At 36.9% G+C, this 72,089-nt stretch overlaps 2 protein-coding genes across 6 annotated transcripts; one reads left to right on the top strand and one right to left on the bottom strand.

Moving 5' to 3' along the window:
• The first annotated feature begins 19,050 nt into the window (after window positions 1-19,050).
• On the top strand, window positions 19,051-24,360 carry LOC107816572 (uncharacterized). 4 transcript variants are annotated; one of them, XM_016642294.2, is made up of 6 exons: window positions 19,051-19,510; window positions 19,694-19,826; window positions 20,454-20,604; window positions 21,046-21,082; window positions 22,015-22,309; window positions 23,020-24,360. In XM_016642294.2, the coding sequence occupies exons 1-6, from the start codon at window positions 19,337-19,339 to the stop codon at window positions 23,058-23,060; spliced, it is 831 nt and encodes a 276-aa protein (XP_016497780.1). In that variant the 5' UTR covers window positions 19,051-19,336; the 3' UTR covers window positions 23,061-24,360. The 4 variants fall into 4 exon arrangements, with proteins under 4 accessions (XP_016497780.1, XP_016497781.1, XP_075108497.1 ...); XM_016642295.2 differs by having other exon boundaries at window positions 19,053-19,510; window positions 20,457-20,604; XM_075252396.1 differs by having other exon boundaries at window positions 19,053-19,510; window positions 20,457-20,604; window positions 23,000-24,360.
• A 5,432-nt stretch (window positions 24,361-29,792) lies between these two features.
• LOC107816570 (vacuolar protein sorting-associated protein 52 A-like) lies at window positions 29,793-54,996 on the bottom strand. 2 transcript variants are annotated; one of them, XM_075252394.1, is made up of 20 exons: window positions 54,692-54,996; window positions 54,514-54,596; window positions 54,365-54,422; window positions 54,099-54,194; window positions 51,487-51,588; window positions 51,044-51,127; window positions 45,634-45,714; window positions 44,691-44,834; window positions 39,826-39,917; window positions 38,834-38,915; window positions 37,509-37,691; window positions 36,164-36,279; window positions 35,958-36,016; window positions 35,464-35,564; window positions 32,962-33,012; window positions 31,693-31,872; window positions 31,474-31,608; window positions 30,903-30,977; window positions 30,349-30,406; window positions 29,793-30,269 (listed from the first exon to the last, which is right to left on the bottom strand). In XM_075252394.1, exons 1-20 carry the CDS (start codon window positions 54,716-54,718, stop codon window positions 29,965-29,967), a joined length of 2,112 nt encoding a protein of 703 aa, XP_075108495.1. In that variant the 5' UTR covers window positions 54,719-54,996; the 3' UTR covers window positions 29,793-29,964. The 2 variants fall into 2 exon arrangements, with proteins under 2 accessions (XP_075108495.1, XP_075108496.1); XM_075252395.1 differs by having other exon boundaries at window positions 54,710-54,849.
• Between the last annotated feature and the right edge of the window lie 17,093 nt (window positions 54,997-72,089).

Raw genomic sequence — 72,089 nt, 5'->3', positions numbered from 1 at the left:
TAATTGTAAATGACTTAATTATTATTCCGTACTCAATAAACATTTGGAGTAGATGTGTTGTAGTACGTAGACATAGTTGTGCCAAAAAAATATTTTGATATAACCGGCTCTCCCTTAATGATTTTTTTAAAAATTGATCAAATGATTACATCGAAAAAATAACTCTTTCTGCTATGCATTTCTAGATCACATCACAGAAGGTAAAATTTACTGCTAATGAATGTAAAGAAATTTGATTGACCAGATTTTTCTGGAATAAGGGTGTAAATAATGAAAATTATAAATAAAATTCATTATGATTTGAATGTAAACGTAGAATTAATAAAATAAATAGTAAGATGCATTGATGTACAGGGGCGGCCCAACCCTAAAGCAACTGAAATACTTGCTTTAGGCCCCAAAATATTTAAGGGCCCCAAAATTACTAGTATTTCTCTATATATAGTAGTATATTATTTATATAATTATCTTTTATTATTGATAAATTTATTTTTTTATTGTCATATTAATTTTTAATAACTCGATTTCTTCCTCTAATTAATATAACTAAAATAGTTTTCTGTCAATCTTATTTTACTTTTTTACTTAAATATTTCTCTATTCATTAGTTGGTCACGTAACTATATCTAAGAATCTAACTTAATATTTATTTTTCTTACATAAATTATACTCTCTCCGTCCCAATTTATATGAAAGTGTTTGACTGAACATGAATTTTATGAAATAAAGGAAGACTTTTGAAACTTGTAATCTTAAATAAATCATAAAAGTTTTTGGGCTAGAAATTATCTCATTAATGGTAAAAAGAAAAATCTAAAGTTGAATTGTTACCAAATATAAAAAGGGACTTACTAAAAAAAAAAGGAGTCACTTATGTTTTCTGGGTTCTCCCATTTCAGTTGTGATGCAATCAACGTTAAATTCATTTAATTTTCTGTATTTTATAAAACTAAGTTCTCATTTTTTTAATTCTACATCCTCACTTGTCTAATTTTTTAAAAAATGATGTTCATTAAATAATAATAATAATAATAATAATAATAATATATATATATATATATATATATATATATATATATATATATTAAGGCCTCTTATTAAGATTTTGTTTTAGGCCTCCGATGAGCTTGGGCCGCCCCTGTTGATGTAGTATGTTGAATGAATTTAATTTTCAGGTATACTATATATGTGTTTGCCCAAATATAGCAGTAACATAACCAGCTATCTTGGGTCTTACCATTTCCTTATGTCCAAAATTTTCTTTGTTAACCCCATGCGTCCTAGCTATATACTGTGTATGACTTCCTGCTTGCTCTTATATCCTTTTGATTGAGTCACATCGACTAATTTTAATTATCTTAGTGCTATGATCCAGTGGCCGGAAACACATTGAAGCAAGGGGTGTCATGTGATACTCCTTCGCGGGAAAATTATACTATTTTGTTAGATAATTTTTTTTATTTTATGTATATTTACTATACATTGACTCCTCTTGACTTTTTGACGTATCTAATTATTTATATTTTGACATCCCTTGATAAAAATTTTGGATCCGCCACTGCTATGATTTATTATCTTCCATTTATTCACATGTTTTTAGAGTAGCTATTAGTAGTTGCGTGATAAAATCTTTGGGCTATAAAGCTCCCTCTTGACTAGGTCAAAGATTCTTCTAAAATAGATAAATAGATCTCATAATGAATTTTATTTCCGATTTTCATTTTAGAATTTTGTAATTAAGGGATTCTTCTGTAATGATTTGAAATAAGTTGATATCCCATTTAATTAGTTGCGATTATGAATTGAGTCGAGGCCATGTCTAGTCCATTTATTTAGTCCTTTGGAGCTTGTACTTTTGCAATGATTTATTGATCAGCTACAACCTCAGCACTAGGGCGGCGCATAATATATAAATATCGAATTATCGTACCGAAATAAAAAAAAATGGTATATGGTATTCGATATTTTGATATTTGATATGGTATTTGGTTTAAAATTTTAAAATAATTTGATATTGGGTGTATAATATTTGGTATTAAAAAAAATAATATAGAAATATCGATACCGTACCAAAATATATACTAAATTTATTGAGTCCTTTGGAGCTTGTAGTTTTGCAATGATCCATCGATCAGCTACAACCTCAGCAGTCCAAATTCACTTTTGGCAACCCATTTCTACTTTGGTAGAGCGCCCGTGTCTAATTTTTGTATGTCAAACTGTCATAGCTTCAGTAATCAAAACTTCCCTATATATATACAGAAGATTGAAATGCATGTGTGAATTGCTATAACGTTGATGTGAGTACTATATTTCGCATGAAATCTTCACGACATGACAGCGAAAGTGTTTAGCCCAAAAATAGATTTCTCGATCAAAGTAAATATCTAAAAAAAATCGAGTTACTGATAACCAAGATTTACTTTACTTTTCCAATAGTTTGAAGAATAAATCAAGAAATGAAAATAATTGACAAAGAAAATATGAAACAGATTGATAATCACTCCCAAAATTACAGTTTAGAACCTTGAGAATAAAGTAAAGAATGATCGCATAAAATTTCAATAATTATCCGATGCCATTACAAATGAGGTTTCAGTTCTTATATAGGAGCATACAATTATAACGGTTTCCTTACTTAATCCGGGCTCACTAATGGCATTAATTGCCTTGATTACATGTTACTATATATAATTTTAACGAAAGTATTTATGGCTAAAGATTTTCTCTAACCGTATCGATCGAAGGTCGGGATTTCAAAGGCCCTCGATGTACCAACAACCGAGCAACCCGCCTCTTTATCCTTCCCAAGATTCAAGCTCTTCAAACAATGAGATATGGCGAATTGAAAATATGTTCAAGCAAATGATGGAAAAGAATGTCGATGCCCAACTTGCCTCACACAACACATCAATCCGCAACTTAGAAGTTCAAATGAGGTAAATCTCTCAAGCATTAAATTCTCGTCCTAAGGGGGCACTACCAAGTGACACGGTAGTAAACCCAAATGGTGAAAATAACACGGGATATGCCATGGCCGTTACCACAAGAGGTGGGAATGCATCCATCTCAAGTCAAAGGCAACTTGTTGATGATGATCAAGTGGTGCAAGAAGAGTAAACCCCGAACAATGTGGTGCAACCTAATGAGGAAGTTCGGATTGATATTGATGATAGTGTGGAAGAGACTCAATAGGAGGTGAACACGTCTAGGGATCACATTATTGACATACCGGAGCCGGTAGTGTAAAATGCTAAGGCACCATTGCATAAGCCTCCACCCCCATACCCTCAAAGACTTGCCAAGCAAAATGGTGAGAATCAATTCAAGAAGTTCATTTAAATGATGAAGAGTCTCTCAATCAATGTGCCATTAGTTGAAGCTTTGGAACAAATGTCTGGTTATGTTAAGTTTATGAAGGATATCGTGACAAAGAAGCGGTCAATGAATTTTGAAACTATCAAAGTCACTCATCAATTGAGTGCAATTGTACATTCAATGGCTCATAAGTTGGAAGATCACGGTGCTTTCACGATTCCATATACAATTGGAAGTACCGAGTTTGCTAAAGCTCTTTGTGATCTTGGGGCAAGTATCAATTTGATGCCCTATTCGGTTTTCAATACTTTGAAAATTGGGCAACCAAGACCCACCTCTATGAGATTGCAAATGGCTGATCGTACCATGAAGAGGCCTTTGGGTATGATTGAAGATGTCTTGGTTCGTGTTGATAAATTCATTCTTCCGGCGGATTTTGTCCTTCTAGATTGTGAGGTTAATTATGAAGTGCCGATTATTCTTGGGAGACCTTTCCTTGCTACGGGGAAGGCTCTTTGTGATGTTGAAGCCGTAGAACTTACATTCCGGGTTGGTGATAAAAAGGTGGTATTCCATGTGTGCAAGTGCATGCGGCAACCAAATAACAATAAGGTGTGTTCTTTTGTGGACTTGGTGACAGATGTTATTGATGATGAAACAAGTGCTACAATTAATGTTGGTGATATGTTGGAGGCCGTGTTGCTCAAATTTGATGATGACGAGATGTATGGTTTCATGAAATATGCGAACTCTTTGCAAGGAATGGGGTCGTACAACTATGCACCCCGGAAATTATCCTTGGATCTTGAAAATAGGACAACTCTTCCTACAAAGCCTTCTATTGAAGAGCCTCCTACCTTGGAGTTGAAGCCATTACCTCTACATCTTCGGTTTGAATTTCTTGGGCCTTGTTCTACTTTACCGGTTATTCTTTCCTCTTGTTTGACTAATGTGCAGGTAGATTCCACATTGGCGGTGCTACAAAAGAGGAATAAGGCTATTGGGTGGACATTGGCGGATATTTTGGGGATAAGCCCCGCCTTTTGCATGCATAAGATCAAGTTGAAGGATGGCGCCAAACCATCTATTGAACATCAAAGGAGACTCAATGATGCTATGCAAGAAGTTGTCAAGAAGGAGATTATCAAGTGGTTGGATGTCGGGGTTGTCTACCCCATCTCCGATAGTTCGTGGACTTCTCCGATTCAATGTGTCCCAAAGAAGGGGGACATAACGGTGAACACCAATGACAAGAACGAGTTGATTCCTACAAGAACGGTGATCGGTGGAGGGTGTGTATGGACTATCGCAAGCTCAACAAAGTCACTAGGAAAGATCACTTTCCACTTCCTTTCTTAGATCAAATGCTCGATAGATTGGCCGGTCGTACTTTCTATTGCTTTCTTCATGGGTATTCGAGTTACAACCAAATTCTTATTGCTCCGAAAGATCAAGATAAAATAACATTCACATATCCCTATGGTACTTTTGTCTTCAAGCGGATGCCATTTGGTTTGTGTAATGCACCGGCGACTTTTCAAAGGTGTATGATGGCTATCTTCACGGACATGGTGGAGGACTACCTTGAAATTTTCATGGATGACTTCTCGGTGGTTGGAGATTCTTTTGATGATTGTCTCGCAAATTTGGATAAAGTGTTGGATAGATGTGAAGAAACAAATTTGGTGTTTAATTGGGAGAAATGCCATTTAATGGTCGAGAAAAGCATTGTCCTTGGCCATAAAATCTCAAAGAACGGAATTGAAGTTGACAAAGCAAAGATTGAGGTGATTTCTAAACTTTCACCTCCAACTTCAATGAAGGGTGTGCGGAGTTTCTTAGGCCACGCGGGTTTTTACCGGTGCTTCATCATAGATTTCTCTAAGGTGGTGAATCTATTGTGCAAGCTTCTTGAGAAGGATGCTAAGTTCAACTTCAATGATGATTGCATGAGAGCTTTTGAATTGTTGAAGTTCAAGTTGACAACTACTCCCATCATCACAGCTCCAAATTAGAGTGTCCCTTTTGAACTCATGTGATACAAGTGACGTAGCGGTTGGGGCTGTTTCGGGGAAACGCATCAACAAAATATTTCATCTGGTCTACTATGCTAGCAAGACCATAAATAGTGCCCAAGTCAACTATACCATTACGGAGAAATAGCTCATTGCCATTTTGTTTGCAATTGAAAAGTTTCGTCCGTACTTAATGGGAGCAAAAGTCATTGTCCACACGGATCATGCGGCGCTTCTTTATCTTATGAGTAAAAAGGACTCCAAAGATCGGTTGATGAGATGGGTGCTCTTGTTGCAAGAGTTTTATATTGACATCCAAGATAAAAAAGGTAGTGAAAACCAAGTAGCGGACCACTTGTCTCGTTTGGAGGAGGAGGGGAGGCCGCATGATAGCCTTGAAATCAATGACTCATTCCCCGATGAGCAACACTTGGCAATTTTAATGAAATAGGTACCATGGTTTGCAGATCTAGCAAATTTTCTTGTGTGCGGAATCATTCTGGATGAGTTCTCTTTAAACCAAAGGAAGAAGCTCAAACGGGATTGTCAAGATTATTATTGGGATGAACCATACCTTTTCCTGATTTGTATAGATGGGGTGATTAGAAGATGTGTACCAGAAGAAGAGCAAGGTGAAATTCTTGGGGCTTGTCATTCTTCGCCATATGGTGGTCATCATGGTAGAGCAATAACTGTGGTCAATGTGCTTAGTTGCGGTTTATATTGGTCTACTCTTTACAAGGATGCAAGTGAGTTAGTGAAAAGATGTGATGAATGCCAACGATCCGGTGGGATCTCAAAGAAGAATGAAATGCCTCTCACAACTATTTTGCAGATTGATATTTTCGATGTTTAGGGTATTGACTTCATGGGCCCTTTTGTGAGCTCTTGTGGAAACACCTACATCTTGGTCGCGGTTGATTATGTGTCCACGTGGGTTGACGTCGTTACTTTACCCAACAATGAGGCGAGAAGTGTGGTGGATTTCTTGAAGAAGAATATTTTCACAAGATTTGGTACTCCACGTGCAATTATAAACGATGAGGGGTCATATTTTTGCAACAAGGCTTTCGACACTTTACTTAGCAAGTATGGTGTTACTTACAAAGTCACGACTCCTTATCACCCACAAGCTAGTGGGCAAGTAGAAGTTTCCAACGGGGAGATAACGAGTATTTTGTCTAAAACGATAAATGCTAATCGGACGGACTGGTCCAAAAAGCTTGATGATGCATTATGGGCTTATCAGACGTCTTACAAAACCCCTATCGGAATGTCACCATACCGGTTGGTGTTCGGGTAGGCTTGTCATCTTCAGGTGGAACTAGAGCACAAGGCCATATGGGCTCTAAAGAAATTGAAAATCTTGATTGGGATGTAGCCGCTAACTTGAGGGTGGCACACTTGAATAAATTGGATGAGTTTCGGTATCATGCTTATGCAAGTTCGTCCTTGTACAAAGAAAAAATGAAATATCTTCATGACAAATACATTTGGAACAAAGAGTTCAAGGTTGGAGATCTTGTATTGTTGTTTAACTCAAGGTTGAGGATGTTTCTTGGGAAGCTAAAAACTAAATGGAGTGGTCCTTTTGAAATTGTGGGACACCTTTTGGTGTATTAGACTTGAAGAACAAAAACAATGAAGTATTCCGAGTTAATGGTCACCGGGTGAAGCACTACTTGGGAAAAGTTGGAGATAGCCACGTCGTGGCGGTCATTCATTTCACTTGAGGGTATTCTGCGTCAAGTTAAATCAGGCGCTTCTTGGGAGGTAACCCGTGTTTCTTTTCCTTTTTCTTTTGTAGTTAGGTGTTATTTTTGTTCTAACTTGATTTGAAGTGTGCTACAGGGCTGAGTGTGATTTACAGGAATTGTGGACAAAATATGGCTAAGTATGCAAAAATTATGCAGAATGCAGTTGATTTGTACGGACCGCACATTTGTTGGTGCTACAACGAAAGAGCATTATGGACGCACATTTATTTTGTGGACCGCACAATCGAGATGATAAAAATACCAACTCTCTGAAGTTTTAGACTGTCAGTGCGGAGGTTGATCTGCGACCGCACATGAAAATGTGCGGTCTGCAGATGAAAAGTTGAGATGAGGCCCTAGGTAACAGAGTGCGGACCGCACTCGACCTTCTTCCCCTTAGCAAACGACTGGTATAAATAGAGGAACAAGGCCATTTTTACACTTTTCACCCTCTGAACTAAAAATTGTGCTCTGTTAAATTTTCTTGGAAAATTTCATCTGTCCACACACACAACCACTTTGATCATTCACTCATTACACTCATTCATCTGGTATGCTTCAATTTCACGTTAATTTGGTTAGTTTAATTTATAGATTTTTAATTTTTTTTAGGCCATTTGTCATTAGAGTTCAATTGTGTGACCATGTGGGGTAAATCTGAACTGGTTTAACTTAATATATGCTCTATGGGGACTAGGTTAGTCTAATTTCATGTTAATAATGTTGCCATATCAAATTGTGCACGAAATTGAAAAACCTAAGTAGAAAATTTTGATATGTGTGTCACTTTTGAAATCTACGGCCGCACTTGAATTTGTGCATTCGCAGATGTTGAATTTAGGGAAACATTAATGAGGAAGGGATCTACGACCGCAAGTTAAAATTCATGGACTGCAGAATTCCCAACACGGTCGTAGATCAACACATTTACTGTCATCAGAGAGTCCCTACTTTGAGACTCTAATGTGTGGCCGCATGTTTAATTATGCGGACCACAGAAATCCTGTTGCGGCCGCAAATTAGCCAATTCTCTGTCATCAGAGAGTTGCATTTTTGGGTCTCGGAGGTGCGGCCGTAAGTCAAATTGTGCGGACCGCATTTTACTTTTGCGGCCGCACAACAAAAATGCATGGTCTGCAAGTCCTTACCGGCGGCCGCAAGTGAAATTGTGCGGACCGCAAGTCACATTCCCTGCAAGCATGATCTACTTGAACACCCTCACAGTGTACTCTGGTTTATCCTTTACTTGCATGTCTCCCGTGTATGTTTTAACATTGAATTGCAACTAACAATCGCATTTTCTTGATACAGATAATGGTTCGATCCAGAGGACGAGACGACACTTCAAAAGGGAGAGGTGAACCTTCTCAAGGCCGAGGCAAAAGTGCCTTGCCCCTTGGGCAGCAAAAGATAATAAAAAAGAAAGCACCAGTAGGCAGAGGGAGGAGTGCAGACCTCTCCGAGACCAACTCATATGCCCTGTCTCGGGAAGTGTCAGAGGGCAACTCAGCCTCTGTTCAGGAGCAGCCGGTCATACAGTCGAGGCCGCCAGGGAGATACCAGCTCAGGGACAAGAAATCCTCATCTCATAACACTTTCAAAGGATCGGAGAGTGCTAGTCAAGCTTCTGAGCCATCGGCTACACCAGTACCTGAGGCACAGGATGCACCAGTTCATGATATCCCTGATGATGGTTGAGGGGGCGATGCTACAGCTGCTGGTCTTGAAAGATCAAAGAAGTAAGAGATTTGGGAGGACCGCTTTGTGAGCCTGGCCGCCTTCACCATCTTCCATGTATAGTGGCCAATGAGGCTGCTAGCTCTTGAGCGACAATTTCTGTTGACAGATTTGGAGAGGTACAACCTAGCCGTTTTGAGACAGTTCAGGGAACGAAAGGGATGGATGTGGTTCACTTAGAGTGTAGTGGATGCAAAAGAATACCTTCTCCGCGAATTCTATGCCAATGTAGCTCACATAAAGAAAGGGACGAAGGTGACCAAAGTACGCAACCTCAAGGAGAGGTTTGATCAGCATACACTCAATACGTACTTGGGCTTCGAGGATGTTGAGCCGACGGAGTATTTGGAGAAATGTGCACTGAAGGAGGAAGTCCATCCTTGGCTAGCTGAGATTCTGGCACCACTTTTGTATGCAGTGCCAAACATTCACACAAGTCTAAAAATATCATACAAATTCGCTCGCGCGATTAAAATACAAAAATAACATCTAAAACTATGAATTGGACTCTAAAACGCATGATTTTCAAAGAAAGTTTTAAGAACTTCTAAAATTATAACTACGCGTCCGACTCCTATCAATTCAACTCCGAATGACGCTAAATTTTGCAAACAAGTGCTAAATGCCATAACAGACCTATTCCAAGTCCCAAAATCAATTTTCGAGTTCAATAGCTAAAAGTCAACCTACTGTCGAAATTTTCAACTTAAAATTGTCAAATTTCGGTAAATCAACACAAATCAACCTATAGACTTCCAAAATTAATTCCGGGCATACGCCTAAGTCCGAAATTATGATACGAAGCTATCGTAGTCATAAAACACAGTTCCGATGTCGTTTTCATAAAAGTCAAAGTTTGGTCAACATTTCAAATTAAAGTTTCTAAGTCTAGAATCAAGGGTCCAAATCAACCCGGAAGCCTCTTGGAACGAAACTAATCAACCTCGCAAGTTATAAAAGCATAAACTTACATATGTGAAGCAATAAAAGGGGTAACGGGGCGCAATTACACAAAACGACCTATCGGGTCATTACAAAAATTAATTGCTTTGACCTTGAAAATTATTTTTTAGGTTAAACAATTTGGTTCCATTATCGGAAACTCAAGAAAATTTTCTATTCATCCAAAGATACTAATAATTTCTGTTAATATTCACTTGTTTTCAGTTTAAACCTTCATCATAGCCGAAATTTTCTAATCAACACAGTTGAGGACAACCAAGTTGGAGATGGCTTTACCATGCAAAATGAAAAGGGAAGAATAGCCATGATAATGATAAGTAAGCAACAAGCAGAGAAAAATGGAGAATGTACATCGGTATATTGGTACCACAACTATTAGTATCGGAACTGATTATAACGAATCTGCGCCAAACAGTTCTGAAGCAGGAGGTTCCGATATATCGAGTAATTTTAATTTGCATAATTTAGTTCTAACTTTACAAAAATATATCAAGGAAAAGAATGGGCGGATAGAATACCTCCAAGAATTCCCAACTATCCCACGAGAATGATATGCATAACCGATACAACACCGGGATTCAAATAGAGGATGGCACAGAGGTTCAATCGAAAGTCAAAAATAGGTTTGAAGACCAAACGGAGGTGGTTCTTGGGTGATCCGAATCTAAACGCAGAAATCTAAAAAACAGGTCCGAGCAAAGAGATACAGGATTTTCTTCACGGCCTAAAAAAGATCTGAACCTTCCCGAACAGGTAAAGAATCACCTTGCTAAATTGTAAAATTCCACAAGAGAAGAATGAAGGTTAGGAAAAGCATGGGTAGAACACCCACAGGATTGCTTACAAAGATACCGCATCTCATAACTAGAAAATAAAAGATAGGTGTGGGGTGGATAATTAAAGACTACGGGGAAGAAGGTTCATTAATAGCCATGGACAATTAGAAAAATATTTTTGTAAACAATCATTGAACCGAAAGAATCAGAAGCCATGAGGTCAAATGCTAAAGAATTAGAAACTATCATTGACTTACCAAATAGGAAGGTTTATGTTGGTCGAGACTCGACACCGATTTTAAAGGTGGGTTGATTAAACTTTTATGTGCTAACGCAAATTGCTTTGCTTGCCCCCATGCTAGCATAACAGGTATACCACCGGAGGTAATGGTTTATATGCTCAATATTGACTCCGCGGTATAATCCGGTCAAGAAAAAGAAGAAACTGGAGTCAAATAAGAAAAGATAAAGTTATAAAACTTCGAAAGATCAGTTTAGTCCGAAAAGTCGAATCATCTGGACTCGTTAACTAACATCAACCCATCATTACTTTCAAAATTTTGAGGAGAAAGATGGTTGATGGTATACCAAATTGTCTTGGATGTCTCGGTAAATGCAATCTCAATTCAAGCAGATAAAGGTACACAATCTCCTATCTATTATAAAATGCTTTTAGACACGAAAACTAGATATTTATATTTTGAGAAGTTGACATTAATAGCAACTACCCTAAATTCAAGGCTTTATTTTTAATGTCATCCAATTTCCGTAGTCACTATATTTTCATTATGCAATATTTTGCATAAACATGAACTATCGGGAAGGCTAGCTAAATGGGTAGTCGAATTTAGTGAATATGATATTATTTATCAGCTACATATGACTATAAAATCACAAGTTTAGCAGATTTCATGATTAATCTTAGCTCGAACATATTACCCGAAGCTGAAAAGGAAATACATATTGCTTTTGGGATAAATATCAGATCTGGACCTTCTACACAATTAGGTCCACAAGTGTTAAAAAGCCCCAGGTTAGTGACAGTGCTTAATGCACCTATCGGAAAAGTAGTTAGACAAGGAAGCCGAGTATGAAGCATATGTTACAGGGCTCGAATTAGCTGGGGGACTTAAAGAAAAATTGTTAATTTAACGATTGATTCTTAACTCGTAATCAAATCAAAGGAAACTATGCATCCCGAGAAAATCGAGCCAAATGTGCTGGTCTCGGATCTACTGTTGATATCACAGACTGCGGAAATAATTACGGGCTCTTATTGAGAAATATCTTTTCTGGATCAAACAGTCTCGGGATCGAGTCATCCCTTATTTGGGCGATCTCTGATCTATCATCAATTAGAATAAAAATGAGGTAATCTCGACTAATTTAATTTGGAATTAACATAATAAATTCATTGATTACTTGCAGAATGGGGCTTTACCTAGAGACAAGCACGCTCTCGACAACTCTGAGTACGTCTCATCCCGTACTGCCTTGTTGAAGAAGAATTATATTTGAGAATATTCAAGGGTCCCAAAGCTAAAATTCTACTAGGACCCAGACAACCAGAATATATGATGCGAGAAATTTATAAGAGAGAAATGAAAACTACTCCGGTAATAAGACTTTAGATCGAAAACTCATCAAAGCCAATATGACTAACTCAAATCAAGATATGGCATGATCCTCGATAATATTTTGAAATCTCCGTAGTTCCTGGGCAGAGTCAAAAATATTTGACAAAAAGAGCTCAGGTACCGTCCCCATGTTAGAACTGGACCATTTGAAAGTCAATCAACATCGGAACTAGGTATCCTACCAGGGACTATTAAACTGGGAACTGTTAAATTATGATTCCAGTATTTGAGTTCTCATACCTCAAAACTAGAATACTAGGGAGATTACTTATACTTGAAGATTAGTCAATTTGACATGACTTTATAATAAGTGATACAAACAGTCAATTGCCTTAGGAGATAAAATTCCTAAGAGTATTCCGATATTATCTATCATCATCTCAACTTAGTTAGTTGTCTTGCTCATATCAAGCATAAATACTTCAAATAGTATTGAATCAGTTCTTCAAAAACACATATACTATACATACACAAAAAAGATCGAGAACTCCATGTCAGAGTCAAGAATCCCACGATAAAAAATGAGAGTTTTATATTTAAGTCAACATAAGTAAACGCAAATATTTCACTAGAATAAAGTTCACTTTGAACAAACACGTGGCTTATATTCGGTCCAACAAACCATTCAAGTTAAATATATAAGACTTAACGGCTGATTAAATTATGACTCAGATATATTATCCCGTATATATTAATAAAATCTAAGATATTATTTCGGACATGTATCCCTCTCTACTTGGAAGTATGTTCATATACTCAAAATCGGATTCAACATCCAATCAGATATAATGTCTCTTCGAGATAAATCTACTAAGATATACATTTATTTGGGATCAATATTCCCCCAGACTCAATGTCTTACCGAGATCAATACTCCCGTAAATCCTATTGGGGTCAATACTCCCATAAATTATATCGGGATTAATACCCCCTCAGACTAAAAGTCTACTCGGATCAATCAATCCAATTTTATGCCTAAGTGAAAAGGAGACGTCCTCTTCATAGCGTTTAAAATATATAAAAGGGCCCTCTTTTATTTAAAAGTCAGACACCAAAGGTGCAACTTTTAGACATCGCACATAAAACGATGCATCCAAATATATATAAGTCTATAAGACTAAATATGAGCACGCAAATAAATTCATAAAGTGCCAAAAAAAGTTAAGTACTCGGATAAATTCCCTACTGTACTAAATAATATAGAGACAAGCGTGATTACAGTACTTATATCTTTCTCAAATCAAAGAATTCTTTCTATCATCCGCCATGATAATGGAAATATCATCTAGCATGGAGATAAGACTATGTAGGCTGGGAATTGGTTTGAGAATTACTCTGACTATCCTCAGAAAGCTCTTGCCTGCCCTTATAAAATATTTTTTTTGGAAGACGTGCAAAGACACTCTCCTAATCAGTACCCATAGTACTCTTCTTCTAAAGTCATCCAATCAAATGGCTAACGGTCGGATGTCTCGATCGTAAAGTTAACCAGATGTATAAAATTTATGGATTTTATCAAAATTAAAAATTAAAATTTCCTGGTTATTAACATCTCCGGTCTCTAAGGCTGTGAGGTTATAAAAGTTTCGTGTATAACTAAAAACCCAAGAGTCAAAACTCAAAGATTAAAAGTTTCGGATGAACACTAAAAATCCGAGATAAAGCTTTTTGTGGTACTAATACTTTTTCATCCCCAACCGATTATTGACGAAAGGAACATAAGTGGCAGAGTTATCATCTGAATCTCTAAGTTCTGCACTTTTTTTTCCTTCGTCCGGTTTTTGTCCCTATTAGGTTTTTCTGGCAAGGTTTTTAATGAGGCAGAGGCGAGGGTGAATAAGATAAAATCTTTCACTTTTCGATCACATCACAGTGAGTAACCGAAAAGTGGGAGGACTATCTGTATTCGTGAAAAATAGATTCGGCACATGGGTCTATTAAATGGCGACACATGCTAGCAAACTTATGATAAAGTTGAACGAATGACATGTAAAGATGATACATGGAACACCCTCCGGACCGAACATAGTCGTACCGTGCATGTTAGTCTCGGAATTGATCATCACAGAATAACCCCGGATCAAGTACGAGAGAATAGCTCATAATTACAAATGAGAAAAGAATCAATTAATCTCGAATTATATGAGATTTATCATCATTACGCCATCGGTTATAAATCAATCATGTAACGTACAATAAATAAAATAATTGGTTGTAACGGGCAGAACAAGGCAATCAATTACGAAATTGACTCAACATGCACGAGATTGACTCAACAAGCACGAGATTAACTCAACAGGCGCAGGATTGACTCATTAGTTACAGACTTAACTCATGAGTTGCGAAATTAACTCATTAGTTATGAAATTTCAGCATTTACTCAGCAAATACAAGTCTTCCAAAAGTAATGGATGGATTGAGTAAATGCTCATAATGGATCCATAGTTCAAGGAGAATGGTTACTTACATTTAGCCCTATAAATAGACACACTTTACCACCATTGTAATTATCTAATTTTCTTCTCTCTAGTTTTATATATTATAATTTATAGCATCTTGTTCCCAAGTTAGCCATAGTTCGGCTCTTCAAGCTATGTTCGGCTCATCATCCTACAAAGGATCATCCAATAAGAATTATTTCTTCTCTACTTTATTTTTATTATATTATCTGTCATTGAATTTATTTCTCACTTCTCTATCATGTTGTATTAACGAAAATTTATATCTTTCGGATCGAATCGATTGCTTGTGGCCCGTCATATAAAATTAATTTCTTTGACCTTGAAAACTAATTTTTGGGTGAAACAGAAAGATTTTTAGATTGAAATACATCAGTGTAGGGGCAGGGAAAGGGAAAGAGAATGCTATGATATTGATGGGGTTTGAACCTTCCACCTCAACTGAGGAAGGCAGAGATCTTACCAAGTGAGTCACTCCTTATATCCCCGAACCCCAAAGATCCAATAGTTACCAAAGGAAAAAACATTTTCACAGTTAAGATTGAAGACGGTGATAAATCGTCAAGCCCATGTGGTGGGGGTAAGAGAAATAGGGCTTTGCTTGCCATTAAATTCTGTAATTGAACTAGAAAGGGCTTGTAGTTGACCGCTTGTTTGGCCCAAGGGTATAGGCATCATTGCATTATGTACCATAAGCCTAAATTACAAACATATAGTACTAATTAACATATTACAACACCTTTCTTTTTTAGAGGATCCAAAGGTTAAACTTTTTTTAAGGTTAAACTTTATTTACATTTTGTACTGGTAATCAATTTTTTAACAATTAAAAAGAACGACATCATTTGGGAGACAATTTGGGATGAAAGTACTTGCTAGTGAGGGATGAGTTTGAGTCTTTGAGGTCAAAGAAATTAACATGGGTACACTCCACATTATGCAACAAAAGACATGCAGAAAATACACCGAGAAAGGGGGTATGATTTATGTCAGCAGCACACCCAGCAACATAATGTATTGTAAGAGCCACCACTCTCTGCCACTGCCCACACTCTCCTCTTCCTACTTGTGCTTCTTGCTATAGTCCATATATATGACATGTAATAATCATATTGTATGGATCTACGGAGACGGATTCAAGATTTAAGTTTGAGGACTCATTCTAAAATTTAAGCATTAAATTAATTATGCGTGAAATTATTGATCAAAATTTAATATTTATTGAAATTTTAGTAAATCTTTACATGGTAAATATTTATTCGCACTCAAAATATACACAAAATTAAGCAATTTAATCTTAGCAAAAAAAAATGAAAGTGAGAATACGTATCACTTAATCATGATTGATTGATAAATGTATGTATGAAAGACACATATCTTGTGTTCAAATTTTAATGTAATATATATATATATATATATATATATATATATATATATATATATATATATATATATATATGTGTGTGTGTGTGTGTGTGTGTGTGTGTGTGTGTGTGTGTGTGTGTGTGTTCAGCAGCCCCAAGATAAATCCATTGAGCATATATATGACGCATATCCTGGTGGGTTCATATCTACATATTATACTCTCCTCATTAACCTAGGGAAAAAAACTAAAATAAAATCAAATAAATATTCACGTAATTGTTTAGTGTTTTTGCACATGAAGTTAAGGGGAAAGAATAGCAAAAAGAAGGTGAATTTTTTTTCAGATAGTTGGCTTTACCTCTATGATATTCTAATAAGTATTTTCTTTATTTTTCTTGCGTTAGGGAAGATATTTTACTTACTCCCTCCTACATGTGACTATTGTTAAAAGAAGAATGATAGTAAAATTGAAACACCTTTCAAGTCTGTTGCAAGTAGTCTATATCTTTTTATGATTAAGAGTTTTAAAATAAATTAAAAAAGACAATTTCATGTTAAAAGAAAATTGAATTGAGATATCATTCCTGTTAGAACTAGGGAGGCAGCAGCCTTTAAAGCGGACGGCCCTTAACAAAACAAATACGAACAGATGTGATGTTGAAAGTTGAAACCACAGCTAATTAAGGTTGTTCTAAGAACTAAGAACCAAGTATATGACGGCTCAATGCTGAACATGCTCCAACAGTATTATTTCAAAAAATATATTTCTCCTTTTTTTTTTTAATCCAAGAACAAAACAATGTTATCCAGAAAAGAAAATTCAAAGAACTTTTCCCCAAAAAGCTTTTCCCATATATTCATTGATACTTGATTGAAATCAAAGTTTTAATTAGAAAATAATAAAAGTTTTAATTTGTTGAGATACAAAATGAAATTAGACATTACAAAATGCTGGATTTTTTCTAATTTTCTATTAAACCGGGGGATTAGGGAGAGGATGGGAACAGAAATTGTCAAGAGAATAGAAATCACACTTATCGTGCGGAAAACTTCCATTGTATAAAAAATAATCGAGACATAACTAATAAATTGAAGTCTTTGGTTGATGGTATCAAATAATACAACAACAACTCAGTGATATCTCACAAGTGGAGTTTGAAAAGAGTTGTGATTACACATACCTTATCCCTATCCCGGGGGAATAGAGAGGCTATTTTCGAAATACCCTCGACTCAAGAATACGAAAAGAAACAAATACATCAGTACTAGATGATATCAAATAATATTCATCTTAATTTATACGAAAATTTATATAGTATTTTATATGGAATTAATGTAAAATAAGCATATTGTCAATGCGGGAATTAAATTATATAAAGATTAAAAGGCCTTTTTATAGAAGAAAGTTTATGTATAACAATTCATTCATTATCATCTTTTTATTTATTTATTTATTATTTTCTAATTCATTCACTTTAAGATTGACTCTCTGTGTCGTGTAGACCATCGTCTTCAACTACTTTCACAGTATTTTCAGTGTGACCACTAAAATTAACGCATAACAATTCCTGCACTATAATTTTTGGAGAACTAATAAGTGAACCAAACGTTATTTCTCTGCCATAAACATTATTTCTACAGTTGAAAACATTTCTTTTATTTTCTCATTTCTTTTTTGTAGAGTGTAAAGGGAACCCACCAAACCCTAATCCAAAAGTACACAATTTGGACGAGCAGACACTGGCGAAGATGCTTTCCCCAATGGTTTGACGGTTGACCGTTCCGTTCCGTTTCCGCCCACTATTTTTTGCCACTCACGCTTGGTATGTTCCGTAAATATGCTGCAAAATCAGCCCCTCTTTCCTAGTCTCATATCCTTCATTTTAAAAAATCAAAAAGCAACAGCCAGCCTGGGCCAAACATAATAATACACCCTCCACTCACTATCCTACTCTCTCCCCATTGATGTGTATACCACTTTCCTCTCAAATTTCTTTTTATTTATTTTCATTTTTCTTCCATTTTAATTTAATTGGCTATAGATGAAGCACGTCGAAATTGTCATACAAAGAAAATTTGGGAAGTTCAATTTGAAGGTAGAACATCGCTTTCTAAAATCATATAGTATCAGTCCTCCCCTTTTTAGTGGTTCATTTCTTTATCATGACATGAAGACATTATCTTTCTATTTTTTCTTATGTATATACGTAAACTAAAATTAAAATTTATTACAATTATAATATATTTCTTACGCAAATAACATTTAAATTTTAGAGTTAAACGTAATGCATTCTTCTCCAATTTAATAAAGTGATACAATGGTTTCACTCCTTCGTACCAAAAAATACATATCAACTAGCGACTTTGTTGAAGAATCTTAGTTGAATTTTTGTATATATTACCTATTCTATTTTTGTGCTTGGAAGTGAATTTGTCAGTTTAGATGGCATAAATATTCCAATCCCAAAGTTCAAGTTAAATATTGTCTTTCCTCATGTTAAAATAATGCATATATTTTTCTAAAATAATTTTTTTTCAAATTAAACACAATAATCACATAGAACAAAAAGTGATCCACGAGTTATGTCTATTACTTTAAACAAAATAGATACAACATGAATCCACAAGTTCTTTGAACAAATAATAAATACATGGTCAAATTACAAATAATCAATTTGAAATAGAAGGGCTCTAATAAATGTAAATTCAATAATTGATTGTGACAAATGAGACTCCTAAAATACTTCCACATGCATTTTGCAACCAATATAGTGTCACTATCAGTTAATATCATTATCCTATGTAATTGAGTACTTAAGAAGTACATATGTTAATGTTAAGTCCAAGAATTATGTTGGATCCGAAGAAGCTATCCAAATTTCAAATAAAAGGTGTTTTAAAAAATAAAAATATCTAGAGATTGAAAAGGGCCGGCGGGGAAAAGGGAGAGAGGGAAAAAGAGCGCGTGAAGAGAGTAGAGGAAGCCAGTGTGTAAAGGCAGTTGGGGGCAGGCAATGTAGACTGTAGAGTATACTATAATAATTTCATGTCCGTAACTCCTCCTTTTTTCCCCCTCTATCTCTTTCTTTTGCTTTCTCTTCCCTCCCATTTTACTCTCTCCCTCTTTTTTTTTTTCCCTCCTTCCCCTCTCTGACCTAATTGTCTCCCTTCCAAAATTCCTCCACTTTCTCTCGTCGAAAGAGAAAATCCTTCACTTCATCTACTAGATCGATCTCTTTGTAATAGCCAGATCCATATTCACTTTTTTCAGATTATTATTCATCGATCAAATTAGAGAATTCAGAGAAGATGACTCCATCAAGTCAATTTGGGGACACGACCTACACAAAGGTGTTTGTAGGGGGGTTGGCTTGGGAGACTCAAAAGGAAACTATGAGGAAATACTTTGAACAATTTGGTGATATTTTGGAGGCTGTCGTCATCACTGATAAGGCTACTGGACGATCCAAAGGCTATGGCTTTGTACGTTACTTTTTTTCCATCTTGTTAGTTTTTTATTTTTTAAAAAAAACTATCTTTACAGTCATGTCTTGGTAAGTTTTTTTCAATTTACATTTTAAAAGAAATGACAGGAAAGTAGTAGCGAAGATCTCTTAAGTATTTTTGTTTGATATATGATCATGTTGGCTTGGCTTCCAAAAATAGGTAACATTTCGTGAGCCAGAAGCAGCGATGAGAGCTTGTGTGGATGCTGCTCCTGTCATTGATGGCAGAAGGGCCAACTGCAATCTTGCTTCCATGGGTGTTCAAAGATCTAAGCCTACTACCCCTAAACATGGTATACACTATAATTATTTTATCCTTTTCAGTAGGTTAATCCCCTTTTAAATGTTTATACCTATTATCACATGTAATTTTTCTAGCATATTTCGCTTTATTTCATCACAAATGGTATAGTTAATTACCAAATGTTGTACTTTTTTTATTCAACTCTTTTAATTATACATGGTACATACATCCATTGGATAGTACTTATTAATTAGTGGATGGTCATTATGTATATTTGACTGCTTTTTAAGCAGATATATATACTCCCCATTATGGGAAAAAAGTTGTAGTAATTCTTTGTTGAGATTGTGTGTATGTTGGCATGGATTTATGAATAAGAGCCCACTTTATATAGGATGCTCTTCGCTTTAGCACCACCAGTATACCATGTGACAGGATATGTTTTACAAAAGCATGACAGCTCATTCTTCTGTGTAAAAAAAACACCACCTTTTGCTTTTTTTGCCATGCCTTGTGTGTTTTATTTTACCTTTAATTTTCTCTCAAGTTAATACTAGTACTCTTTCCAAACCCACTGTGTCCAATAAGGAAAACTTCTGCTCATTCCTCTATTTATTTTTTCCTTTTTATGGTTAGTATGACTTATAATTAAAACACTTTAATTAATTATAATAAGCAGGAGGAGGCAGAAACTTTAGGGTGATGAGTGGTTTTCAAGGAGGGTTTCAAACAGCAGCAGGAGGAGGTGGGTTGGGCACAGCTTTTCCTTCAGCAGCAACCTTCCCTCATTATGCCATCCAACAAGGCATCCCTTACAATCTTTATGGGTATGACACTAGTTATATTTTAAAGAATATGCTTTTTATTTTCTACTACTGTAATATATATACAATTACTTGTTTTTTTTCCGTTGTGGGGGGGGACGAGTGAGTCTTCACGTGCATATGCCAACTCATTGGTCAGACACAACACCTCATTATACAAGAGGATTCTATCCACGCATGCTCACTCATTCCACCATTCTTTTCTATCTATCATAATGTCTCCCCCCTCTTTCTCTCTCTCTCTCACTCAATCACACTGTGTGTATGTGTGAGTGAGTGAACATGGTAATGTCGACATTATCATGTATACACAGCTCATCCTAGGACAAGAAATGACTCATGCATTAATTGATATTGTACTCAAACTGTTCACTTAGAAAACTTGTATACCAAGTTTCACATTCTAATGTTTTTTGGTTTCGTTTTCTTGTGACAAACTGTCAGGTACTCTCCCTACTCGCTAGATTACACTTATCCTACGGTTTGTACCCATTATCTCATCCTTTCTTTCGACTCCTTATGTATCTTTCATTTAACAGTTGAACTACAGTATGCATGTTACTTGGTTGTTAAAGGAATGAATTTGCATCTAATTTATTTCATTTGATGTGACATTATCTTTTTATTAATTCATTTGAAAAAATACCTATCGCTTAATCTTATTACGCTACATAATTGAAACAACGGAGTATAATAAGTCAAAGACAAGTTTGTGGTGACGCAGTTGGAATGCACGATGTCCAAAGCAGGAATCATTTGGTTTTAGTCAAAAGCTAATTGTTGACCTTTATTTCCTTTTCCCCATCTAAAGAAGGCATGAATCTTGAAGTTCAGTTTGTGGCATGCATGAAATTTACTCCTTTACAGTCTCACCCGTCAATAAACTTTGTCAGACTTCTGAGCAAATTCTCAGTCTAAACAAATACTGTACTTGTAATGGAATTCAATCTTTTCCAAAATTACCTAAACCAAAATACGATCAATATTTCCATTTTTAGTAAATATTATACTCCCTTTACTTTATTTTTGTATGGTACTTTCCTTTTTAATTTCCTTAAAAAAATGATAGTACATTTTTATATTTGATTTAACTTTCCCATTAATTACCTTAATGAACATTATCTTATACAATAAAAGTAACAACTATATCCAATCTCAAACAAGTTGGGGTGGATATGAATCTTCGCTTCTTCATTTTACCTTAATAATACGTATTATCTTATAACCACGGAAATATTATGACATGTTTAAGACTACTAGTTCAATTGATATTTTTGGTACATGACAAAAAGATTCTTAAATTTTGTGTCCAATCAATCAATGTCATATGAAATGAAATGGATTGGATGGCCAAGTATTATTAATGTAGAATAATGCTAGACATTAGTATGAGATGTTTGTTAATTTGTGCAGGGTTACTATAGCGTGTATGGAGGAGCAGCTAGCCAATATCCAGTGTATGGCACTGCAGCTAGTGGTGTGTTATCCAGTGCAGCTGCTGCCTTTTACCCTTACATGAACTTTGGAGAAGGAAATGGTGGAGGAACGACTGGCTACACAGCCGCCAGCCAGGGGTACGGCGGGGTTCAGTACCCACACCATCTCTTCCAGTATTCAGCTGCTGCTATCAACTCCACTGGTGGGGGTTACCCAGCACAGCACTATGGTACCCCCATTTCCCTCGCTCCCTCACCTGCACTGCATTCAGGTTTGCATATCACACCCAATCTCTTTAGTTTTTACTTTGTTTAATACCATGAGATTTAAGTACTTTTGATATTTGTCAAAAGTCTTTCTTCTTTTTTAAACTACGTATCTAGTCAATCATATAAAATGAAACCGACCGAAGAAGTAATTCTTGTGAAAGAATATGTTATGTTCAGCCAAAAACTTAATTAGGCATTGGAAAAGATAACCAACACTTTCTTAAAGCCCTTACCCTTTTAATGTTTGGAAATTTATCTTTTTCACTTTACCTGCATGTACTTGAAATAAATTCCAAGTCGGAGTCAATTTGATCAGTTTGTATTTAAGACTACAACTAAGAAAAGGCCTCTATATCTCAGAGAAGCCTTACTTTCAAGCTAGCATTGAAATCCATGGACTCAATAGTTTTTGACTTTACAATATCAACACACCTAACTGTCAACAAACTTAAAGCTCGCCATCAAATTATGGCCTACCAACAATTAATATCATCTGGTTTCTTATTTGTTTCATTAATGCCTTTCTATGTGATAATTGAAGGAAATAAAGTACTTCTTTGAAAGGAATTTTAACTGCTAGTAGCTAGTTCCTCGATGTGAATTTCCTCCAATCCCAACCAGCCCTCCTTTTTGTTTTCATTAATTTAATTGCGCTACTATTGATGGGAAGGAGGTACTAATATCTTTGACAGTTTGTTTTGCTGTGCCACAGGCGTGACAATGACGCTGCGTGGACCAATACCTCATCGTTAAGAGAGACTTTATAATTGTCATCTGGTCAAGAGAGATCGATACAACATTCATCATCTACAAAAAATACTGAAGGATATTTGGCCTAACCATGGTTCTCTTGCATCTTTCTCTTTGTCAAATGGAGGCCCGCGTATGGAACACGGGCTTTTCCCAGAAGCTTAAGGCCCCCCAAAGGGGTACGTTCAAAAACTGTGGAGTAAAAATTCTCCATACCATTTCTTCTCTTGTAAGGAAAGGGTCCTTCAAGAGAGAAACAAAGCATGCATATGCATCTCATCATCACCAACTCAAGCTATCAAAAGTGCTGAGTTGGTCATCATCTTTTATCTTTCTTTTTTATAAAAGCTTAGCCCTGGAAAAGGCTGAGCAAATTGTTTTAAGATTTTGCCTGTGAAGGGCTCAACTAAAAAGTTCCGAGTTAGTTTTAGTTTTAAAAAAAGAATTGTAAATTCAAGAATTTTCCAACTTGTAGTCTTTTCAACTTCACTTTAATGTGGATCTTGAAATGGCTAATCCCTCCAACTTAAGCTACTCCTATTAACTTGTAGATGTTATAGAAATATTTGTGAAATCATGGGAATGAGGATGTCCCAAGTTTTTGTTACTGCTAACTATTAACTAGTCTTAGGATTTTAGAACTTAGACTAGGATCAATCACCTTTTGAAAATCTTTTTAAAATTTTCATTTTGATAATCACACACTGTGTCTAACAAGCCAGCAATGTCTCTTGGGGATAAGAGAAATTGTCTGAATTTACTGTTGATGTTTGTTTGTTTTTAATGTTGTAAAAAGTTTAGGCGGGGGCTAGAATTGGGTAATTTTAGCCCCTTTTACTTTAAAATGTAGGAGGGATAGTGGATAATATTGGTTAATCTGTTTAGCTTTATCATATTGCATTAACTTTTTCAGGAACTCCATTAAATGGATATGGAGTTCCCATGCATCAGAAGTTAGTTACCCTAGGGAGATATTTTGGGGTCTCTTGGGTACTTCTTCAACTAGACTCATCTACCATGGTTAGGACTCAGGTCATCTTCAATTCTGTCACTCTCTCTCTCTCTCTCTCTCTCTGTCATCTTCAATTCTCTGTCTCTCTCTCTCTCTCTGTAATTTGAGCTGAAATTTGATACTCTTTATATGTATAAGCCTATTTTTGGATTATAACTAGGAAGAAGATTCATTCTCCATCATGGGATGCTTCAGAATGGATGCTACTTAAGCAACTTACTGTTTTTATTTCAACTATGTCAAAAACGACTTTGTTTAATTTTTGCTAATGCACTGTCTATGATGGACTAATGTTATCTGTCGTCCTTGGAATTTCCCCTACCTCAGCACCTTAGTTTTCTTTCTCTTTAGTTTTTTCCAATTTACTTGTAGGGATAGAATTATACATTTAAATTATACCTATTATTCCTGTTGGTTCAAGAAGGCTGAGGCTCCATCTATTTTTAGTAAGACAGTTGATGACTAGACGTTTGAATTTGAATATATTCATTTGAAATATTAATATATTGTATTAAGATCTTAATACTAAAAATTATGAATTATTATTCTTTTAATAGTTGGGCATATAAAATTTGTTTTTATTTAAAAATTAATAAATATAAAATTTAAATAAAACAACAATTAATTTATACTACATCAATAATATATTATTAAAGAAATTATATGGTGGTTGGTGGTGGTGAGACTAACGATGGCAGTTGTTGAATGTCGGTTGGGGGTGGCTGATGGTGATGATTGTCGTGAGGATGGTGGTAGTTGATTTGTCACGACCCCAGAGGTCGTGATGGCAGAGAGACTAGGTAAGTCTATCAATGCGGAATAATCATAAATATCTGAAATAAATAAACTATAATTCAAATAATTACAACTCCCAAAATTCGGTAGAAATAAGTCACAAGTTTCTAAAATTTATTCTCAATATTTCTATGTATCAAGGTCTAAAGAAAAATAAGGAAGCAACATAAAATGATAGAAGGGGACTCTAGAGTCTGCGGATGCTGGCAGATATACCTCGAAGTTTCCGTGCGCAGGTAACTCACTGATGTTTAGACTGGTAAGATGTACTACTGCGACGTTAGGGGTGAAAGGGATGGAATAATGGTGAAATATCATGTTTATAGAAATTTTGAACGAATAGATATAAATACTTTGTTATAGATCTTAATCATTCAAAATTCGGATCTATTAAGTGGTTGAAAAATTAAAAAATAAATATACTGAATAACTAATATTCGTACCTTCGTTAAGTGCAACTAAATGAGCTATAAGACATTAAAGATTTTTCTTTAAGGCACCTTGATCACACAGTTTAGTTAATACTCTTATAATTACTAACTTATAAGAAGTTAATTAATATATCCTCATCTTATTAAGACTTAACCAAGTATAATTTGATGTAATGGGATAAATTTTAGCGTTCGGAAGAAACATAATCCGTTGCTGGCTGCCCCAACCCCCACCCCTACAAAAACAGAGAGAATATCTAGCTTGCTATCTCCTCGATCGGGTTCCTGTTTCATAACAGTCTTAGGTGAAAAGATCATTGTGGTGACCCAATCAGGAGATGCCAATTGCTAAATCCTTGTTCATTACTAGCATTGTCTTTATTCATGATTTGGCAAGGTATAACACTTAGCAGTTCATTGCATGAAGATTACATTTGCTACAACTTAGGCGCTGAATGAATTTAATTACTTGGATTTTATATTTTATGAAACTTCTATCTAATATATATAAATTACCATTACATGGAGTATTGGTAAAGTAGAAAATAAATAATAAAAAATCAAACTAAGGTGCAGAGATATCTCACTCTCTTCAAGAGATTGAGCTTCACTGCAGTAGAAATTAAACTTTACTACTAATAATATTAATTCTAATTGATTTGTTCCCTTCTGAATACAATGGTCCTATGGCGAGCGTCGCCTCACTCAAACTAACCTGCATAAATTGTTGATCACAATAACACTAATTTTAGTAAAACCCTCAATTTATAACTTATGTTGATGGAATATAAGGAGCTCACAGTTGAGGTCCAAGGGACATCCATGGATAACCACCACCCACGTAGTTTAGCTAATTTAATAGCCTTCGTTTTTAATATAACGGAGTATTTAGAAAATTTCTCCTTCTTACAATACTCTTTCATACATAGCTGCACCATTTTTTTTCATGCATCACAAGAGAGAGAAAACTCCTATGTATAGGTGTAGAAAGTTTTCAACAAAACAAATAAGTGTGTAGTGGTTAATTGGTACCATTTATGAGAAGGTGAGATCATAAGTAATGACTATTAATACACCTATTAGTAGATAAAAAGTAAAACGTCAAATGTTGGCTGATGAGTGTGATTTTTGGTAAAATAACTGGCGTATCGGCCGATATTGGTCGGAATTGTTAAAATATAAATAAATAAAAATATATTATTTCTGACCGAAGTCAGTCGATAATTTCAAATTTCTGCAGATTGCATATTGAAATTACCGACCGAAGTCCGACAGTAATTATGAATTTCTGGGTTTTTAATATGAGAATTCCAACCGAAATCGGTCGGTTTTCTGGAGAAAAATGTGGTAGAATATGATCACTTTTAAGCTACACCACCTGCCAATTACCACCAATAGCCATCCTATAATAGCAGCATTACATTGCTGCCATTCAATCACAATTAAACACTATAACAACGCCAACAACAACAATAATTAAACAAAACCAACAATAACAATTAACCAACAACACTCTTTTTCATGAGTATGACAAAGGCCACTTGGCTTATGGCACAGCCAATCGGTCGGCTACACGTTATGGGAACAAAGGTGTGATTATGCTTCATCAGATGTTCGCCAGTTGTCCCACCGGAAGCAGTGGCCGGGGCGGGGCAGGGCGGGGCGACCCGTTTGGCACTTGAGGCGGTGGAGTTTCTAGATTGGATATAAAAACAGCACAACATTCTTCTTTTTGAGGCTACAGAATATTGTGAGCGTTAGCACCCAAAACGCTCTGAAGCTTCTAAGAATTCCCTAAACGATTTAGGGCAAGAATCAAAAGTGAACTTGGTGAAACTTTAAGTAAAGGGGCTCGTGATCATCACTGTACCATCTATATTCTTGTGGTACTGATTTTGGAAATTCATTTGGAAGTAAATATAATCACTATAGAAATGAAGAACTCAGAACTCAGGAAGCGTAGGTGATCCTTCAAAAAGATATGTAAGGCGACTTTCTTTCATTGGCATGTCTTGATATAAGCGTTCCCTTATGAACAATCCTTCTGTTGTAAGACTGAGTTGTTCTAAGCCTTTCGTGATAAATGATATTCATGTTCTTATTCATTCTTTGTTAGTGACATTTTCTTTCAAATTTGAGATGTTCCCGGATGGTGTCATGAGGTCATGAAATGTAATTCACTCTAGGTCTAACCTTGACATCTCCGGAAATTGGTCTTGTAATGCACTTATATATATGCATTTGCTCTATTATACTGAGTCGTGCTATAATCGACCGGGTATGACACTTATTGTGCAACCACTTATCAATTAGGTATGATGTGACAAGATGTGAAATATTATCGAGTCCTCTACGAGGCCGGGTACGGAACAATGTGATATGAAATATTACCGAGTTCTTTTGAGGCTAGGCACAACCGAGACCTCCTGAGGCCAGATATGATGTGATAAAAGCATGAGATTTTACTGAGTCCTCTATGAGGCCGGGTACGACATGAGATGATATGCCCCAAAGAGTGGGTGAATGATATTATATTATATGTAATGCATAGCCCCAATTAGTGGCTTAAATTTTACAAAACTTGCATATATTCATGATTCATGGTTAATGCACTGCACACCCCAGTGACTTGTCTTCGGCATTCAGGTTAAACTTGTGTGTTTATATCTCCTGTTATACCTTTGGTTTACATACATTGTCCCTCATAAATACTCACTACATCTTTTGTACTGACGCCCCTTTCTTCTGGGCGATGTGTTCATGCCCACAAGTAAATATAGACCCGGTGACGTTCCTTCCCAGTAGAGTGCATGTTTCAGTGGTTGGTTGTCATACTCCACTTCTCCGGAGTAGCTGTACAAAAGTCGATAGGTATTGGAGTATGTGTCTCTGTCATTTTGGGTATGGTGAGACCCTATTCCGACCAAGTTGTATATTATGGTACTCTTAGAGGCTTGCAAGCTAGTGTCCAGTGTGTACGTAAATATAGCTACGACTCTATTGGCAATGGTTGTGTATAATACAAAATGTTGAAAGCTTCTTCCATAGTTAGTTGTGAGTTTTTTACATTTTGGTGTTATATTTGGAGGCCTTGTTGGACTCAGACTTCAACGTTGAAAGGTCTAAGTATGGACATTGGTTCGCACGGGCCTTCGGGCGTCGTGTGCCAGTCGTACCTCCCGAGGTTGGAGTGTGACAGTTTTAGCGCAAAATGCTTTTATCTTTTCACAAATGTATATTTTAATAATTTCAACTGCTACCAAAAGAAAATAAAACGAAAAAATGTACAATTATCTAAAAGAAAATTTTCAAAGTAAATCTCTAGAGATACGAGTGATGTGAAAAATTCCTTCAAGATGTAAAGTAGTAGCTCTGCTGATAAATTACTGCCAAGCAATATTAGCTTGTTACTCTTCTCGACATTTATTATATTGGTGAAAAAGCTTAGAAAAAGGGTAGGGTTTTTTAATGATAATAAGTTGTTAAAATTTAAATTACATGTATCAGCAAAGATGAAGTTTGGTTTTCGGACCTGAACTATATAAACGAAATTAGGGGTGTTCAAACCGAATCGGAAAACCGCATCAAACCGAAAAGCCAAATCAAACCGATTAAAAACCCGATTAGTTTTGGTTTGATTTGGTTATTGAGTAAAAAAATCTGAACCAAACCGACATATAAATATATAATTTTTATATTTATTTTTAAGACTTTATATAGAAATTTTTCCAAAAAATATCTAAAAATATTTGTGTTCCTCTCATGAGACGTAATATTTAATAGAACTATAAAGTGCATCTATTGTTAGTTACTTTGAATAATGGTATTTATCATTATTATTTTATCAAGTGTTATTGAAATGCGTCAATCTTTTTGTTCTTTCATATTCATGTCTATTAAACTCTTGTATCTTTTTCGAATTTGAAATGGCATTTTATTTGTAATTTTAAAACTAAATAGAACATATCATTATTTAGGTTTTATATTATTTTTGTGTTTAATTATTAAACGCAGGTAACCTTTAAAGCTTACATCAACGAAAAATTATTGTTAGACGACTAAGAAAATTACTGTCATGTGTTACTAAAAAAATTCTTCCATATAAATATTTTAATAGATCATCGTTGACAGATTTTTTGATTTTTACTAAACAAATATTTACTTATCAAAATTTTAACAAAGTAAGATTGAAATAATATTCATGTAAAAAAACCTGAAAACCTGAGGGGAAAAAACTGACCAAACCAAACCGATATAATTGGATTGGTTTGGTTCTGATTAAAACTAACCCTGGCTCACGTACACCCCTAAAGGAAAAATAGAACATATAACCTCTTAGCAAAATAGAAAATTCAGAGAATGGCAACTCAGGCACCTATATATTAAATAAAAAGAAAATTAGTGTAACAATCAAGCCCCGAACTAGTAAAAATAATTCTGGAAATTTGGCATGAGGAGAGTTACTTCTTGCTACTATCACAAGGATCACTACATATATTTCGAAGTCATAAAATGATTTCTTTGAAAACCCAAGATCTTACAAAATGCCACAACGACAATTTGATGTTCAATTGAGACGCCTTTAACGTAAATACAGTGATTCAAGAGACTCTAAAAGAAAAAGGAAAAAAGAAAGACTGTAAAACGAACACGAAATGTGAAAAATGTTTTAGAAAGTCCTCGAGTATTTTCTGATCTCATACATTATGGACGAAATTGAAACAAGATCCTTGTTCAAGGTAGACCCACCATTTACCCTCTTTATACAATCAGAAAGCCTCGTATAGTAAAGAAGAAGTTGAGTTAATGCAGCTCTTAGAATGTCCATACCGCACAGGAAATTGCTGAAAGAAGTAATGACATCATTGTGCATAAGTTCAATAGCAGCTTTCCATCTGCTTGCAAAGTCCTTCACAATCAGCTCGACTTCAGCAATAGTTATAGGTCTTTCAGTGCTAGTACTTGAATCCTCAGCTGCAATGAGATGATTAGTTAGGGAATATGAGCAGGTTTGAGATAAAATGATATGCATAGCATTTTCTTCAACACTTACATCCTCTCGTCTTTACAAACTTGATAAGATCGCTAAAATGTTCCAAGAGCAGTTCTTCCTGCAATAAAATTGGACATAAGGACAATCTCTTCAGCTGAGTATATAATTATTAAGATGCTCCAATATTGATCCTACAATCAAGAACAACAGGCTTGACATGCAAATTTTTCAAGAAATATACAGATGCTGATCTTAATGTTGATTAGAAAACCCTACTGATTCCATCTGCATTAAGGAAACTCATAAGGTATGCACTTTGTGGTTGCGATCATCACCAAGTATTTATGTTCTTGGTAATTAATCAAGTACTCATTACAAATATAGATAAACGGTGTTATGAATTTGTTTCTCTATTCCAAAAACTAATGTTTTCTAGAAGAACATAATGAAATTCTATATAGTAATGTTTCTGGAAGAACGTAATGAATTTATTTTCAACTGATCACCTAACTGATACTCGAAGAAAAAACAGAAGTGGGGTTGATTTTTGTCAAAGAAACATAACTATAATATTTCAACATTCTTGAAATGCAAGAATTGAAGTGTATGCTCACCACGAATATGGCTGTGTTATTCTTTAAAAGCTCTTCAAAGTGCTGCTGAATTTTCCCACCATCTGGACCAGCTTCCTGAAAGCAAATGAAATTACTATGATTTAGACTACCAAATTACATAATATTTGCTCATCAAATGTTCTGACAAGAGTGAGTTGCTCTAGTGGTGAGCACCCCCCACTTCCAACCAAGAGGTTGTGAGTTCGAATCACCCCAAGAGCAAGGTGGGGAGTTCTTGGAGGGAGGGAGCCGAGGGTCTATCGGAAACAGCCTCTCTACCTCAGAATAGGGGTAAGGTCTACGTACACACTACCCTCCCCAGACCCCACTAGTGGGATTATACTGGGTTGTTGTTGTTGTTGTTGTTGTTGACATCAAATGTTCGATAGGAATTATAAAATATTATTACACTTCAGGTTTGATGGTTCGCTAAACTTCAGAGAAAAGGAACTAATGCCATGGGCATGCCATTATCTGGTATGAGCACTGCCCATTGACATTCATGACATTGACTTGCACTTTCCATGATTCATTTCTTGTTTATCAATGGAAAAAAAAATTAACTTCTAACCTTCAGAACCGATATTGTCATGTCATAATTGTTTATAAGGAACACTGTTTGCAGCTTTTGTTTTGCAAACATTTGGGCTAGCTTGACAAGCAAGTCATCAACAGCCATTCTGAGTCTCTCCAGATTCAGTTCAAGCTACAATAATTAGAAGCAAACATCAAAGCCAGTTTAGTGCAAGTTAACCATAAGTAATGAAAGTGAACCTTCATGTTCTCCAACCTGCCCATCTCCATATTCTACATTAAGGTGAATAAGGGAAGCAGTAAACTCAGCATAGCGCCTTATGACATAATGTGGGTGAACATCATCTTCCCAGAGAGTCCTGATATTGGCATTTCGCAAGCTGTTGAGGTGCAAGTCAAAGACCATCTTGAAACGTGGCCATAAAGCAATATTGACCTGCCCAGATTTATTAAGAAACAAGTTAGAGTAGTCCATTGTAAAGGAAAGACAACTACAAGAAAACATTAATCTTTTGTTCCAATGTCATCAGGTTATATTTTCTAAGATCTTATGGAGTTGCCGTACAGTTATATTCACCTTTTCTAAGATCTGACATATACAAGAGTTATGGTCTCGCATCTGGCAGGATAGCTATATCGATACATGTGTACATACGTACGTACGTACGTACATACATATATGTACATATAAATATGTATGCATACATTAGCTATATATACACGAAAAATTCGGGTTTCATATCTGGCAAATTAGCATCAGAATTCCTTATTCCTCACTTTGAATGGTCCATCTGACCGCATTCTATGAGCAAGCTGTTTAATTCTCTCTTTACTGATGAAGGTAACCCTGCCGACATCATGAATCCAAGTGCGGAAGGCAACTTTTCAAATTTCTAATGACCCTTCAATATCTTGAAACTTTGACACTTTAGTAAGTTCATTCAGATAAATGTCCAGGTACCATGAATTAAACATAGATAAATCACTGGGAATTGGGCTTCACAGATTAATCAATAAAGCAAGTTCCAATTTCACTGCTGCGACATTAAAATTTATCATTATGTCAAGCTGAAGTCAGATTATGACTGAGAATACAGTTTGAGTTATGAATAGAAAAGCAATAACTAGATAATTGATTTCACTGTACTTTTAAGTCATTTAAGTTAGCGCAGTCGACCTGATAATAAATACTTCATGCCAAGATGAAATTTTATATCCCAAACTAATAATACTCTATTCTTTCAGCAAATTAAGGAAATCATGTAAGTCCCAGATATGCTTGAGCAGCAGTTCTTTTTCCACATCACAGTCGCAACAAATGGGAAATAACATTTTAAAAACACACATCACCACAACAGAAGGCAACAGGCGAAAAATAAGTATCTGCATAAATTAACAGCTGCCAACTTCTTTTAGTTCAACTCGACATAAGTAGCCTCACATGCTAGTGCGAAAGGAATAAACAGGGATATTCAGTATTGATGCTCATGACTTCAGGTGGTAAAGTTAATAGAGGGATACATACCTTGTCTAAGTATGAATCCAGGCATGGAATTCGGCGCCTGGACATTACAAGCTGAGAAAGAAAAAGCAGTACTTCAATAAAAAAACATTCCAACAAGATCAAAAAAGCCATACATTTAATTTCAAGTTCACAAAAACACAAGTTGGCATGCTATAGGACAATTACACACGTGCATTAAGCACATAATTCCTCACTGAATTTTTAAATAAAAAAATCAAAGTTAACATTTTTTCTAATGTTCAGAAAATTAGAAGGAAAAACGTTAAAAGAATATCTGACATTTCATTTGCTTATTATGTTTGAGATATCCCCAAGTCGCAAAGCACTTTTACCACGTGCTCTTCTATATCTTTTTATTTTTCTTTTTTCTTTTTTCTTTTTGAGTTAAAAGTGTAAAAGATCATTGAAATTCAAACAGATCCTACAATCAAATTTCTTTCAGGAATAGGTGATGCAGATGTATAAGCATGACTAACTAGTTTGAAGAAGATTATAAGTGCAATGAAGTTAAAGCTCAAGTTGATTCTAAGATGGCTCTACACTTGAAATAGTTTGAAGTATCTAATGTAGTATTAGTTTAATCCTTTTTATATTTCACTGTGGTATTTTGAATTTGGAATGCCTTTTTCTGTGTATGGTTTAGGGCCATCTTGTTTCTCGCAAATTTTGCAGCATGGAACAATTTGGAAGCCAAAATAATGAAAAAACTAGAGCAAGAGTCTACTTGCAAAAGATGTGAAACAAGTACAAAATCAAACAGCACATCTTTCTGGGATGTTTTTTCTGCAAACACCATCTTTCGAGTTGGAGATGGAGCAAGGTCAGGTTCTGGCATGACACCCGGTTTGCATGCCACCTGGTTTGTACACTCCCCTATGGAAGATTCATTCCCGGAGTTATACAGTTTTGTTACCAACACTGAGGCTGTTATTGCAGATTACAAAATATCAGAGTTAGGACATCACTTTTTAGAAGGAATTGAAATGATTGGGAGATGGTAATAATGTTTACTATGCTACAACAACTCAATGGCCTTGCACTGCCACAGGCTGGTCCAGATTGTATCATGCTAAACACATTGGGGATTAAATGGTCTATGCCCAGAATCAATGAGTTTATCAAATGCTGGAAAAGAAGGGATTTAAGCAAGTCATACGCTACCATTTGGAATTCTATCCATCCGGTGGGCTACATGGAGTTACTGCACTTTTGTTACTACACACCAGCATTCTCTTTTTGCTGGATATACTTATAAAATCCTTATTACTTGTCCCAAAATAAATCAATGAGTAATCCTTTCTTTTAAAACTTGGCCGCAAACATTGTCTAGAGGTCCTTGACTTATCAGAAGGATCTAATTTACCCTGCTATGTTTTCTGCATGTTTTCGCAAAAAAGGCATATGCATATGTTGTATTTAGGACGGATTCGAATCAACAAAATGTTGTAAAATCTTTCATATTTCTTCTTTCCTTCTCCCCCACCCCCTTCTTCTCTAGCTTCTACCATTCTTCCCTTTTAGTTCTCCTTCTCTTTCTTCATAAGTTCAAAAATTCTGTATTCTCACAATATCTGGATTGATCTACATTCAGAAATTTACCCAAACAAACCCACAATCAATTTTCAAACCAATTGCAGGTTCCATAGTTTCCAGCGTCAAATCTAAATTTGTTCCAAAATCTTTTTGAAAATTTAGGTGCATGATGCTAATGTGTGAAAGATGGATCATCAAAAGGTCCAATGCATAGCCCATTGGGTGCTTCAGGAATTAGATATCACTGCTTCCACCTTCTCCTTAAACATTGCAATTTTTCTAGAAAGAAGAATTTACATGCTTAGAATGATTCCTTTATAAACAAATGAATTACAAATACGTATGATTTCAACTATAACCAAACGCATATAAAAACATAGAGGAAAGAAGTTAAAAGGCAAGGGCCTGTTTATTTTGGATAAGTATGATTTCTACTATAACCAAATGCATTTGAAAATGCGAAGGAAAGGAGTAAAAGAGTAAGGGCCTGTTTATTTTAGATAATTTCAATGCATGCAATGAGTATTTCTGATTAAATCAATTTCGTCGGCAACGGTCATTGTTTGGTTATCATATGAGAAAACCAATTTACAAACTTATGCGGACACATTTCAAATGCGAAAATTATTGAATAATTCATTAATTTGTCTGTAGTAAGAATTAGTTTACAATGAACAGTGCAGACATATTGAGATTCCGATGCCAAGTATTTAAGAAGATAGACAGACACCTCGTTATTTAAGCCTGTGAACATTGCGCTTCGAATTTGCTACACACAATGACGGAACTGATATTTGTCATCTGTCTTCCAAAGGACTACCAAAGACAATGATCAAGAGAGTCACAGAACTTTGCCAGACACATTCAGAGAATTTGAATACCTCTGATGCATTATGGGATTTTAATGCTTGCTGGATTTTCCAAGTACTGAAACAAGCTAATACCAGAATGTACAAGCTTATGATATACCTGGTGCTGGTGTATTATGCGAATCATGAGCAACAGGCCAATTGCATCAAAACTGTTGGGAAGGATTGTACCGAAATGCTCATCAATTACTGAAAATGGGCCTGATAACACACAAATGTTTATCATAAATCTCATTGAAAATCAGGAATTTGGATATTCCTATCAAAATCAACAATTGCAGGTTTCAGCAAGGCATTGAAGGTGTTTGACAATTATCATAATACAGACTGGGAGAGGTGGATCTCAACTTAATTAAACAGATTAAAGGCAGCACTAGATATGGTTGATAATTCCAAAGAACTGCATGTACGACTTCTGTTAAACACGTTGATCTGGGGTCGAAAAGATATTTTTTTGATAAGGAGGTAAACAAGATATTTTTGAAATTTGATATTTATTTACAGATACGTACTTAAGAAGCATAACCATGATATTTATCTTCAGCAATGGTACATGACAAGGAAATGTTTACTCTAAGTCACTACTTTACATACCAGCAAAAATATCATAAAACATCGCCTCTTCTCCAAAGAAATCATCACAGAAAAGGTACCTAATCAAATAAAAGGAAAGACAGTAGTCAATACATAATTAACCAGGAAAGCTACCACTATATCTTGTCAGTAGGAAAGCTAAACTGTTTCACAGTGAGTTACAATTCAGAAGCACAGGAAGTCAAATAGAGAAAATCGTAGAGTACTCAGAAGAAGCAGTATCCATGAGCAGCTTGTGCAAACTCCTGAAAAGGAACTCATACGGATATTTTTTTGAGCTGGCTTCGGCAATATGTGGAATTAGTGGAGGCTCATCAATCTCCTGGATAAAGAGGAAAATATATGCCATAAGTACATCATCTAATCATCATGTACATTCCTATAACAATTTTCTTATTTTCCTATTGATGGGGTGGACCAGGCCAGATCAAGAGTTAATCGAAAACCGACTATGCACATAGTTTCTTGTAATATAATTCCACCAGTTCTACTCAGTCTTTTTAGTGCTAGCGGAGCTTAACTAGTGGCTATTGCACAATGCCGAAAGGGTTTTGATATAATGGGAGTATTGTCAAAACCTCTAGCAAACGGCTTGAAATTAATTCTAAAAGAACCTATTTCACCAAGTAGGTCTGATTTCTCCTCCTTTTTTTAGAATGGCTCCCAACGATCTATTTATCCAAATCTGGTAGCTCAGAGTGTTGTACCTTTTAATTATTGTGTGGTATTTTTTCTGAGAAGGTAATTATCGTGTGGTATTGAAGGCTATTTTATTTGTTTCCACATAACACCAGGTGTTTTTGGAATTATATAGCAAGTGTTTTCAGTAATATGGAGCATATGTTTGATTGCCTTCAAACTTAGACAAATATATTCGAGGATCAGTGTTGCAAATGTTGAATGATCTACCCCATACAGGTGTAAGCCAGGCTAAACTCTGTATGGAGATGTACCAAAGAGTGAATCTAGATGGAACTCATATGGTTTTAAGAGCTTTTCCTTGGTCTTCATAGGAGATTTCAAATAGAGCTTCCTCCTAACAAGGAAAACTAATACAAAAAAAATGACATTCTTAAGACTAAAAAAGCCCAAGAACGCAAAACAGCATACAATATATGATTTAAAGCACAGTAATTAGGTAGGTTCCTTCTTTTTTTTTTACAAGGAACCTACCTAATTACCGTGCTGGAAATCATATATTGTAGGTTCCTTCACTTCATCATCTTGAATAATTATGATTTATTACAAAGAGACTTCACATTATCTCCATGAAGTGTCCGTCAAGACCATACCCATCTGAAGTTAGTACTGGTGAAATAGTCACAAACTTTCATCCTACTATCAGGCAACGCGTCGTCCCAAAGCACCCAAGTCAATCAAAGTTATCTTCAAACTAAAATATAATTCTACCAGAGTGAAACTTACATAGACCTTCACAGTTGACCAACCTAAAGCACACTCAATAATGCACAAAATTCATAAACCCTGCAATCGGAAGAATTCTACATAGTTTGGTCATAAGATCAAGGCTCAAAGAAAGAAGATGAAGACCTTGAGAATGTTGATCCTTTCTCCAAGAGCAAAAACTGCAGACCTGTTCTTCAACGGTTCTCTTCCTCTTGAAAAAAGACCTGTGCTTCTGGTCTCAACACCTATCAGATCATTAGATGTTGCTATATCCAACTGCAGCTTTTCTAAAGCTTGAATATAAGCGCGGAACTGCGCACTTAGAACCTGTGACACAAAGTTTTTCTTTAGTACTCATGAAATGACACGATCTCTTGTTAGCCAAAAAGCATATTAAGTTTCTTATCACCAGTACATTTGATAACTATGATTCATAACAATCTAAAGAGCTTACAAGATGAAGGATCAGCTCCAATATTAACTATAATACAATCAATTAGGTTACCTAGACCTATGACAATAGCTTACGACTGATTAAACCAAAGTCATACCAAATTTTAGGAGACAGGATTCCAACATATTAAGTCATGTATGCAATGATAGCTAATGATTGGAGACTCCAAAATATCACATACTAAGTCATAGTTCAAGTGTTGTCAATCTGCAAATTAGATCTTCTGAGTGTTGCATCAGCTGTTCAACTTGTCGGTATCAAGTTTTCTCCATCCCGAGGAAAATGATGTAGTATATTATTAATATTTATGTATTAGCTAGAAATAAAAAAATATCTTTTTTTAGATGGATAAAAATAAGATTTTATCTGGTCTTACTAGTTAGGGATAACTATCAGGGGCGCACCTTTATATTCCTCAATCTACCTAAGAAGCATTCTCTTAAGAAAATGTGGATGTTACAATATTTTTATTACTCATAAAACCATGCAAATTGCTAAGTTGATGACCATGGGTTCTTGGCCCCTCAATACATATTGCATGTCTTTTATTTCTATTTCTGTTTTTCCCCTGCAACAAACTTCTCTTCACAACTCTCTGCTTCAGTACTATTGTCAAAACCCTCTAGAGCCACACAACTACTGCCATCATGCTATTGCCTCCATTCAAACACCGGATGAGTACAAAAAAGGTTTCAAGCTTAACACTAGTGTGCACAAATGACTAATCCCTAAAAGTATTTCAACCACCCGTATATTGTTTGCTATACCTGCCTCCATACACCATGGAGAAACATTTACAACTCATATACAAACATGTAAATCTTTAAGGGTGTGCACTAAAGGAACCATCAAGTTAAGTACTCATGTACTTTGACATTAAATTCTCCCTTTTCAGGAGCTACCGCATCTATCTCAACGAGTTAGACATCCAACAACTTAATTCTTTAACCTTTGACTCATTGACCATATAAACTGGCCAAATTATAAAAATTTACTCATTACTATAAAACTTAACCTTGTTCATTGTGTCAATATATGCTGCTCGAACCTCAAGATACACCTCCTTGCCATGCTCCTTGAGAAAGGAAAGGATATACCTGCAAAAGTAAATGCAACAATAACCTTCAAGTGTATCTATGGATAAATCCAGGAAATTGAAAGATAAAAAGAAAATTGGAATGAAGAATCGAGGCTGACGATAATCATAAATTAGGTAAGGACCTGTTGACAAGAGCTCATCCTTTTTTATAGCATTTAAGTAGACCACAATAGCAATAACAGATATTGCCCTCAAAACCTCCAGGATAGCACATAAAATTTGGTGTGTGTTTGTAAATAACTTTTTAACATTTTCAAAAAGTTGTCAAGAACCTGTTTGGTTTTTAATTTGTTTACAGAACATCCTTTCACAAAGTTCACAAAGAAAGAATTTCCTGTGAAGAATAAAAGGGAAGCACTTTTCAATTAAAGAGTTCTTCTTCTACTAACAAACCACTCACAAATTTTCGTAACTACTCGAAAAAACTGCAACTATCCAACCATGTTTTCTTTCTGAGCAAACTTTTTCTACAATTTTTTTTTTTTCAAAAAGAAGGATAAGAAATTCTCATACATAAAATGGGAATGCGTCATTTATACCAAAAACAAATACAAAGGAAAGAAAGAATGTGAAATAAGTTCCTTAAGTGCCACAACTTCGTTATCATAGTTCTGGAAAAGTAAAATTTTGTTAGGAAATTTTCTAGCATCCTGACAGCTGACAGGAAAATAACAGCTAAAAGACAGTACTGCAGTTAGGAACACTAATAACCGAACACAAAATGCTGTTATCTATGAATTGTTTAACGGGACAATTTATATCTACTGTACTTCTTGGATGCCGCCAATCAGGTAAACTGTATAGAAGAAATGCATTGTGAACAAAATTATTAGCTAGTTTTCAGAAGTCAGGAATAGAGGAATTAGTGATACAACATATGATAGAAACCAGAAGAAAACACAACTCACTTATATTTTAGAAGGATACTCTGCTGAAGGATCTGGATATTAGTTTTGGGTTTCCTTAAAGCGTATAGCTTCTGAACCATGAAATCAAATACCTAGAAGAGGAATAGGGAAGTGGATTAGATAGGACATGACTAAAATGCAACTGAAGTCTAAAGTTGTGAACAATTCAATCAGATAAGTAATCAAATTACAACAACTAGTCTTACTTATCTTAGACAGGGTACCTACTGGTGACCCAATTATGAGTCAAAAAGCACAACCCCCAAAGAACAACGTATGTGTTAAACAAACATAATAATTAGACATCATGTATCACCTTACAAGGGGACAACTTTGTTGTAAGGGTGGGGGAGCATAAAAAAGAAACATACGCGAAATCTGATGCACCGATGTCCAAGAAGATATAATTGTTTCCTTTTCTCAGCAAAGAAATGTGGGGAAGTGCTTGAGAGACTGAGCCACACAAGAGGTTCAGATAGAGCGAAGGCGGCGATGAAAATTGAAATGGCAACTAAGGCTGATAGAAATTCAGAATATGATGGTAAAATGTTTCAAATACTGATATGTAGAATTAAACTGGGGGGCTACTCATCGAACAGTATAAGAAGGATCCTCAGAAAAGATTTCAACAAGAAAAAAGAATGCGCAGCCTATTACTCGATAGCAATCTCCAGAAAAGAATACGTGTTCCCAGAGCAGATTGAATGAGAGATCAGATGCAAATTAGAAGAACTCAGGAAAGCTGAGAAATTTTAGGGCGATTTCAACAGGTCTTGCAAGAGATAGAAGGTTAATAATGGTCCTGACGGAGAATTAGGAGAGGAAAAAGGTTCACAGAATGTGGTGAAGCAAAGACACAAAGCTACAAAGCTTGACAATAGTAGGATGTGCAGCAAATAGATGTGAATTGGGTATTAATGGTTGATGGGATGAATTGAGTAGTTATAAATGCTTCCATAGGGTTTTTTTTTTTGAGAAGGGAAGGAATATAAACGCTTCCATAGAGTATTTATGAACTATTGAAGGTATAAAACCGAGTGAGTTGAGACTCCATTCTAGACAAGAATTGTGAAATGGTGAACTAAGGCAAGGTTCAATTTTGATAAATTGAATTTGTTGATCATACATTAATGTGTTGAGCCTATTATTTGTATATTGTGATTGTTGAATATGGACAAAACTTGAGAAATCGAATTTTAGCTGATGAGTTGGTGATGGCTATGTGGTGGTGGCTAGTGGTGGTGGCTAGTGGTGATGGTTGTGCAGTGGTGGTGGTTGATGCAGGTGCTGGTGGTGGATGGTGGTGATGGTTGTGCAGTAGTAAGTGAAGGTGGTGGCTGGCGGTGGAGGTTGATGCTAGTTATGCAATTATAGTGGACAGAGTGGTGATAAAGGATCACTTATTTCATGAATATTTAAGTGAACAATATTTTAATGATTTTCAAACTTTGTACAATATCTGAATGAAGCAGACATATTCGGAACAAGTGGTTGTAAAAATAAAGAGAAAAAAGCCAAATGCACTTAATGGACTAAGATTTAAACGATTCATATTCAAATCCTGTTAAGTGGAAACAAATAGAGCCTAAGTAGGCTTACGTTGATGCAAACTAAGGCCCAGTATTTTTGCATTTAATGAAGGTCTTAATATGAATGATTCAGCCTCTGACCATCAAGTGCTTTTGTTTTTTCAGATTTAACCACTTCATGGGTCTGAATAGATCTAAGTCATTCAGATCTTAAACAGAGTCTTAGTATTATTAAGATACTATTGAATTAAAGAATTTTCCGAAAATGAACTTTCACCACCATTCTGTCCACAATCACCACCAGCCATAATTGCACAACAACAACCACTATCACCACTACCAACCACTACAACCAACCCCTCCACCACTGGTAACAACCACTGCCAACCACCATTACCAAGGCACCACCGTCAACCTCCACTACTGTCAGTCACTACCATAACAACCACCTTCATCATCACAATTATCACTATTGCCAACCACTACCAGCCACTACCATCGCTATTGTTGCCACCAACCACTACCAGTAATCACTGTTAAAGCCACTACCACCACTATCGCCACTATTGCCCACCACCAGTACCACTATCATCAACCACCACCGAAGCCACTACCACCAACAACCTCCACCATCACAACTTCCACCATCGCATAGCCACCACCACCACTACCAACCAGCATTACTTCTGCACGACCACCGACACGAGCCACCACTGCCAAATACCTCCATCAACCACCACCTTACAACCTAATATTTTGTGGAATATAATATAACCTCCACGGTTAAAGCCACCACCACTATCGCCACTATTGCCCACCACCAGCACCACTATCATCAACCACCACCGCAGCCACTAACAGCAACAACCTCCAGCATCACAACTTTCACCATCGCATAGCCGCCACCACCACTACCAACCAGCACTACTTCTACACAACCACCGACACGAGCCACCACTGCCAAATACCTCCATCAACCACCACCTTACAACCTAATATTTTGTGGAATATAATATAACCTCCACGGTTAAAGCCACCACCACTATCGCCACTATTGCCCACCACCAGCACCACTATCATCAACCACCACCGCAGCCACTAACACCAACAACCTCCAGCATCACAACTTTCACCATCGCATAGCCGCCACCACCACTACCAACCAGCACTACTTCTACACAACCACCGACACGAGCCACCACTGCCAAATACCTTCATCAACCACACACCTTACAACCTAATATTTTGTGGAATATAATATTTAAATTATTTTATTTGAATCTTATATTTATTAATTGTTTATAAAAGATAAATTATAAACATTCAGATATTGAGAAAACAAACAATTTTAATCAATCAGTATCAGATCTAAATACAAAATTTTAATATTCAGATATGTATTCAAATACATACATCTTAATATTAAAAAATGTCCCCTCAGCCACTTCTCCAATGTTTTAATGGAAAAGTACAGAAGGAACAAGAGTTGGAGGAGGCTAAATAAAAACTTATTTTTGAAAATGCACCTTACTTTGTGTCCATTTATTGGTTTTGGATATGTTAAATCAATGAGGCTATGGAGTCTAGCTTTGCATCCTGAAATAGAAATAGACAAAATCGAAATGATTGTTGGTAGTGGTCGTGGTTTGTCCATACTGGACTTCTTCTGAGTTCTGACAATTAATTGTTGTGTCAAACAGAAGTTAGACATCCCTTGCCTTTCTTTTATTGGGTTTGGGGTGGCGGATATAAATGAGAAGGAATATCAATCAAGACTGCTCTCTGTATGTTTCCAACTAGATTCTGAGCAAATGAAATTTCTGAAGTTCAACATGAAAGCTTATACTATGACACAAGGGAAAAGAGACCCCTGTAGGAGCTAGTCCACTATTTTTCTCCAGTGGTGTTTGTTTCGGTGCTCTCTCTCTTTTAACACTTCACTCTTTTGACATTAAAGGGTAACTTTTGAATGTAACTTCCATGATTAAGGTTGATTTCAATTTCAGTTGAGAACAGGAAAAAAGAGATAGAAGACAAGGAGAAATTAAAACTAAGGTAGTTGACAAGGAGAAATTAAAACTAAGGTAGTTGTCTTTGATACATTTTTTTTTTTTAGAAGGTAATATTTGTTGTATATATATTAACTGCACCAAAGCTAGTACAGTCATCCATAATTACAAAAAGTGGTACAGGAAGATATTAATCATTAATCTACTTACAAGGATCCTCAAACAACAACAAACCCAGTGTAATTCCACAAGTGGGGTCTGGGGAAGGTAGTGGGTACGCAGCCTTATCCCTACCTTGTGCAGGTAGAGAGGCTATTTTCGGTAGACCCTCGGCTTCAACCAAGCATGCAAATCACAACAATATAGAGAAGAAATGCAGTAGTGTAAAAGTCAGGAAAGCAGTAACAATAGCAAGGAAGTAGAACAACCAAAACACAAGCACATCAGGTAGTCATACATTTTTAAGAATATGAAAATACTAGAATAATGCTACTATTACCGGAAAGAAAGGAAAGGCGCGAAACTGCTTACTAGCCTTCTACCCTAATCCTCGCCCTCCACACCCGCCTATCAAGGGTCATGTCCTCGGTAAGCTAAAGATGTGTCATTTCCTGCCTAATCATCTCTCCCTAATACTTCTTCGGCCTACCTCTACCTTTCCTCAAACCCGCCATCGTCAATCTCTCACACGTCCTTACTGGGGCATCAGGACATCTCCTCTTCAAATGCCCGAACTATCTCAACTTCGCTTCCCGCATCTTGTCCACGGCGGAGGCTACACCTACCTTGTCCTGAATATCTCCATTCATGACCATGTATCTCCTAGTATGTCCACACATCCATCTCAGCATCTTCATCTTGGTTACTTTCATCTTTTGAACATGAGAGTTCTTGACTGGCCAACACTCCGCCCCATACAATATAGTCGGTCTAATCACCACTTTGTAGAAGGATCCTCAAACATCAAAAAAAAAGCTGTCTTTGATACTTGATCTCTAGTTATAGCCAGAAAATGATTTTTCATCAAAAAAACAAAGGCATTTAAACTGCCAGCAAGTTTGCTTTGAAGAAGTGCAGTCAGTTCTGAATTAAGCTAATGTTCTCCCGGGATGGATGTCACTGTATCAAAATTTTCTTCCTTTTGAATCTTTTCATTGACAAAGTCAGGATCATAAAATCATGAGTGTGTTTGAGCACTACACTGAATAAAACCAAAGACATCCATGTGTTGGTTATGCTATCTAAAAGGTTTGTGGTTAACCCAAAAGCTCCTATCAATGGTAAAAATCAAACTTAAACATGCTTAAAGTACTCAGCATCTACATACCTTGGAGACCGCTTTCTGCCGAAGTTTTTCTAGCTCAGGCTGAACATCTTTCAGAGCTTTTGATGTTTTAACCATGGGATCTGCATCTGCAAACTTCAGCTTTTTACTCAAAATTTCAAGAGTCCTCATGTATTCCTCATTAACCTATAAACATTCAGCGTTGGATGGTTGGTTAGAAGCCATGAGTGAACTAGGCATTCAAATATGCAATATTTGAAAATTAAACATCTGGCAGAATGTTGTGGTAGAGAGGCTATAGAGAGAGGTCATACTTGGTAAATACTTTATAACGAAAAGTTAAAAAAAAAAAAAAAAAAAAGAGAGAGAAAGAAAAAGAGATGATGCATTATAATTTCCCTGATTCAGAAAAGCTGGTGATAAACTAGAAGAAGCTTCTCAATCAACTGTAGCTATGCAATACCAGCAAGTCAAGACCGAAAAAGAAAGGAGTGAAAAAAGATGAATAAAAGGGAGAAGAGAAGAGAAAAAGCCGGTCCAGCGCTAACACTCAACTATCCAAAAGAAGAGTTTTTTTATGGTATGGTGCATGATAAGTTCACAGGAGACAAGGGAAAAATGATGAAACAAGGGAGAAACGAGAAAGTCAATCCAGCCGCCAGCGTTAAGCCGTTAACACTACCAAGAAGAGCTTTCTATGTGAGTTGATAAATCCGTAAGCAAGGCCACATAAAAACCAGAAACAGTTAAAATAATAAGCACTTTGAAGAAAAGACTAAACCCAGCTATTACACAGTCACTTGCCCGACATGTCACATCATTGTCCTCAAAATCATATGCAAGACTATGCCAACCCATTCACCAGCTATACTTAAATTTCGAATTTGCCTCTTCCCACATTGTTATTCTTCTTTGACTTAGACCCACTATAGGATACAATGCAAGAATAAATATGAGGAACAAACAAACAAGGAGCCAAAAGTACCTCCCCATCAACAATTATGTCTATCATCCTTGGAGGAACAATAATATCTTCGACAAACTTTGCCAGCTTTGACTCTGCCACCTGCAGAATAACAAACCATTTAGCAAGCACACTACAACTATCAAAAAGTATCTCAAGAAACACCAAGACTCAAATATGGTTGTTATATCAAGTATACTTGACCCCACAGCATGACTGAGTTCTCTTACATTAGTGTTTGAAGCACTAGCATCCACCTAATAAGTCTTAGAAGAGGAAGAAGTGAAGTGTCTAAGAGTTAAATTGAACATTTCCCACAAAATTATTGTCAAAACAACTGTGGACAGCTAAATTTTGAGAGGGTTTTCAGCAGTTCATGCAATAAAATCGTCATCAGATATAATAGGTGACGGTACTCAACAAATATGAACGGGCACATGTTATGTATTCAATCATATAAAAATAACTCCGCAGACAACGACAACAGCAAAAAGAATATATGCTTTCATCTATTAATTGTCTTTAAAAAAGGCACCTCCAGGTGGACATGATCATAGTTAAAAGTACTAAAGAGATGAGAATTTTTATACAAAGATGATCAACCAAGAGGTTGATCTGTTTACTTGGGGTGTCGGTGCCTTTTGAAATATATATATACTAGTATAAGAACCCGCGTGATGCGCGGATAATTTGACAGAATATTAATCTTATAAAATTATGATCTAATATATCATATTAACTTAATAAATATTAGTTGTATTTTATTATTTAATATAGTGTGCAGAAATATAATACAATCTATACAAAATTAAAGGATACACATCATATAGTAATCAAATAAATTGTTTGATCCTTTTTATTTTTATTATTGAATTAGCAAGTACTTAGTACTATTGATAATTTTCTTTTGAGTGTTATTTATTTATCTTTTATTTTTAATTACTTCAAACTATAAATATCATAAAATTATCTCTATCCCCCTCTTTTCGTACATTCTTTTCTACTGTAATACTTATTTGATTAGTTTTCAAATTTTGTAGATTATTAAAAATTTAAATAATGTAATATTGTTTTACTAAATTATAATTTTGAATTCATCAAAAGTACAAAAACACACACACATATATATATATATATATATATATATATATATATATATATATATATATATATATGCTTATCTTATGTATAATATCCTAATAGTATCTCTATATTTTTGTATTTTTCATTTGAATTGAAAGTTTCTTTATTTTTTTATTTTTGTTTTTTTATTTTAAAATAATTTTAAAACTCCAACTTGAAACTACTCCTCAATTTGAATGGATTTTTATTATATATTTTCATTTTTTTATTAAAGCTAATTTTATATTTCTTTTTTTAAAAAAAATATTTGTAAAACTCCAACTTGAAACTACTCCCCAATTTGAATGCGTAGTTTTTTTTTCCTTTTTTATTATATATATTTTCAGTTTTTTATTATAGCTAATTTTATTTTATTTTTGTTTTTTAAAAATATTTGTAAAACTTCAACTTAAAACTACTCCCCAATTTGAATGGGTAGTTTTTTTTTCCTTATTTTTATTATACCTAATTATAAGATATCTTTATTTATTAATTTAAATAGAGTAACCAATTAATTCAAAATTTAAAATTCAAAGGTTTTTTTAGTTAGAAAGGGAGTAACCAAAACTACTCCCCAACTTGAATAGGAATTTTTTTTTTTTTTTAATATTTTCTTTTTTTAGTGTAGCTAATTTAATTTGTTCTTATTTTTTGTTTTTTAATTTAAAATAATTTTAAAACTCCAACTTGAAACTACTCCTCAGTTTGAATGTCACTTGAAAAATATTTTGTCTTAACAATGCCACTTGACTTTTTGTATTTTTCATTTGAATTGAAAGTTTTTTTATTTCTTTATTTTCGTTTTTTTATTTTAAAATAATTTTAAAACTCCAACTTGAAACTACTCCCCAATTTTGAATGGTATTTCTTTTATTTATATATTTCCGTTTTTTATTATAGCTAATTTTACTTTTTCATTTGTTTTTTTATTTTAATATATTTTTAAAACTCCAACTTGAAACTACTCCCCAATTTGAATGGGTAATTGTTTTTTATTTTTTATTATAGCTAATTATAAGATATCTATATTTCTTAATTCAAATACAGTAACCAATTAATTAAAAATTCAAAATTCAAAAGATTTTTTGGTTAGAAATGTAGTTTATTTTGCCTTAAAACTCCAACTTGAAACTACACTCAAATTTGAATTGGCAAATTTTTTTTTTTTTAAATTTCGTTTATTTAAAATTATCTTAAAACACCAATTTGTTGGAGCTTTGTCCTAAAAATCTATACTTGGCGTCTTATGGTTATACCACTTGGCATCATATAATTATTTATTTCTCTTTATATATATATACACACATACTACAATATTAGAAAGAAACTACTCCACAATTTGAATCAAAAGTTTTTTTATTTCTTTATTTTCCTTTTTTTTAAAAAAAAAATTATTTTAAAACTTCAACTTGACTACTACTACTACTACTACTACTACTACTACTACTACTACTTTAGAAAGAAACTACTCCCAAATTAAATTGGCAATTTTTTATTTCTTTATTTCCCTTTTTTTATTTTAAAATAATTTTAAAACTCCAAATTGAAACCACACCCCAATTTGAGTTGGCAATTTTTTATTTCTTTATATTCGTTTTTTATTTTAAAATAATTTTAAAACTCCAACTTGAAACTATTCCCCAACTTAAATAGGTAGCTTTTTTTTATTATTAATATTTTCGTTTTTTATTGTAGCTAATTTAATTTTTTCTTATTTTTCGTTTTTCTATTTTAAAATAACTTTAAAACTCCAACTTAAGACTACTCCCCAATTTGAATGAGTAGTTATTTTTTTTATATTTTCGTTTTTTTAATATAGCTAATTATAAGATATCTATATTTATTAATTCAAATAGAGTAACCAATTAATTCAAAATTTAAAAAAGTTTTTTTAGTTAAAAAGGTAGTTTATTTTGTCTTAACAATGCCACTAGGCTTTTTGTGGTTATGCCACTTGTCTTAATAATGTGCGTTTGCCTCTCCTTTTATTATATATAGATATATATAGACAGAACTTAATTATGCAAAAAATATTCAGACAGAACTTGCCATTCAAAAGAGCTAGGACATTAACACCAAGGACTAACTTAGGATGGTTTCTTTACTCCGGCATTATTACTATAGCATGTAAATAGTTTCTTATACACTGAAACACAATTTTTATCACTAAATCTTTCGGCAAAACGGGTAGGACTTTTCTGAATAATCCAGCTAATTCAGCAACCTGAATAAGCAGAAGCGAAAGTGGAACCACCCATGCAACTTGCTGAACAGAAGCATAGTAATCAAAAGGAATAAAGAGAGAAGAATTGAGCAACAAAAGAGATGAACTTAGCTGATTGAGTTTCTCAAGACCTTACTTAGTTAAGGACGACGACGACGACAACAACAACAACAACCCAGTGTATTCCCACAAATGGGGTCTGGGGAGGGTGAGATGTACGCAGCCTTACCCCTACCCTGGACGGGCAGAGAGGTTGTTTCCGATAGACAAGAAAAGAAAATATTTCTCATGACTCGTTTTTCTTTTTAATACAGATGATTAAATTTTACTGATATGATGATTGATGGGAGAATTTGACGTACAGGATGTGTACAATAAGGGTGTGCTTGGTATGAAGGAAAATGTTTTCCTGCAAAAAATATTTTCTTGGAAAATAAGTGGTTTTCTTACTTATTTCTGGTATTTGGTTAGTTAGCAAAAAAATAATTTGGAAAATATATAGTCTAGGCAACCTCTATGGGAGACGAAATGGTGAGGGCAGGGGAGGAGTGCTGGAGTGGGGTGATAGGGGTGGGACGGGACAGGGGAAGAGGGTCAGGAGACGAGTGGGTGGTGTGTCGAGCAGTGTTGTGAAGAGCGTGAAGCGAGGAAAAGCGACAAGCCCCTTTTCGCTTAAAGCGTGAAGCGAGAAGCAAAGCGCTAGCTTTTTTGAAGTGAAGCGGAATTTAAAAAAAATATATATTAAAACAAATACTGAAGGAAAAGAAGAACTGAAGGAAATTGGCAGTAAGTAAGAAAAAAATTGGGCAGCATCTCGCTGCAATTTAAGACTGAAGAAGAAAAAAAAGAGAAAAAGAACTGAAGGAAAAAAAAAATTGGCAGCATTTCACTGCTATATTGAAACTGAAACAGTGGAAGAAGAAGAAATCACATACCTGAGCTTGAACTTGATGAACTTGAACTTGAAAAGTGCAGAAAATGGAAACCTTAGTCGCCTGTTTTCTCTGCTGCTCGATGATGTTTTGAAAAAAGAGTTTTTTTTTTTTTTTTTAAACGTTGGCAGCCACTTAATATACTTATGTCGCTACTATCACTTCTCGCTTCTCGCTTTTTTGGCAGAAGCGCATGCTTTATATCACCTGCTACGCTTCACAACACAAAAGCGACCAACTGCCCGCTTCGCGCTTTAAGCACTGAAGGGGGCGCTTTTCACAACACTGGTGCCGAGGACTGTGGGTTGGTTGGGCAAGGGAGATTTGTCGGGGAGGGGGGTTGGATGGTGGGCGGGGTGTGGATCGGGGGTGGTCATGGTGAGGTCGGTGTTTTGGGGGCCGGGATGGCGAGGGTGTGAATTGGAGGGTGAGTGTGGGGGTGGGAAAAGTTGAAAGAGAGCTTTGGAAACTATTTTCCCTCCTTTTTGTGGGGAAGTCATTTTCATCCAATTGGGGAAAAATGAGTTCATAAAGAAAATATTTTTCAAAATATTTAAGCCAACCAAAAACATGGAAAAACTGAAAAACACTCTTTCATTGCCAAACACACCCTAAGTAGAGAATCCTATATAGAAATGTAATTCTCCATAAAGAGTATCCAATCATCTACACCTATTGGAATATTACATATGCTCCAAATGTGCATCAAAATAAAAATATTCCTGACTTATGCATAGGAGTTTTTAGTTCCTCCAAATACTCTTCTAATCCTCTTTTTTCAAGTTTCCCATGTCAGAAACAAAAGTGCAACCATCCATATTACTCAGAAGGTTTTTTGATAGACAGTGATGTGAAAGTGAGAAGAAATCTATAAGATAAACGAAATGGTCAATACCACACATTCAGAGCCACTAATAACTTCTTCAGACATGAAACACAATTTGTACACACTTTTATCCATTCAGACTGATGATTTCCTCACATTTGAACAATAAAATACATTCAAATGACAGTCGTCAGAATCAACATTGCTTCAGAATGAGAAGGAAGCAAATAATCTACACTACAGATGCAACTTATAATACACTAAATAAAGAAAGCCCAAGACAAGAATGTAAATAGTAAAAGAAGGTCCATCCTTTAAAGACAATACCTTGCGATTCTTCAGCCTCAGCCCCATATCCATAGACTTCTCTTGGAGAATTTTAATATCCGAACTTATAGAACCTATCTCATCCTGGCAGATAAAACAGTGAAATATCAAGTTTTATGAAAAGAAGATACAGGCAAGTGGATCATGAGGATGTTAAATGGTTTTTCCTAAATTTCTTCCTGTTTCCTCCATGTATGATGAGAGAAAAGTGGAGACACAGAAATCCTCACAGTGATATTGCCCCCACCCCTCCCCCAAAAAAATCCAAGTCATCCCAGGATGTGAACTTTAAACAATTTTATCTGACATAGCAACAAGGTGACCTACTTGTACCACTTATCAATCATATCGTCTTGGTAATTTTAAAGCCTGATTCACTGCTGATTTTTTAAAGCAGAAAAAAATTGTCACCCACTTTGATATTGATAGAAATTAGAAAGTACCTGAAATCCACTGAGAAGAGTCTCCATTTGGGATAGGATCATGTCACAATCACGAATTTGATCATGAAGTGAGACTAGATTATCACTTTCCTTTATGTAATCCTGTTGATTTGTTAAAACAGCACGTATCATTATATGTCATATAAACAAGGGCTTTTTATTAGTATCATTATAACCAAGTTTTCAAGGCACTCACCAAGAAAACTAGCACATAAGTACGAACTAAACGCGTATATCATATCATCATTTTTTTGGACAAGTCCGTATATCATAATCATATCATCATTAAAACCAAGTTCATTAGGCTACATGAATTTGAGTTGTGACAACTAAATGCATTGCATTGGTTTCTGGAAAGAAATAGGTTTCATTAGCTCTCCCGGATCATCAGCGGTTCGACACTGACCACAGACCAACATCAAACCAAAGAAACATTTGTAAATTCTGAGGCACGTGGGAAATGAGTACAGACATGAATCTTTTATGTGTCTCGGGTTGAGCTATACATTCAACCCAGGTACGTTTAGTAAATCTTATCTGTGAACATAAGACCATTCTTTTGGAGTATAGAAATGGGGAAAGAAATGGCTCTTATTTTAAACTTGAGAACGGATGGTTAGATGCTCTCAAAAAGCATTGGAAAGAAAAAGGAGGAAGAGAGTATGTCAGAAGAAGATATAAGGGAGAAGTCAATTGTACCTGGTAAATGGAAGAGCTAGCAAAAGCTAAAGAGACTTATTGGGAAATGGTGACAAGAACACAAGGCTTTTTCCATAAAATGATGAATGCAAATAAAAGGGTGAATATGATTAAAGCATTCTGCTTGAACGGATCATGCTAGATGATGCATACAATGAAAGTAGAATTCTGGGGTTTGATGAAAAATATGTGCAGAAGAGGATTATTTTGACAGGAGACAGGAGACTCATCCGGGTGACTGAGGAAGATAATGAATGGTTGCAAAGACCTTTTCAATAGGATGAGATAGAGAAAATCAGAAAATGATAGAGGGAATGTGAAGGGAAAAGAGGCCCTGGGCTGATGGTTGTCGAAAATCATTTTCCCAAACATGCTGGCATTTGGTAAAATTCGAACTTATCAATGCAATAGAACTCTTTCCATCAAAAAGGTATTTCTGAAAGGAGATTTAATGTCACGATTATAGCATTAATTCCAAATAAGAAAAGGGCATAGAGCTAAAGGAATATAGGCCTATAAGCTTAGTGCATGGAATACATAAGATCATAACCAAAGAAATGGCGGAAAGGCTGAAAAAGATCATTGGATATTTAATATCAGAGTCCCAAATGGCTTTTGTTTGCAGGTAGGCGGAAAACCAATGGAGTAGCTTGCATGCTTGGATATGAGAATTAATTAAAAGAAACCAGGGATCATTTGGAAACTAGATACTGAGAAGGCCTATGGTCCATGGTCATTTAAACTCGCATTTCTTGATTGCTCTGCTCAGGAAGATGAATTTGGAGATAAATGGGTTATTTGGGTTCAGCTCTGCATAACAACACGTATGTTTCAGTCAAGGTGACCTTTTTCAGCTTTGTCTTCATTCTAGTAATGGAAATGTTCAGTGGAATGCTTAATTCTGCAGCGACCTTAGGATAAGTTAATGGTTTTAAAGTGAGAAGTAACAGAGATGCTGTATCTTTTTCATATATATTAAATGCTGACAATACCATGGTATTTTGTGACGCAGAGGAGAGCCAAGCAAAGTACTTGAGACAGTTTCAGGATTGCATGTAAACCTAACTAAAAGCTGTGTGTATCCAGTCAATGAGGTAGCATATTTATAGCAACTGGTCGATATTTTGTGGGGTTGCAGAATTGTTTCCTTCCCATCTACTTACTTGGATCTTCTTTAAGTCAAAACACAATTTGTTTTCGGCGTCGCAGCTAGTAACTTAGAAGCTTGAAAAAAGATATCACTTGGAAACATCAGTATTTATCTTTAGCTGGTAGAATGACTTCAATTAACGGTGTTTTGGTAGACTTCCAATTTATAATATGTCTCTTTTTCCATTGCCAAGTAAGGTGGAGAATAAAGTTAGATAAGAAAAAAAAATTACGGGAAGGAAATAGTCGGAAGAAGTTTCATTCAAATAAGATGGGGGTTACAACATGAGGGCAGGATCTGACACCCATCCGGCAACATTTTCGGAGAGTCCGAGCAACATAGACTGGAAGTAAATAGTCAGAAGAAGTTTCATTCAAATCAGATGGGGGTTACAATATGAGGGCGATTAGGTATAGGAAATTTTGAAGTTGAAAAACAGAAGTTTATTATATAAAGGTTGTGGAGACACAACCAGGAAGACAGAGCATTATGGAAGAAGCTGATCCATGCTAAATATGGAAAAATGACCATTACAGCAATCCGTACATTAGAAACCTATAGACCGGATTCAAAGTAAAACCCCGACTATGCTATGTCTATAGCTGAGTTGAACGAAAATACCTTACAATAGTAGAATAAAGAGATAAAGATTTGGAAAGCGTAATGCATGATAATACTAATCATCTAAAGAGGAATAACTCGAAATTGCAAGCTATTAATACAGAAAGAAAGAATGGTGGTAATGTGTTTTAGCAAAGCAAACCTGGATAGAATCCAATTCAACTTGCCGCAAATTGTTTTCAACGCCCTTAGTGTATTCCCGCAATGTTGTACCTTTAGAGAGTATGTTTGCAACAACCTTCAACATACAAAGTAAGCAAAATTTAGACCCAATACTAGTGTCCCTAAACCTATCCCTCAAAAGGGGAATAAAAATTGTACTAAATTGTAACAAATATCAAACTTTAATCCAATAAAATTCTAGCTATTATTAAGAATGAAGTAACATAAGTGTATGACAATTCTTACATCATCAGTTTTACATTCTTGTAACTCTTCCTCAAGTCCCTCAAGGGATATATCATCGCTGGAGAAGAAAAACAATATGTCCTTAATTGCCTTATATATAGAGGATCAAGAATTAAAAAATAACAAGCATTATAGCAAAATTAGCAAACCTGGCAGTTTCATCCTCGACATTCAAATCGCCAACGAAGGATCCCAAATCCAAGAAGGATTTCGGCCCATTATTTGCATCGGCCTAAAATCCACAGATGTAAGGCGACACAAAGATATGAAAATGTGCGCATAATAAAAGCGTGAAACTTTCTGGGGAAAAATGAGAAGAGAAGTTACCGATGTGCGGGTAGTCACCTCTGCCATAGCAAGTTGAGCAATTTTAACAACCTTTCAACTGATCTACAGAGTGAAGCTATCTAAGATTGAGCTAGATCAAGCATTTCTATAATCACAAATAAGAAGTTCCCCTGACGCTGTCCTGGTGACGATCTAGGGGATGGTCTTTAGAGTTCAACCAGAGTGTTTCCGACTTCTTTATGTCCAGGGAAGGGTACAAACTGTACTGCGTCCAGTACACGTTTTCAATTCAAATACAGGTAAATCGAATGTTACCACGGGTGATTTTGTCTCCAAACCAAGTTAATTGCCAACAACACCCTGCTATAATTCATCAATACAACAACAACCGGTATAGCTTTTTCGATAGAGTATCGACTCCCTCCCTCCAAAAACTAACACCTTGCTCTTAATTTGAACTTATAATCTCTTGATCGTAATTGATTGTAAGTGGAGAGTGTTTACCACTAGAGCAACTCACTCTTCTCTAAAATTCATCAATCTATTGATAAAAATAAAATGATATCAATAGAATGATAAGATAATAGATATATTTTCTATTTACTAGTCGTACCCGTACTTCATTTTGATGAATATAAAATTTTAAAAGAATTGCATAAATTTTATATTAAAATTTATATTCGAGTTATTTACAAAAAAAGTTTAAAGAAAAAGATATATAAGTTAGAAAATGATGATTATTGATCTTATCACTTTGATTACTTAATAAAATAAGAAACTCTGCCCTACAGAAGTCTTATATTTTCCTATACATATGCAATATTTTTCTATTTTCAGTTTGTACATAATATATTTTTTTAAGACTCATATATATATATATATAGAGAGAGAGAATATTTATATATGTTCCTTATTTAATCATACAAGTAAGCCTACATAAGTATTCATCATGTATACGGGTAGAACCGAGGCTAAGGAGCACCCCGATTTCCCGGTGAGGCAAACGAAGCAAGGACATGACTGCAAGAAATCGGAATCGAAGCCAGGAGCCTCTTATATCAAGGCCCGCGCAAAATACTTGCCCTCGGAGCCATCGAGACCATGCCCTCCGGGTCCGGTTCGAGTTCCAAGACCTCGGAGAGCATTACCAAGCGACTGCGCACGATTAACAAATGGACGTGATATCTGTGTTCAATCGGATATCACTGCGTGAATCTCGACCCGTATCGGGAGTAGATCAGGGATTAGCGAAAAGGAAGCTTTTACCATTTTTAGAATCGTACTTAGGGTAAAACTCCCCTACTATATAAAGGCGAAGCTGATTATTCACTAGGCACACTGTAACACGCATATCAAGACAATATACATTTGTTTTCTCTACTTCTAAAAGTTATTCAAAGTTCTTAATTATGTTCATAGTTCTTCATAAGTGTTTGGCTCTGAACCGAAGGCAGATTACTTGTTAAGCTTATAACCGATCCCGGACACAATATTACTATTGGTTTGGCTGTTTATTCTGTCTTTAATTTGCTTATCTAACGTCATTAATCACTTGTATTGAATTATTCCATACATCCTTAAAACCGCGTATAAATTCAATTGTTATCCATTTTTAAAGGTGAACAGTTTGACGTCCACCGTGGGGCTAAGAATAATAGTGGTAATTTGATACAAATTTCTATAATACACTATGTTTTACGCTTGTTCTTTGAGATTTTAATTTCGGGTCAACTTAAGAATGTCAAACTCTCAATTTGCTCACTTGAACGTTGATGTTGAGTCTGACCACCATGGTGAAAACAACAATATAGTACCTAGAAACGAGGTGCCCCTTGCTGACCCCAACAGAGTCCTAGTCGCGGACCCAATCGATGCCAACTCAATGTGTCCATCGATGCAAGCCTGCCGACTGACCCCGAGAACAGCATTCGCGGAGGAGCCCGATCAATAGCTCGAGGTACGCACGACGGTGGAGGCGGCAGGATCAATCTGTGGGTGATCTTCGAAATGTTACAACCTCAACAGGCGGCGATAGCCCAACTGTAGAACCAAAGTCGCGCCCCCAGTAGAGTTAAGCCTGAACCATCCCTGGAAAACACCCGAAGAAATGAACAAGTCACGGAAAGGCTGGGTGACGCTGAGCCCGGGACCAACCCCGAAATAATAAAGATGCTTAAGGAACTGACAAAGCGGGTGGAATCGGGGGGGAGAGGGGGGAGGAAGAAAATTGAGGCCAAAGACAAAAAAGTGGAGATCTATAACTCCAGAGTTGATCAAATCCTAGGAGCGCCTCCAATATTGAAAGGCCTGGACTCCAAGAAATTATCCAAAAACCTTTCCCCCCGAGCGCGGCACCGAAGCCAATCCCGAAGAAGTTCCATATGCCCGAAATTCCAAAGTATAATGGAACCACGGATCCAAATAAATACGTGACCTCCTACACGTGTGCCATCAAGGGAAACGACTTAGAAGATGACGAAATTGAGTCAGTTTTGCTAAAAAAGTTCGGAGAAATCCTGTCAAAAGGAGCAAAGATATGGTATCACAACTTACCCCCTAATTATATTGATTCGTTTGCTATACTTGCATATTCCTTTGTAAAATCGCATGTCGCGGCCATTAAGGTCGAGACAAAAATATCGGACCTTTTCAAAGTAAAACAAAGAGATAACGAAATGCTCAAGGAATTCGTGTCGAGATTTCAAATGGAACGAATGGACCTGCCTCCGGTCGCGGACGATTGGGTCGTTCAGGCGTTTACTCAAGGACTCAACCCCTAAAGCTCCTTGGCTTCACATCAACTGAAACAGAATTTGATGGAATACCCGGCGGTAACTTGGGACGACGTCCATAACATGTACCAATCAAAAATCAGAGTCGAGGACAATCAGCTTGGGCCCCCCTCCAGGTCCGTTTATCCCATCAGAACTAATGACAGGTCTAAGAGAGTCGTCGATCATGAACCAAGACCGAACAGAGATCGGTATCAACCGTATAGCGGAGATCGAAGGGGTAGAGGATCTGGGCATAACCCTACGAGGAATGAAAAAATAAACGATCGATGCCACAATAGCCGGGGACTCATGAGCAAAAACGGTTTCGACAGGCCACTCGGGGCCAGAGAGGCACCAAGATTATCGGAATATAACTTCAATGTTGATGCGGCCAGCATCGTATCTTCCATCAGGTGCATCAAAGATACTAAGTGGACTCGGCCATTGCAGTCCGACCCTAACCAAAGAGATCCTAACCTGATATGTAAGTATCATGGCACTCATGGCCACATGACCAAAGACTGCTGACAACAAAGAGAAGAAGTGTCCCGGTTATTCAATAATGAACACGTCCGGGAATTTCTGAGTGATCGAGCCAAAAATCACTTCAGGAATAGGGACCCCAACAAACAGACCGAACAAGAGGAACCTCAGCACGTCATTAACATGATCATTGGTGGAGTCGACGTCCTCCAAGGACCAATGCTAAAGCGTACTAAGGTGTCGTAAGGTAAAAACGAACCCGGGATTATATCCCGAAAGGGACCATTTCTTTCAACGATGAGGACGCCGAAGGCATAGTTCAACCACATAATGATGCACTGGTAATATCTATACTCATAAATAAATCTCGAGTTAAGCGTGTGTTGATTGTTCCAGGTAGCTCGGCCAATATCATCAGATCAATGATCGTAGAGCAGTTGGGTCTACAAAACCAAATAGTGCCGACAGTCCGGATTTTGAACGGATTTAACATGGCATACGAAAATACTAAAGAGGAAATAACCTTACTGGTGAACACAGTCGGGACCATTCAGGAAATAAAATTCTATGTGATCGAAGGGGATATGAGATATAATGCTCTATTCGGAAGACCATGGATTCACAACATGAGGGCAGTACCCTCGACACTACACCAGGTACTGAAGTTCCCCACACCGGGAAAAATCAAGACGATTTACGGGGAGCAGCCGGCCGCAAAAGAAATGTTCGTAGTCTATAAGGTGATCCCGATGTCGGCACTCTCAACATCAAAGAACACAAAGCCGGTTAGGAAGGAAGAACCTAAATAGCAATCACCGATATTGGCCCCGATCGAACCGGAGAAGCAAGAAGCAGACGAGGATGATGATTACGGAATCCCTAGGTCATTCGTCACCCCTGATGATTCTAATGCCACAAAATCAACGGTCGAGCAGCTGGAGCAAGTCATATTGATCGAACATTTACCCGATGAGAAGGTATACCTGGGCACGGGATTAACTCCTGAGCTCAGGAAAAAACTCATTGAATTCCTTATAGCTAACATAGATTATTTCGCTTGGTCCCATCTTGATATGACAGGTATCCCGTCAGAAATAACCACCCATAAGCTGAGCTTGGATCCGAAGTTCCACCCGGTTAAACAGAAGATGAGGCCTCAATCCAAAGTCAAGCATGCATTCATCAAAGATGAGGTATCCAAACTCCTTAAAATAGGTTCCATTCGGGAAGTTAAGTACCCATATTGGTTATCTAACGTAGTGGCAGTGCCTAAAAAGAGGAATAAGTTAAGAATGTGTGTATATTACAAAGACTTGAACAAGGCATACCCTAAGGACTCTTATCCTTTGCCTAACATCGATTGCATGATCGATGCAATGGCCGGGCACGAGATATTCAGTTTTCTCGATGCCTATTCCGGGTACAACTAAATCCGGATGGACTCGAGCGATCAAGAAAAAGCTTCTTTTATCACTAAATTCGGCACCTATTGTTATAACGTAATGTCGTTCAGACTAAAGAACGTCGGTGCCACCTATCAACGCCTAGTAAACCGGATGTTCGAAGAAAAAATAGGAAAGTCAAAGAAGTTTATATTAACGACATATTAGTTAAGTCACTGCGAGCAGAAGAGCATTTGAAATATTTGCACGAAACCTTTAACATACTAAAGAGATACAACATGAAGCTTAACCCAGAACAATGCACATTCGGGGTTCGGATCCGGGAACTTCCTTAGATTCATGGTGTCCAACTGAGGGATTGAGATCAATCCCGATAAAATCAAAGCGATAGAAGACATCACTATGGTGGACATTGTCAAGGTTGTTCAGAGGCTAACCGAGTGAATAGCCGCCCTAGGCCGATTCATATCGAGGGCTTCCGATAAGATTCACCAGTTCTTCTCATTATTGAAGAAGAAGAAGAATAAATTTTCTTGAACCCCGAAATGCCAACAAGCTTCGGAAGAACTCAACCGGTACCTTTCGAATCCACCCTTGCTCCATACTCCAAAGACGGATGAGCAGTTGTACCTGTACTTAGAGGTATCCGAGGTAGCGGTAAGTGGAGTCTTAGTCCGGGTTGAGGAAGGTGTGCAATTTCCTATCTATTATGTTAGTATAACTATAGGCGAGGCCGAAACAAGGTATCCGCACCTGGAAAAATTGGCGCTCGCTTTGCTAAGCGCCTCCAGAAAGTTAAAGCCGTATTTTCAATGCCACCCCATATGTGTAGTAACTTCTTACCCACTAAGGAACATAATGCACGGGCCGGTTGGCCAAATGGGCCATAGAAATTAGCGGGTACGATATTGAATATCGACCCCGAACTGCCATTAAATCACTAATGTTGGCAGACTTCGTGGCTAACTTTACATCGGCCTTAATACCCAAAGTCAAAAAGGAATTATTGTTAACCTCGGGGACTTCCTCGGGGGTCTGGACCCTCTTTATGGATGGTGCCTCGAATGCAAAAGGGTCCGGACTCGGCATCGTGGTGAATCCGCCTACAAGCAACGTAGTTAAGAAGTCTATTAGAACTGTGAAATTGACTAACAATGAGGCCAAGTATGAGGTCATGATTGCAGGTCTCGAATTGGCTAAAAGCCTTGGGGCCGAGGTGGTCGAGGCCAAGTGCGACTCCTTCCTTGTGGTAAATCAAGTCAATGGGACGTTCGAAGTAAATGAGGAACGAATGCGAAGGTATTTAGACAAATTGCAAGTAACGCTGCATCGATTCAAGGAGTGGACCCTGCAGCACGTACCCCAAGATCAAAATAGTGAGGCCAATGCTTTGGCTAACTTGGGGTCATCGATTGATAACGATGAATTCAGCTTAGGAACGGTCGTACAACTCATGAAATCGGTAGTGGAGGAAGGCCATGCTGAAGTAAACTCAACAAGTTTAACTTGGGATTGAGAAACAAATACATAGACTATTTGAAGACTGGTAAGTTACCCTCGGATCCTAAAGAATTGAGAGCTCTACGCACGAAGGCGGCCAGGTCCAGCCTGTCCGAAGGGACTCTGTTCAAAAGAATGTTCGACGACCCGCTCGACATATGCTTGGGGCCGGGAGATACCGAATATGTCTTGAGAGAAATTCACAAAGGCACCTATGGAAACCATTCGGGGGCAGTGGTTCGGAAGATAATAAGAGTCGTCTATTACTGGATCGACATGGAGAAAGATACAAGGGACTTTGTACGAAGATGTGACGGCTGTCAAAGACACGCACTGATGATTCATCAACCCAGAGAGCTACTCCATTCGGTTCTGTCCCCATGGCCGCTCATGAAATGGGAAATGGACATCGTCGGCCCCATGTCGTGGGCACCTGGTAAGGCTCAATTCATATTGTTTATGACCGATTATTTCTCTAAATGGGTCGAAGCTCAAGCGTTCGAGAAAGTCCAGGAAAAAGAAGTCATTGACTTCATTTAGGACCACATAGTATGTCGATTCGGGATACCAGCCGAGATAGTGTGTGATAACGGGAAGCAGTTCATCGGCAACAAGGTAAACAAATTTTTCGAAGATCGTAAGGTCAAAAAGATCTTGTCAACACCCTACCACCCTAGTGGGGAAGGACATGCGGAATCAATAAATAAGACCATACTTCAAAACCTAAAGAAGAGATTGACCGATGCCAAAGGGAAATGGAAGGAAATTCTGCCCGAAGTCTTGTTGGCATACCGTACAACTTCGAAATCTAGTACCGGAGCCACTCTATTTTCATTGGTCTGCGATGCCAAAGCACTAATACAGTCGAAGTGGGAGAACTGAGCCTCAGGTCCCGATATGCGATCGAAGAATCAAACGGTGAGGCCATGAGCAAGAGCCTAGAACTATTGGATGAAAGGCGCGAGGACGCCCTAGTCTGGTTAGCCACCCAGAAATAGCGGATAGAAAGGTATTACAATCGAAGAGCCAACCTCTGACACTTCAAGATCGGGAACTTGGTGTTAAGAAAAGTAAAATTGCACACCCGGAACCCAAACGAGGGGAATCTGGGGCCGAATTGGGAAGGACTATATCGAGTCATCGGGATTACCGGTAAAGGCTCGTACAAACTCAAAGCAGGAAACAATGCACAACTATCGAACAACTGGAATGTGATGCACTTAAAGTGGTACTACTGCTAGGGTACGATCTCATTTACCTTTTTATAATATTATGAATCAGATTAACACTTGCAGGCAACATCCAAAGGAGAATGTGACTATTAGGTCTGAAAGCACGTGTTTCACTCTTTTTCCCTTGAATGACTTTTGTCCCAAATGGGTTTTCCAACAAGGTTTTTAACGAGGCAACAGTAAATCGTGCTAACTTAGATTTGAAGACCGGTTTTAAATCGGAGTCAATGGGCGCATCAACAGCATTCGAGCCCTCTCAAGATCGACCTCGAATATTGGGGGCCATCACACTCGAGTTAAGCTTCTTAGCAAGGAAAGAAGGAAACTTTGTACTTGAACGGCCTAGGCTCGGTGGTTAGGATTTATTGTAAGGGTCAAATGGTCAAGTGAACCGTGCCCGCATAGGCCACCTTAGCCATAATACAAGTTTTTACACTCTCTCAATCATGTACTTTACATATAGAAATGAAAGAAAATTTTCACTTTGCTATTATGTATTTTTGCCTCTTAAAGCATCAAGCCCAAAAGCTACCCCCACTCGGGAACTGTCATCCGAAACAAGTTCGGGCAACTCGGGCTATTAAATCTCGGAGGCACAAAACCTATTAGGTAGTGCCTAAACCTAAAAGGCTACGACCGCCCCAATAAATGACTCAGAGACATCCGAATCCCGTAATCAAAATGTAAGGCCTTCAATAAAAATTCAAAACTTGCCAAAAGGTTACCCTCGGCAAAAGCATCATCTAAGAACACTTAAGCATCTTGGGAAAACTTCTGGTCACTCCGAGTTTTAAAAGCTTCGAGCAAATAAAAATTGCATCGAGGTCAGGTTCTGTTCGGACCTCCGAAGAACAAATGGCTAATTACTACATTTGATTCTATGCTAAGGCATTAGAAATATTTGCAAGAATAGAAATTATGAAAAGATGCTAAAAACGTAGAGACTTGAAATTGTCGAAAGGTGAAATTTTATATATTCGGGAATATCTTTACAAAGGCCCAATGAAAACGGCCTCAAAATAAGCAAAATATATATACAATACAAGAACTAAAAAAGTTCTAAGGCATTTATGCCTGATCTTCGTCGGGGCTCGATTCGTCACCAGAGCCGTTAGACCCTTCGGAACCCTCGGAGCCCTCTGTACCTTCGAGCTCGGAAAGTTTCCTCGCCTCGGCCTCGAGCTTTTTTGCCTCCTCGATCTCGGCCGACGGGTCGAATCCTCGGGCATGGATCTCTTCAAGGGTCTCCCTTTGAGACAGTCGCATCACAAATTCAGCATTGGTCTTCAGGCGGGCCTCGACTGCTTCGACATCGACCTTGTATTGGGCCACCATCTCTTTGGCATCGGTAGAGGTTGTCTCCAACTTGAACCTCGTTGCTTCGAGCTCTTTACCAAGGGCATCCCGTTCTGTGGCGGCCGAGCACAACTGTGCTCGTAGATCTTCATTTAGCTGAGCCCGTTTATCAGCCTTCTCCTTCGCCGCCCGAAGCTAAACCTCTACCGAAGACAGCTTTGCCTGGGAGGTTTCCTTCTTTGTGGCCAGCAAATCCATCTTGCTCTTCCACCCATCGGCCATGACTTGGATCTTGTCCATCTCCTTTCGGAGTTGGTCAATCTTCTGCTAAACCTGCGAGGTTTTGTTGTTAGCCACTACGATTAGTTCCTTGTTTCTAACTTGAAAGACCTTTACCTTTTCAACCAAGTCGGCATGCTCCCGTCTCAGGACCGATGACTCTTTCTGAGCCCTATCCAGCTCGTCCTGAAGGTCCTTAATGACCCCGTCTTGTTTCTCGTTGAGGAGCTAGTACGTATACCTTTTTTGAGCTTGTACGTCTTGTCATTCATATTTTCTTGGTCCTCCTAGGTCACTAGGCATCGGAGGAAACTGGCTAGTCCCACGGGAGCAGATAAAACCCGGGCATCCTCTAGAAAAGTGAGGATAACCGATCTCTTGCGACCGGGGTCCACACTCGGAGCAGGGAACTAATTAATCAGTTTTGGGCTCGAACTCGACCCACCAGCTTCCGACGATGTATCCTTCTTCGGGACTTCCAAGTCGCCCAGCTCGGAAAAATCTTCCAAGGTAGACGAATCTACGATATAAAAGAAAGAATGAAGGGGATCGTCCACGCCATGAACCCCTTCATTGGATTTCTCTTTCCCTGCTTGGGCCTCCTCAAGCATGGACTCGGTGTAGGAGGGCGTACCCATAATCTCTATTACACCGGGCACTTCCTTTGGAGCGGAACCGTCGTTCGGGGGGGGGGGGGGGGCATCCCCGGTCACCATATTGACCTCTCGAGTCTGAGGGAGGTCGGCCTCACGAGTCTCCATCTTGACTGCCTCCTGCTCCCCGAGAGGGGGCGATCTGTCATGCCCTGACCTCGGAGAGTGCGACCGGCACTCAACCGAGATACCCCGGTTAAGAAAGCCTGCTAGATGCCTTCTACCCAATCTTGCCCATTAACAATATAAGAACAAGTACAAGTGATAGACTTGAGAAGAGTCAAGTGTTCCACAATCTTTTCCATTTTTAAAGGATATTCATTTATGATTTTCAAAATATTACTAGTTTATAGATATGATGAAAAACATGTTTGCCTAAATACCAACACTTACTAGTTTAATTCCCAACATCATACACCACCCACAACCTGTCTACGGAGCCTAAGTACAACAGAAGAGTAGTTTGGAAGTGCCGACGACAAGGCCCCGACTATACCTCAAAACATAAAGTACAATGTCAAATGACATGAAGCCCAGAACCTATTAGGGCTCACCAAAATATGCTGAATAGAGAGTAACTGCTAACGAGGATCAAAATCGTCCGCTGATGAACCACCTGCATCCATTGAAGATACAGCGCCCCCGGCAAAAGGGACGTTAGTACATATAAAATAGTACTAGTATGTAAAGCTAAACAACCTCTTTCAAAATAGAATGCCAATATAAGAAAGGGAAAACCATAGAAACAACAAGTCACCATCAACAATATCCAAATGCCCAATTAAAACATAAAAATTTTCAAAATACGAAAATAATATATATTTTTGGTTGGGAGATCATTAGCACCGATATATCACTGTGTTTTTAGCACGGAGTTTGATTACGCCCGATCGGCTAGGCCATCACCCCACGAACAATGTGGTTTGACATGTGATGCAAACAAAAGATATTACCAAGAGTAGTACCACCATGTGCGCAACATGGCGTCCGATCTCCACCATATCGACTAGACCGCCTTCCCACATATGCCGTGTGGGTTGACTTTCCAATTCACAACTAATATCAATCTCACCCCCAATTAAGGAAAATAATCACAATCACATCAATATTTCAATCTCATCCCAAATAAGGGGAATAATCACAATCCACCCCTACACCGGCATGTGTAGTTTTGGGTGTGGGCCTTATGACCCACCCTTCCTCGGTTTGCTAATGACAGTCCCAAAAACCTTTTTATCTTTGCACACAAGGAACACAAAAGTACAAATATATTTTATATTCACCTTTTAACCTTTCACACTGTATATATAGCTTCGTTAGTACTTTCAACCATTCACAACATCATTATTTCCTTGGCTCTATTGGCCATACGTATAACTTTTATTCTTGGCACGTTGGCCACACTTTATATCTCCAACCCACTTATTTCACTTTCAATCATCCTTATAGATTATCAACAACAAGGCATTTCAAATCAAGACTTTAGGTACACATATAAGCAATTGGAGTTTTAGACGCATAGAGTATTCTTTCCAAGTTAAGCATAATGGACTTTCATTTGAAACACGACCCAAGACATAATATTTTAATACACATATCATTCTTGAACACATTACCGAAGGATAACATAATATGATAGGAACATTCAGAATGCATTTTGAATATATAATTCTCGACACTGCCTTACTCGGGATAGTCGAATTTATTGGGAATAACTCAGAACATGGGAATAAGGAACTTGAGCCAACCATACTTGAAACTTACGGGAACATCATGAAATTAAATTCTAATAGAGTAGTTTAGCCAACTCACCTTGTTTGAGCTTTTCTTAAGTTACTACAATGTCCCAACACTTCTAGCAATAGCAATCTATAGGAAGATAACGAAAATCGGATAATAATTAGAAGGATTCACATGGTTTAACTCTCTTGGGAATTTTGTCAAACACCTAGTATGCAAAATAGACTATAAAGCTCTACAATGGTAATCCCTTCCTCCCTCAACCAATTTCAGCAAAAAACTAACTAAAATGGTTCATTAATCCCACATACTACAACCTATTGTCACATGCATGGCCTATTTCCAACCCCCTTAATATACTTGAACTCATAACCTCTTGCATGAAAGCTTAGGAGTAGGACTTACCCGGATAGATGATAATCTAGTGATTGACTTCCTTGATTCTTGAAGATTGGTGTAAGAATGTATGATTAGAATGCTAGGTTTACTCCTTCTCTCTCTAAAATACTCTTACCTCTCTCTAAAATCATCAGACATTTGCTTCAAAATATGCACTAAGACTATTTATCAAAATGGGGTCGGATTATAAAAATAGAAAAATGGACCCTCCGAACCCAGGTTTACAGTCGCAGGATAGACCACATAACAAATATGCGGCCCGCAAAATGGGCAACGAAAACGATGCCAAGAACTGGGCTGGTCTGGACCGGTCTGCGACAGGTCTGCGGTCCGCAGACCACTTATACGGCCGCAGAGTGGACCGTAGAATCGCCCAACAAAATTCTTTGCCAAATCTGCGATGAAGAATGCAGACCGCAAAATGGATATGCGATCGCAGAATGGGCCACAAAACGACCTTCAAAATTCAATAATTTTTTTGCTCAACTCTGCGACGGGTTTGCGGTTCGCAGAGTGGTTTTGCGGTCGTGAAACTGATCGCAGAATCGCCTTCTTCTGCCAAAAATTTCCATCAACTCCTCAGTGAATTCTTCAACCCAAAAAGTTTGTACCGCGACGAGCTTATAAGCCTACCTCAGCACTACGAAACCTTAAATTCCTTGGCAAAATTTTACGGGGCCTTACACGATCCGTGGGCAATAAAATTATCGTCTTCTTCGGGCTCATCCTTGAGCCGAAGAAGTGAATCAAAGTCTGGTACCTGAGAGCTGGAGCTCTTCTTGAGCTTGCGAGCCACTCTTTTCTTTGGCTTCACCGCGGAGCTCGGGGATCCCGAAGCCTTTCTTTTATTCTTCTTCTTTTTGCCCGCGGCAGCCCCGGGCTGTCGGGTAACAGAGGGATCAACGGACAAGGACACATCATCGTCCCCTTCCAAAGGCCTAAGTTCCGTGGTCTTAGGAAAACCTACAAAAAGAAACTTGCGCTTTCTTTTATTCTTCTTCTTTTCTCCCACGGCAGCCACGGGCTGTCGGGTAACGGAGGGATCAACGGACAAGGACATGTCCTCCTCCCCTTCCAAAGGCCTAAGTTCGGTGGTCTTAGGCAAACCTACAAAAAAGGGGGAAGAAAAGTAAGTGTGATGTAAGTTAAAAGCATGGTATTAACTATTCAGAGAAACACCTTACCATCAGAACGGGCCTCCTATCAGCCCTTCGAAAGCTTGCGCCATGAGCGCTCGAAGTATGACATCTGTTTGAAGATGCCTTCGATCCACTCCTTAAGCCGGGGAGCCGCATCCGGAACCCGAGCAATAGCTGCATAACCACAAGTATGAATGAGAAGAAAGGAAATGAAGAAAAAATTGGTGCTTAAGGAGAGGCTGCACTTACGAGATGCATTCCACTTCTCAGGGAATGACATGAACTCGGGAGGGATCAAATCTTCGGTTTTCACCCGAACGAAGCGTCCCTGCCAGCCCCGGTCCCGGTCTTCATCAATGCTCGAAAAGGGGTCCTTGCTGACCATACTAGTAAGCTTGAGTAGTCCCCCTCGGAAAATTCGGGTACTATATAATCGAAGTAGATGATCGATGGTGAACCGACGAGACTCGATCTTATTCACGAAGTAACGAAGGAGGATCATGATCCTTCATAGAGACGGGTGGATTTGCCCGAGGTACACCTCGTACCTCTTGTAAAAATCTAAAATAACCGAGTCCACCGGGTCCAGTGTGAAGGGATAAGTTTAAACACTTAGATACCCCTCCACGTGGGTAGTAATGGCATCCTCAGGCTCGAGGACTACTACATTTTTGCCTTCCCATTTACAGTCCTTTCGGGCCATGGGAAGGACGTCTTCGATAATGGAGCATATATACGTTGATGCTTCTTCACCCCGATCCTATTTGGATGAGGGTTTCTCAACCTTGAAGTCGTCCACAATAGAACAACCCCAGGGAATAAACATTTTCAAGGGGGGATCGGGAGCCGGTTCGGCAGCTGCCAACTCGGTGGCAGCCACTTCGGGAGTAGCCGCTTCAAAGACAACTATTTTGGGATCGACCGCCTTAGTACTGGCGGCCGGTTGGGAAGATGAAAAGGCAGCCTGTTAGGGAACAAATTTGAAAGTTTTAGCCATTGTTGTCTAGTAAAATTTGAAGATTTGAAGAATAAGTGTGAAGGTTTGGAAGAATAAGTTTGAAGGCTAAACAACAGGGTCTGAAGAATATAAGAAGATCTGGACAAGAACCTAAGAGCAATTATGAAGATTTGATGAACAAAAGATGAATGTATAAGATTTGAAAGAAGTTGATGGTAGCTGGGAAGCTCGAAGGTAAAAGCTTGATCCAAAAGAAGAAAAAGAACAAAGGATATGAGCTTTTATAGGAAAGTAGGTGATGCTTCGCATTCGGAGGCAACCAACCGATGATTGACACGTGTCTGAAGTCAGAACGACGCGACTGATGAGACATTTCATCTCCTTCGTCGTAATGTATGGAGGAAGGAACTAGAGAACATCTATCGTTTCCCATCGTTTCGGCAAACCTACTCTCTAAGAAACGAGGGGACTATTTGTATACGCATAGAACCGAGGCTAAGGAGCACTCCGATTTCCTGGTGAGGCAAGCGAAGCAAGGACATGACTGCAAGGAATCAGAATCGAAGCCAGGATCCTCTTGTATCAAGGTCCGGACAAAACACCTGCCCTCGGAGCCATCGAGGCCACGCCCCCGGGTCTGGTTCGAGTTCCAAGACCTCAGAGAGCATTACTAAACGACCGCGCATGATTAACAAAGGGTCGTGATATCCGTGTTCAATCGGATATCACAGCGTGAATCTCGGCCCGTATCGGAAGTAGATCAGGGATTAGCGAAAAGGAAGATTTTTTACCTTTCTTAGAATTGTACTTAGGGTAAAACTCCCCTACTATATGAAGGGAAAGTTGATTATTCACTAGGCACACTGTAACACGCATATCAAGGCAATATACATTTGTTTTCTCTGCTTCTAAAGGTTATTCAAAGTTCTTATTTTTTTTCATAGTTCTTCATAAGTGTTTGGCTCCGAACCGAAGGCAGATTACTTGTTAAGCTTATAACTGATCCCAAACACAATATTACTACTGGTTTGGTTGTTTATTCTGTCTTTAATTTGCTTATCTAACGTTATTAATCACGTGTATTGCATTATTTCACATATCCTTAAAACCGCGTATAAATTTAATTGTTATCCACTTTTAAAGGTAAAACTTCATCTTTTAATGATTACCCCTATCAATTGATTTATACATATAAGATATAGATAACTTGCGTAAAAGTTAAGATATTTAGGTTAGTGATTAATTTTATGTGTTTAGTCTACGTTTCTATTTAATTGAAGTGGTAAAATCTGAATATATTTTAAGGTTTTAAATATTAGGATTTCGTACGTAGTTCAAATAAAGAAGGAAAACTTAGTAAATACCTAAAACTTAGTAGATTTCAAATACCTAAAAATTAAAAAATATAATAATTAAATAACTATTTTATCTTGTCTGAACTCTAATTTTAAAGGGTAAAAAAGGCGAACGACATTTCAGTAAGAGTTTTCATGCTTTTAATATAGTACTAGTCTTACGGTACGCGCGTTACACGTGTACCTTGTCTCAATGAGTAGAAAATTATAAAAAATTACATAAATATTATTTAAAAAGTATCAATAGAATAGCGTTTGATTGAATGTAAAAGAGTCATTCAACTTTATATGGGCACTTAGGTACACATCTTGCATGTATATTTTATGTTAGTTATTAGAAAAAAAATGTGTATGATAATTTACAACAATTGAAAATCCTTTTCCCACTTTCTACTCATGTTATGAGAGTGCTAAAACTTGTTCGAAACTTTTACATTTTACTAATATAAAAAACGCTCTGAAACCTAGCTAAAAGAAGTAAGTGTTTAAAAATTTAATGATATAAATTTGCAAAGAATTAATTTGTAATAAAATTATTAACAACACAAAGAGACTTCCAAACCTAAAAAGAGTACAAGGTGATTGGCGGTGTTAATTTATAGAATATAAAAGCTTCAATTTAAAGTGATAAATTTAAATCTGATTTTCAAGTTCTAAATATTAGTCAAAGTATTAAATAAGTGTGTATATATTTTTTAATTAAAACAAAGGCTGGATGTGGGAGAAAATTAAGAAAAAAAGTATTAGAAATCTACTTAGCATAATTGTCCAAAAGATTATGGAGAAGTGGAGAAACAGAAATCTGAACCAATTTCTTTTTTCATCTCTATTTGATTAAAGAGAAATTCATTTTCTTTCATGTAAATTCTTTTCTTATTAATAATCATTATTGAAAAATATAAACGTGAAAAACTCAAAGAGACATAAGCATTAAAGGTTTATTCCTAAACATTAGGAAAAGGAAGGGATAGAAGTCCTAAATATTAGGGAAATAACTAAATGACTATTTTGTCCGGTGTGAAGAAAGACGAACGACATTTCGATAAGGGCTTTCGTACTTTTAATATAGTATAGATAGATATGGATAATTTCTTTTCACTAACATATGATATTACACTCAGTCTTCCCTTAATTTGAACTATTTGTAACGAAGTGTTAGTTTTGTAGTTTTAAATAATATTATTTTCATAATATTAATTCGAGTTGTCCTTTTGTTCTTTTAGTGATATATTTATTGATTCGTACGTATTTTTGATAATTAACGAACAAATGCATTTGCAATGAGTCTTAAGAAATTGGTCAAGCTAATTTCATTATAATATATTATTTTGGACCAATATGTTGATCTGGAGTTCTGGATTGAAACATGACTTAGTGTTTTTTATTCCTTGTATCAGTGGAGTAGGTTTGTATGAAATCAAGTCATGAAAATATTAGATTTTGTCATGTGCGTATGCGTTGCACTTCAAGAAAATATTATTTTGATATTCTGAAATTAGTTGTTTGTTGGTAAAGTGCTAATAGCATTCAGTGTTTAGAGATTCAAATGTAAGAAATGTACAAAAGAAGCAAGTTAGACCAGTGTTCCTCATCAAGTTGTTGAGTCTTATTCTAGTTACTTGTATTAGCCTATCCAGTTGTATCATTTTCCGCTTATTATAAAAACAAGTTCTAAAGTTTTATTTTGAGTTAGTGGTGACAAAATGGATAAAAAAAAATAGTTATCTATCCATATTATCACTAAAAAATGGGTTCGATAATGAACTTTTTAAAAATGGGTCAAATATGGATAAGATCCATATTGTCCACCTAAAAAATGGTAATCAATGAGTTTAACTCTTACATTTGTAAAGACTCAAATTGGGGGTGCCTCAAGTTTGGGAGAATAAGTGGGCGTTTGGACATAAGAATTGTGAAATTTCGAAAAAATCCGGTGTCACAAGTGCATGAGCATCTAGTAGAATATACAAAACTCTCTAAGAATTACTGTCTGAAATAAAATAGACAGAAATGATAAAACATAACAAGAGAAGGCCGGGTGCTGCAGAACGGAGCATGGAAAAGCAGTTCACCACTAAGCCTCTGGGTAATGCGGATACGCGCCCGAAAGAACTCCAGATGCACCTGCCTCAGAACCTGCACAATATGTGCAGAAGTGTAGCGTGAGTACATAAACAACATGTACCCAGTAAGTATCTAATCTAACCTCGAAGAAGTAGTGACGAG

Source organism: Nicotiana tabacum, chromosome 4 (assembly GCF_000715075.1).
Source record: "Nicotiana tabacum cultivar K326 chromosome 4, ASM71507v2, whole genome shotgun sequence".
Lineage (NCBI taxonomy): Eukaryota > Viridiplantae > Streptophyta > Magnoliopsida > Solanales > Solanaceae > Nicotiana > Nicotiana tabacum.
Note: the sequence above shows the minus strand (reverse complement) of the source record. Positions and strands in the feature narration are given on the sequence as shown.

Excerpts from the sequence above, each read along its gene's own strand:
- LOC107816572 (XM_016642294.2), top strand. The coding sequence starts at position 19,337 with ATGACTCCATCAAGTCAATTTGGGGACACGACCTACACAAAGGTGTTT. Across the intron at positions 20,605-21,045 it reads ATCCCTTACAATCTTTATGG|GTACTCTCCCTACTCGCTAG; the intron begins GTATGACACTAG and ends ACAAACTGTCAG. Across the intron at positions 21,083-22,014 it reads TAGATTACACTTATCCTACG|GGTTACTATAGCGTGTATGG; the intron begins GTTTGTACCCAT and ends TAATTTGTGCAG.
- LOC107816570 (XM_075252394.1), bottom strand. The coding sequence starts at position 54,718 with ATGGCAGAGGTGACTACCCGCACATCG. Across the intron at positions 54,597-54,691 it reads AGGTGACTACCCGCACATCG|GCCGATGCAAATAATGGGCC; the intron begins GTAACTTCTCTT and ends TGTGGATTTTAG. Across the intron at positions 45,715-51,043 it reads TGAGGCTGAAGAATCGCAAG|GTGGCAGAGTCAAAGCTGGC; the intron begins GTATTGTCTTTA and ends GTTATTCTGCAG.